This window comes from Balaenoptera acutorostrata, chromosome 6 (assembly GCF_949987535.1).
Source record: "Balaenoptera acutorostrata chromosome 6, mBalAcu1.1, whole genome shotgun sequence".
Classification (NCBI taxonomy): Eukaryota; Metazoa; Chordata; class Mammalia; order Artiodactyla; family Balaenopteridae; genus Balaenoptera; species Balaenoptera acutorostrata.
The window spans coordinates 87,524,572-87,596,660 of record NC_080069.1 but is presented as its reverse complement, the minus strand read 5'-3'; the positions used below and the strand labels follow the sequence as shown (position 1 = coordinate 87,596,660).

General features: G+C 41.3%; 1 pseudogene; it reads left to right on the top strand.

The window, feature by feature from the left end:
- Window positions 1-33,791: 33,791 nt before the first annotated feature.
- On the top strand, window positions 33,792-66,327 carry LOC103010772 (ras and EF-hand domain-containing protein-like; annotated as a pseudogene).
- Window positions 66,328-72,089: the final 5,762 nt, after the last annotated feature.

The window sequence follows — 72,089 nt, the reverse complement described above, 5'->3', positions numbered from 1 at the left end:
GGTCCATTTAGTGCCATGTTTTTCACATTTTTTGTGCCCTTTATTAGTGATCTTGCTGTTTAAAATGGCCCCCAAACATAGTACTGAAGTGCTGGGTAGTATTCCTGAGGGCAAGAAGGCTGTGACGTGCCTTATAGAGAAAATATGTGTCAAATTAACTTTGTTCAGGCATGAGTTACATTGCTGTTGTCCATGAGTCCAGTGTTAACGAACCAATAATATATATTAAATAAGGTGTCTTTAAACAAAAGCATGCAAAAAACAAGGTTATGTTTTGATCATTTGACAAAAATGTATGTTCAAACGCTTGCAGAAACCTAACCCTGGTACTTCCCCTAGGAGCAATGGTTGAGTATTTGCTAATCAGTGTTTGCAGCAGCTTCATATAACATAGGAGGATCAGCTGGCTTGGATTTACTGAGGATACCATGCTTAGTGAATTTTGTTCATCTGTTGATTAAATTTACCAACTTATTTCATGTTATCAGCACCATATGTTCACTTCTCGTTAAACATTAAAATGCAGACTTTCCACCATGAAGTAATGTTCTGAAGTGTGCATTTTAGGAGGGAAAGAATCCCAGAGTACCTGTGTGATAGAAAGGGTTTGGACATTGGATTCTTTCTTCTACTCAAAAGAAGAAATATTTGAAACTGTTTCCCTGAGGAAACATCGCTATTTAGTTAAGGGATAGGTAATAGATCTAAAAGTCAGCCCATTAACTGGATCTTTTGCCACTTTTCTAACTGAGCTAAAATTTACAATAATTCAATAAAACTATTGAACAAATGAGAGATAATGATAATAGTTATTATTTACTGAGCCCCTTCCATGTTCTAGGAACCGTACAAGGCACTTGTTACACATGTTATTTCATCAGCTTCCCATCTTCCCAATGCTACTTGTGAGAAGTAGCATTGTCCCCAGTTTACAGATAGAGTCATTGAGGCTCTGGAAGTTGAAAGAGAAATGATACAGGTCACAGAGCTAGTAAGCCTGGACCCAAGTTTGCTGTTTTCCCCCCACTGTATCCCCCTTGGCTTCCATCTATGTGGAAGGAGAAGGGAGTCTGATTTTTCCCTCAGATATGATTAGCCAAAAGGTGATATGACAGTGGAACAGGCTGATTTTCACAGACTGAATGTTGATTGCAATTCTGTGAATTTGGAGTGGACAGTACTTCTGGCTGAGAACAGATTGTTATCATGCTTTTTGATACTGGTTGATTGGAAGCCAGTGAAAGGATATTCTGACATAAGCAGTTGAATTAAACATTTTATGTTCTCAGTTTTCTCTTTTACCAGGTTCACCTTGGGGTCTGAAGTGTTCTTGCCTTGAACACTGCTCTGAATGAAGTAATGAGAGAAGAACAATACTTCATTTCTTCTTTTTAATCAAAATGTCATGTCCTTGAAAGGAATTCTCCTTTAAAAGTTGACAGTCCACTCTTAACTTGCTTTGGGATGTATTTAGATATATTTGGAGAAGTCTTGCACAAACTCAAAATTCTGGAAAGAAAGAAACTCTCATTCTTAGTCTCTTTTCACTCAAAACAGCAAACTCACACAGCAACAATAGCTTAATCTTACTCAATTTCTAGGCATTTACTTCTAATCCATGAAGAGCTCCTAAATTAGCATTATGTGTGCCATGTTAGATTACTTGATATCCTAAATAAGATGATGGATGCCATATAAGGGCAGAGCCTATTGCTTAAATTATTCGAGCCTAGTATAATAAGTGTTGTATTACGATCATATATGAGGTTCCTTAGTTAATCTAGGCACAATATGGGATAATCACTTCTGTGACTCTCTGATTTATATATTCAAATGGGGATTCTGTAGATTCTGTCACAAAACAGACATGCAAGAGTACAGATTTGGAGCACAGCCCCAAAAGGTGTTTGGGGCTCTAGGTATTGATCATGAAGCAAAGCACAGTTCCTTGCATGTGGTCGGTGCTCTGTAAATTTATGTTAACTTAATGACTGGGTTGAGACCAGGCTATGAAGGCTATACCACAGTAAATTATGTGTCAATTGAAATTTTGTGAAGCAAATACCATCTTGAATGTGTAGTCAGAGCTTGTTATATTTAGGAACTTGGCCTGGAATTATCTGTAGAATGAATAGCTACTTCCTAATTTGCTTACTCAGTAAGTTTTACTATTCAAAAAAATAATTTACTGTATTCCCCACACTATACTCATTTATTTTGCCATTGGAAGTTTGTACCTCTTAATCTCCCTTACCTATTTCTCTCCTCCTCCCACCCCCTCCCCTCTGGCAACCACTTGTTTGTTCTGTGTATCTGTATCTCTGATGATGTTTTGTTATATTTGTTCATTTGCTTTGTTTTTAAGCTTCCACATATAAGTGAAATCAAACAGTATTTGTCTTTCTCTATCTGACTTATTTCACTTAGCATCATACCCTCTAGGTCTATCCATGTTGCCACAAATGGCAAGATTTCATTCCTTCTTCTTTAATTTTTGAATTTTATTTAATTTATTTTTTTATACAGCAGGTTCTTATTAGTTATCTATTTTATGCATATTAGTATATATATGTCAATCCCAACCTCCCAATTCATCACCCCACCCCCTACCCCATCCCCCACCACTTTCCCTGCTTGGTGTCCATACGTTTGTTCTCTACATCTGTGTATCTGTTTCTGCCCTGCAAACCGGTTCATCTGTACCATTTTTCTAGGTTCCACATATATGCGTTAATATACGATATTTGTTTTTCTCTTTCTGACTTACTTCACTCTGTATGACAGTCTCTAGATCCATCCACGTCTCTACAAATGACCCAATTTCGTTCCTTTTTATGGCTGAGTAATACTCCATTGTATATATGTACCACACCTTCTTTATCCATTCGTCTGTCGATGGGCATTTAGGTTTCTTCCATGACCTGGCTATTGTAAATAGTGCTGCAATGAACATTGGGGTGCATATGTCTTTTTGAATTAAGGTTTTCTCTGGGTATATGCCCAGTAGTGGGATTGCTGGGTCATATGTTTTTTAAAGGAACTATTTTTAGTTTTTTAAAGGAACCTCCATACTGTTCTCCATAGTGGCTGTATCAATTTACATTCCCACCACCAGTGCAAGAGGGTTCCCTTTTCTCCACACCCTCTCAAGCATTTGTTGTTTGTAGATTTTCTGATGATGCCCATTCTAACTGGTGTGAGGTGATACCTCATTGTAGTTTTAATTTGCATTTCTCTAATAATTAGTGACGTTGAGCAGCTTTTCATGTGCTTCTTGGCCATCTGTATGTCTTCTTTGGAGAAATGTCTATTTAGGTCTTCTGCCCATTTTTGGATTGGGTTGTTTGTTTCTTTAATATTGAGCTGAATGAGCTGTTTATATATTTTGGAGATTACTCCTTTGTCCGTTGATTCATTTGCAAATACTTTCTCCCATTCTGAGAGTTGTCTTTTCGTATTGTTTATGGTTTCCTTTGCTGTGCAAAAGCTTTGAAGTTTCATTAGGTCCCATTTGTTTATTTTTATTTTTATTTCCATTACTCTAGGAGGTAGATCAAAAAAGATCTTGCTGTGATTTATGTCAAAGAGTGTTCTTCCTATGTTTTCCTCTAAAAGTTTTACAGTGACCAGTCTTACATTTAGGTCTCGAATCCATTTTGAGTTTATTTTTGTGTATGGTGTTAAGGAGTATTCTAATTTCATTCTTTTACATGTAGCTGTCCAGTTTTCCCAGCACCACTTATTGAAGAGACTGTCTTTTCTCCATTGTATATCTTTGCCTCCTTTGTCATAGATTACTTGACCATAGGTGCGTGGGTTAATCTCTGGGCTTTCTATCTTGTTCCATTGATCTATGTTTCTGTTTTTGTGCCAGTACCATATTGTCTTGATTACTGTAGCTTTGTAGTATAGTCCGAAGTCAGGGAGTCTGATTCCTCCAGCTCCATTTTTTTGCCTCAAGACTGCTTTGGCTATTCGGGGTCTTTTGTGTCTCCATACAAATTTTAAGGTGATTTGTTCTAGCTCCGTAAAAAATGCCATTGGTAATTTGATAGGGATTGCATTGAATCTGTAGATTGCTTTGGGTAGTATACTCATTTTCACAATGTTGATTCTTCCAATCCAAGAACATGGTATATCTCTCCATCTGTTGGTATCATCTTTAATTTCTTTCATCAGTGTCTTATAGTTTTCTGCATACAGGTCTTTTGCCTCCCTAGGTAGGTTTATTCCTAGGTATTTTATTCTTTTTGTTGCAATGGTAAATGGGAGTGTTTCCATAATTTCTCTTTCAGATTTTTCATCATTAGTGTATAAGAATGCAAGAGATTTCTGTGCATTAATTTTGTATCCTGCAACTTTACCATATTCATTAATTAGCTCTAGCAGTTTTCTGGTGGCAGTTTTAGGATTCTCTATGTATAGTATCATGTCATCTGCAAACAGTGACAGTTTTACTTCTGCTTTTCCAATCCGTATTCCTTTTATTTCTTTTTCTTCTCTGATTGCCGTGGCTAGGACTTCCAGAACTATGTTGAATAATAGTGGTGAGAGTGGACATCCTTGTCTCGTTCCTGATCTTAGAGGTAATGCTTTCAGTTTTTCACCATTGAGAATGATGTTTGCTGTGGGTTTGTCATATATGGCCTTTATTATGTTGAGGTAGGTTCCCTCTATGCCCACTTTCTGGAGAGTTTTTATCAGAAATGGGTGTTGAATTCTGTCAAAAGCTTTTTCTGCATCTATTGAGATGATGATATGGTTTTTCTTCTTCAATTTGTTAATATGGTGTATCACATTGATTGATTTGCGTATATTGAAGAATCCTTGCATCCCTGGGATAAATCCCACTTGATCGTGGTGTATGATCCTTTTAATGTGTTGTTGGATTCTGTTTGCTAGTATTTTGTTGAGGATTTTTGCATCTATATTCATCAGTGATATTGGTCTGTAATTTTCTTTTTTTGTAGTATCTTTGTCTGGTTTTGGTATCAGGGTGATGGTGGCCTCATAGAATGAGTTTGGGAGTGTTCCTTCCTCTGCAATTATTTGGAAGAGTTTGAGAAGGATGGGTGTTAGCTCTTCTCTAAATGTTTGATAGAATTCACCTATGAAGCCATCTGGTCCTGGACTTTTGTTTGTTGGAAGATTTTTAATCACAGTTTCAATTTCATTATTTGTGATTGGTCTGTTCATATTTTCTGTTTCTTCCTGGTTCAGTCTTGGAAGGTTATACCTTGCTAAGAATTTGTCCATTTCTTCCAGGTTGTCCATTTTATTGGCATAGAGTTGCTTGTAGTAGTCTCTTAGGATGCTTTGTATTTCTGCGGCGTCTGTTGTAACTTCTCCTTTTTCATTTCTAATTTTATTGATTTGAGTCCTCTCCCTCTTTTTCTTGATGAGTCTGGCTAAAGGTTTATCAATTTTGTTTATCTTCTCAACGAACCAGCTTTTAGTTTTATTGATCTTTGCTATTCTTTTCTTTGTTTCTATTTCATTTATTTCTGCTCTGATCTTTATGATTTCTTTCCATCTACTAACATTGGGATTTGTTTGTCCCTCTTTTTAGTTCCTTTAGGTGTAAGGTTAGGTTGTTTATTTGAGATGTTTCTTGTTTCTTAAGGTAAGCTTGTATTGCTATAAACTTCCCTCTTAGAACTGCCTTTGCTGCATCCCATAGGTTTTGGGTCATCATGTTTTCGTTGTAATTTGTCTCTAGGAATATTTTGACTTCCGCTTTGATTTCTTCAGTGATCTCTTGGTTATTTAGTAGTGTATTGTTTAGCCTCGATGTATTTGTGTTTTTTATGTTTTTTTCCCTGTAATTGATTTCTAATCTCATAGTGTTGTGGTCAGAAAAGATGCTTGGTATGATTTCAGTTTTCTTAAATTTACCAAGGCTTGATTTGTGCCCCAAGATAGGATCTGTCCTGCAGAATGTTCCTTGTGCACTTGAGAAGAAAGTGTAATCTGCTGTTTTTGGATGGAATGTCCTATAAATATCAATCAAGTCCATCTCGTTTAATGTATCATTTAAAGCTTTTGTTTCATTACTTATTTTCATTTTGGATGATCTGTCCATTGGTGAAAGTGGGGTATTAAAGTCCCATACTATGATAGTGTTACTGTCGATTTCCCCTTTTATGGCTGTTAGCATTTGCCTTATGTATTGAGGTGCTCCTATGTTGGGTGCATAAATATTTACAATTGTGATATCTTCTTCTTGGATTGATCCCTTGATCATTATGTAGTGTCCTTCTTTGTCTCTTGTAATAGTCTTAATTTTAAAATCTATTTTGTCTGATATGAGAATTGCTACTCCAGCTTTCTTTTGATTTCCATTTGTATGGGATATCTTTTCCATCCCCTCACTTTCAGTCTGTATGTGTCCCTAGGTCTGAAGTGGGTCTCTTGTAGACAGCATATATACAGGTCTTCTTTTTGTATCCATTCAGCCAGTCTATGTCTTTTGGTTGGAGCATTTAATCCATTTACATTTAAGGTAGTTATTGATATGTGTGTTCCTATTACCATTTTCTTAATTGTTTTTGGTTTGTTATTGTAGGTGTTTTCCTTCTCTTGTGTTTCCTGCCTAGAGAAGTTCCTCTAGCATTTGTTGTAAAGCTGGTTTGGTGGTGCTGAATTCTCTTAGTCTTTGCTTGTCTGTAAAGGTTTTAATTTCTCCGTCTAATCTGAATGAGAACCTTGCTGGATAGAGTAGTCTTGGCTGTAGGTTTTTCTCTTTCATCACTTTAAATATTTCCTGCCACTCCCTTCTGGCTTGCAGAGTTTCTGCTGAAAGGCCAGCTGTTAACGTTATGGGAATTCCCTTGTATGTTATTTGTTGCTTTTCCCTTGCTGCTTTTAATATTTTTTCTTTGTATGTAATTTTTGATAGTTTGATTAATATGTGTCTTGGCGTGTTTCTCCTTGGTTTTATCCTGTATGGGAGTCTCTGTGCTTCCTGGACTTGATTATTTCCTTTCCCATATTAGGGAAATTTTCAACTATTATCTCTTCAAATATTTTTTCAGTCCCTTTTTTTCTCTTCTTCTTCTGGGACCCCTGTAATTCGAATGTTGGTGCATTTAATGTTGTCCCAGAGGTCTCTGAGACTGTCCTCAATTCTCTTCATTCTTTTTTCTTTATTCTGCTCTGCAGTAGTTATTTCCACTATTTTATCTTCCAGGTCACTTATCCGTTCTTCTGCCTCAGGTAATCTGCTACTGATTCCTTCTAGAGAATTTTTTATTTCATTTTTTGTGTTGTTCATCACTGTTTGTTTGCTCTTTAGTTCTTCTAGGTTCTTGTTAAACATTTCTTGTATTTTCTCCATTCTATTTCCAAGATTTTGGATCATCTTTACTATCATTACTCTGAATTCTTTTTCAGGTAGACAGCCTATTTCCTCTTCATTTGTTTGGTCTGGTGGGTTTTTACCTTGCTCCTTCATCTGCTGTGTATTTCTCTGTCTTCTCATTTTGCTTAACTCACTGTGTTTGGGGTCTCCTTTTCGCAGGCTGCAGGTTCGCAGTTCCTGTTGTTTTTGTTGTCTGCCCCCAGTGGGTAAGTTTGGTTCAGTGGGTAATGTAGGCTTCCTGGTGGAGGGCACTGGTGCCTGTATTCTGGTGGATGAGGCTGGATCTTATCTTTTTGGTGGGCAGGACCACGTCCGGTGTTGTGTTTTGGGGTGTCTGTGAACTTATTATGATTTTAGGCAGCCTCTCTGCTAATGGGTGGGGTTGTGTTCCTGTCTTGCTAGTTGCTTGGCATAGGGTGTACAACACAGTAGCTTACTGGTTGTTGAGTGGAGCTGGGTCTTCATGCTGAGATGGAGATCTCTGAGAGCTTTTGCCATTTGATATTACGTGGGTCCAGGAGGTCTCTCGTGGACCAATTTCCTGAACTTCGCTCTCCCACCTCATAGGCTCAGGCCTGACACCCGTCCGGAGCACCAAGACCCTGTCAGCCACACTGCTCAGAAGAAAGGGAGAAAAAAAGAAAGAAAGAAAGAAAAATAAAATAAAATAAAGTTATTAAAATAAGAAATTAAAATATATTATTAAAAATAAAGAAATGAAAAGGTAATAAGAAAAAAGAAAGAAGAGAGCAACCAAAACAAAAAACAAATTCACCAATGACAACAAGTGCTAAAAACTATACTAAAAAAAACCCCCAAACTAAAAATGGACAGACAGACCCTAGGACAAATGTTAAAAGCAAAGCTTTACAGACAAAATCACACAAAGAAGCATACACATACACACTCAGAAAAGGAGAAAAAGGAAAAAAAAATTAAAAAAAAGGAAGAGAGCAACCCAATCAATAAACAAATCTACCAATGATAATAAGCTCTAAATACTAAACTAAGTTAAGCATAAAACCAGAAATAAATTAGATGCAGAAAGCAAACCCCAAGTCTACAGTTGCTCCCAAAGTCCACTGCGTCAATTTTGGGATTATTCATTGTCTATTCAGGTATTCCACAGATGCAGCAGATCCATCAGTTTGATTGTGGAGATTTAATCCTCTGCGCCTGAGGCTGCTGGGAGAGATTTCCCTTTTTCCTGTTTGTTCGCACAGCTCCTGGGGTTCAGCTTTGGATTTGGCCCTGCCTCTGTGTGTAGGTCGCCTGAGGGTATCTCTTCCCTGCCCAGACAGGAGGGGGTTAAAATAGCAGCTGACTAGGGCGATCTGGCTCACTCAGGCCAGGGGGAAGGAGGGGTACGGAATGCGGGGTGAGCCTGTGGCAGCAGAGGCTGGCGTGACATTGCAACAGCCTGAGGCATGACGTGTGTTCTCCCGGGGAAGTTGTCCCTGGATCACGGGACCATGGCAGTGGTGGGGGGTGCACAGGCTCCCGGGAGGGGAGGTATGGATAGTGACCTGTGCTTGCATTCAGGCTTCTTGGTGGCTGCAGCAGCAGCCTTAGCGTTTCATGCCTGTCTCTGGGTCCGTGCTGATAGCCGCGGCTCATGCCCATCTCTGGAGCTTGTTTAGGTGGTGCCCTGAATCCCGTCTCCTCGTGCCCCCTGAAACAATGCTCTTTTGCCTCCTTGGCAGTTCCAGACTTTTCCCTGGACTCTCTCCCGGCTAGCTGTGGCGCGCTAACCCCCTTCAGGCTGTGTTCACGCAGCCAACCCCAGTCCTCTCCCTGGGATCTGACCTCTGAAGCCCAAGCCTCAGCTCCCAGCCCCCACCCGCCCTGGCGGGTGAGCAGAGAAGCCTCTTGGGCTGGTGAGTGCTGGTTGGCACTGATCCTCTGTGCGGGAATCTCTCCTCTTTGCCCTCTGCACCCCTGTTGCTGTGCTCTCCTCTGTGGCCCTGAAGCTCCCCCCAACCCCCCCACCTGCCATCTCCACCAGTGAAGGGGCTTCCTAGTGTATGGGAACTTTTCCTCCTTCACAGCTCCCTCCCCAAGGTGCAGGTCCCGTCCCTATTCTTTTGTCTCTGTTTTTTCTTTTGCCCTACCCAGGTACGTGGGGAGTTTCTTGCCGTTTGGGAAGTCTGAGGTCTTCTGCCAGCGTTCAGTAGGTGTTCTGTAGGAGTTGTTCCTCATGTAGATGTAGTTTTGATGTATTTGTGGGGAGGAAGGTGATCTCTACGTCTTACTCCTCCGCCATCCTGAAGCTATGTCTAATAGAGATTTTTGGCGTTTCTGCCTATAGACTTATTTTCAAGAATTTGTTTCTTTGAAGTATAATTTGTTTACGTTGGTAGAATACTTGAGAATGATTCTCTGGCATTAGTATTTTTTAATCATCATGTCACAGGTGAAACTAATACATGGCCAAGGCTGTGAATCATTTTTCAGGCCAGTGGTTCTCATACTTTTTGTGCATCAGGATCACCTGGAAGACTTGTTAGATTGGTGAGCCTGACCCCTGGAATTTCTGATTTAGTGGGTCGGGGTGAAGCCCCCCAAATTTCTAACAATTTCCCTGGTGATGCTGCTGCTGCTGCTGGTCCGGGAGCCATCCTTTGAGAACTTGTGATTTAGGTTATAGAGATCCCTTGTCCTGAAGGAGGCTTTTTGACTCCTGAGATGTAGGTAAACATTTGCTTAAGGTTATCAAAATTCCATGCCCATAATTTTGACAAATTCTGGGGTGGGATTTATGTGCTCATGTGCCCTCCTGTCTTCTCTTGCCTCTTGGGCTCCTGCTCCCTTTCACATGATCAGTGTTAACTCAGCCTCTTCTTCTAGTTCATTTGTGAGCAAAACAGACTTCAGCAGAAATGTTTCAGGTACCCTAGGAAGGGCTTATAGCACTTTCACAAGTTCTTCCACTGGCTCCCCAGTAGCCTTCTCACCTTGCTGGCTCCAGCCTCTCTCCATTTTTCTGTCGTCTCTCTTCTCTCCACTGTCTTCCTTATTCACTTGTCAGGAGGAAGAAAAATCCATCCTTGTCTATGAAAATTGGCAGAACTATTACACGTTATTCTGCAGATTCTTTTCTCTTGCAAGAGTCTATCAAGATATTACCCCAGGGACTTCCCTGGTGGTCCAATGGTTAAGAATTCGCCTTCCAATGCAGGGGATGCGGGTTCGATCCCTGGTTAGGGAACTAAGATCCCACATGCCACGGGGCAACGAAGCCTGTGTGCCACAACTAGTGAGCTTGTGTGCCTCAACTAGAGCCCGCATGCCACAAACTACAGAGCCCATGCGCCACAAACTACAGAGCCCATGAACTCTAGAGCCCGTGCACCACAACTAGAGAAAACCCTCTCGCCACAACTAGAGAGAAGCCTGCACACCACAACAAAGAGCCTGCATGCCACAACCAGGACCCGATGCAGCCAAAAATGAATAAAGATAAATAATAAATAAATTCTTTTTTTTTAAAATAAAGGTATTATCCCAAACTAAGATGGTTCCCTTCTGGGAGTAATTCTGGTGCCAGATGTTAAGATAATGATTACTTTTACCTCATTATTATTAAATACACATCAAAATGATAACACTGTAACAATTATCTGGATTTATCTACTTTTACCATTTTTCTCAGAATCTCAGAATGAAACTCTGACATCTTTAAATCTTTGCCCTTGTCATGTTTACTTTTTTACTTTATTTTTATGGTCTGGAAATTGTATTAGGTGTCTTCATTGTGTGTGTTTCTGGAAGGTCCATTTGTAGCCTCAGCCTGGTTGGGAAGCCAGGACCAGTACGTGAGGAGCGATGGGGTGGGGTTAGTGGATATGCAGGGCCAAGGTAAATTTGAGGGTTGAATTTTTGTAAACTTTGTAAAAAGTGCATTTCACAATCTATTCTAATAACCTTTTGTCCTTTCTTCTTTCCAGGGTTTGCTCACAGGCTAATTATTGTCATATTAGTTTGGAATGTGTGAAATTCAGTTTCTGCAAGAATGTCACCCTGGATGTGGTTAAAAAACTTTGTAAAAACTGTCGACAGTAAGAGAATGTTGATTTTGCCCACTTGTGTCTCTTTCAGTCCCAAATGCCATTATGAAGTGAAGAGGAAACGTGGTATTAGCTGTGCATTGGTTTGTGCTTTATAAATCCTCGTGGTTGTTTCCATTTTATTAACAGAGTTCTAGCAATCATTAAATATTTCCCAGAAAATAGCTTCTGGTAACTTTATTTAAGACTAAACCAAGGTAACTCATAGCAGACCACTGTGCCTTCCCCTGCCTTGGTCCTAGCTCCCACTTGCCTCCTTCCTGGGCTGCTCATGTTATACGGGGCGTGTAGACTCAGCTGCTGCCCTGGAGGAACCCAGTGGCTAGGATGGGGTTGGGCTTAGTTAATTTTGTAAACAAACAAATAAATGTACCTAGGCCCTGAAAAAAAGACAAAAAAAAAAAAAAAGACGAAACCAAGCTTTCATGACATCTCAAATGTACTTTGGAATTCATAGAAAAGTTCAGAAAAAATATTTGGAAAACTTAAATGAAATACCTTTCAGTTATTTCAGCCTCTGTCCTTGGAACACCATTTACGAGAATTATACAAGCTAAGGAAATAAAAAGATTTCAGGAGTTACCAGAGTTGAAGCTACCATTTCAAGTGTTCCATATTTCAAGAATTATTTTATTAGTCCTAGTCTGCTCTCTGAAATCTGATCTCTTTGAATGAAATCTAAGATTTTTGTAATAATCTTTCATGAAATGGGGGAATCCATGGAACAAATAGGGGAATACATAGAACAAATACTTGTATATGGGGCCCTGGAACTTTTTAGGTTTCAAAACAAACTACATATTGGAATAGTCTGAGGAAATCCCTTTTGCCAACTGTAAATATCTTATAAAAATTAACTAATAATTTGTTTATTACTGGAAGGCATGAACTGAGAGCTTAAAAGACAATGAAATGTACATTATTTTAAAAAATCATCTCTAAAGGTATGGCATTCTCAACAAATGTGTTGGTGGGCAAGAATTCTATCTCATTGTATGGTGCAAATGTGACCTCTTACTTTTTTTTTTAATAAAGCTAACTTTTCATTTTATTCACTCATCTTCTATAACATTAAAGACTTACAAATTAAGGAATACATTAACAACATTAGAAATTCTGATTCTGTATTTCTAATTACTACATTAGTAAAAGATGAGTATCTTAGTTCATTGCTAAGCTGAGGCTCTTGGGTTTTGGTGAAAAGAGCCTTATTTGAATATCTCATCCTTTGAATTCTGAATTATGTAATGCTTTCCAGAGGAATAGGAATGGTTTTAGAATTTTATAGATCTCTTTCTGACTGATCTTTTGTCTCATTTTGTACTTCTGGGAACAAGAGCTTTAATCTTTTTTGGTCTAAAGAGGATTAATATTTTAACGTCTTATATAGAATTGGGAACAACTTTCATGTCACACAGAAATGTACATTTCTCCATTATTTTGCATGAATATAAATGTATCTCTGATCTAACAATGCACACACTGCATTCCCTAGAGCTAAAAGTAATTTTTGAGTATTTGAGATAAAATTCATAGGCTTCCCTAGGAAAAAATTCATTGTGGTCTTAGAACATGATCTGCCTATTGTTAGAATACAAGTTTCGTTAAAAGTTGAGTGTGGGGGCTTCCCTGGTGGCGCAGTGGTTGAGAATCTGCCTGCTAATGCAGGGGACACGGGTTCGAGCCCTGGTCTGGGAAGATCCCACATGCCACGGAGCAGCTGGGCCCGTGAGCCACAATTGCTGAGCCTGCGCGTCTGGAGCCTGTGCCCCGCAACGGGAGGGGCCGCGATGGAGAGAGGCCCGCGCACTGCGATGAAGAGCGGTCCCCACACCGCAATGAAGAGTGGTCCCCGCTTGCCGCAACTGGAGAAAGCCCTCGCACGAACCGAAGACCCAACACAGCAAAAATAAATAAATAAATAAAGGATAGTCTTCTAATTAAAAAAAAAAAAAAAAAAAAAAAAAAAAGTTGAGTGTGTCCTGAGCAGCTCTAAAATAATTAGTAAATTGCTAACAAGGAAATATTGACATAATTATCATTCCAATATTACCAATATTAAAATGAACATAGCTGCCTAATAGTTGTTTATAATTATTTATAATTTATAAACCCTGCCTACTGTCAAAAAGGCTTTGGGACTTTTTATGGTTAAACACACACACACACACACACACACACATACGTGCAGCTGAGCAATTCACAATTATAATAAAAAAAAAATTTGATCAGAAACCAACTAGAGAAAGAGCAGAAATGGAACCGAGGTCAAACTGAGTCCCTCAGTTTAACACTAAATGTAAGCTGAAATCACTGGCAGGGAAATAAGATGGGAAACATCATGAAACCTTGGTCCTTTTTGCCTTCTAAAAGGAGGCTTGGCAATTCTTCATTAAAGGTAAAATTAATACATTCTAAGCAGAATTTATCATAGGATTCTTCTAAATTGCTGAGGAACCGAAAAACTTAACAACCAGACAAAATTGCATAAGATTCTGGTCGGTTGGTATTTTCTTATTTTAAAAAATGTTAAATAAGTTACCATTAATAAAATTTGTGCATTCTTCCTTTATCCTATCACCATTCCCTTCTGATGACTTTAATTCTTCTCCTGTAAGTTGAATTATTATGTTTTTATTGGGTTTGAAGAATTTTTAGAGGCACCGAAGCTACCTTCAGGGTAGAAGAATGGTTTGAAATTAAGACGATTCTTTGCCAATGCATTACCTTCCTTCACATCTTCAAACAGAGCAGGGTTAGCAAACTTTCTCTGTAAAGGGCCAGGGAATAAATATTTTAGGCTTTTCAGGTCATATGTATCTGTTGCAGCTACTCAGCTGTGCTCCTGTAGCGTGAAAGTGAATCAGCAAGACCGTGTTCCAAAAAATCTTTATTTATGGACAGTGATTCTCTCTCACAGCAGGGCCTAATACCCTTTCCTTTGGAATACAGGTGGTCTTTAACTTCAGACATTCTCACTATTCCTTCACTTATGGGCCAGATTTAAAAAAATATATCTGTTTTCTCAAGTTTGATGGCATCTCCTTTGAGAAACATAAAGTACAGGTCAAGGTTACTTTAAAGACTTTTCATGCATTTAACATGCTTTGAATCTAGGCTCAACTGTATCTCCTCCACATAATCTATGGCCTTGTCTTTTCATTTTTTATATTGAAGATTCTCCATCTTTGCAGCTGTACCATCACTTCTGACCTGTGCAAAATAAAAGAAGCTTACGAAAGAGTCAAAGTATTTCACAAAACGTCTGCCCTTACCTGCTAATGTTTTCAGGAAAATAGCATTTCTGGCAACAAAGACTTTTAAAATATACTTAGTTAAATATGCCCAGAAATTTTCCCAATTAAAATAAGATATAAGATTTTTTGAAGTAACCTTACTTTATTCAGTATTTTGAGTCATAGATTGATCAATAATACAGACATCACTTTAAGTTCTGCCAGCTGTAGATATAAATTATTTTAAAATTTAGATGGAGATAGGTAAGAAAGAGGTAACTGCACATGAAATTTTGACATCTCATATAAAAATAATGCATTTTGCATGCCAAACATCTCTGCCCTCTCCACCCCTCTAAATATGATAAAGTAAAAAAGTACAGAATTTTAAGTGTTCGTATTTTCTTGCTTGCTTGTAATGCATTTAAATTTTTACCTGAGATTACTATGGTACATTGCAATCTACTTTTCTTCAGTCACTCAATGTATTATGAGACAAGAATAAGTTGGATAACTCTGAAAGGAACATTTTCTCTCTTATAACTCACAAATATTTAATTGTATACACTCTGGTTTTATATGTAATACAGTGTACTACAGCAATGTCAGATGTATTGATTTCAGCAGGACTTGTGTCAGGGCATTGCAGTGACTTCTAGGTAGCCCATGTATTCCATAGGGCCCTTTCACAAACTGCAGACAATGCCACACCCTTAGACTTGAGTTACTGTGGAGAATATTTCATGCCAAGGAAATAGTTGTGCACTGCCTTTAGCTGTTTCTGGATGCTAAAATAGAAAATAAATGCCTCCTATTTCTTTTTTCTCCTCTCTTTCCTCTTATTTTTCAAAATAGTAAAGATAGATTATGTAACATTTGCCTTCCCCTGAGTATATTTCTAGGGATATTCAGAAGCATTCCTTAGTACCTTGTGAGGTACTTTAAACACTTAAAAATACGAAAAGCAACCCAATAGGACTCCTTTACGAATCTTTTTATAAGCTGAAGAGTCCTTTCAAAATGTGAGTGATTCCTCGATAGAACAGACTACAAAGTCCAGAAATAAACTCAAATACGTACAGGAATTTAGTATATGCTAAAGGTGGTATTTAAATCCATGGCGAAGAGATTGTTGTATAAATGGTGTTGAGACAACTAGGCAGAAATTCAGAAAAAAATAAAGTTGAATCTACAACTCACACCTGACCCAAAATAAATTCCACATGAATCAGAGTTTTAACGTGAAAAATAAAACTGTGAAAAAGACTAAAAAAGAAAAAAGCATTCCTGTGGCCTGAGCTGACATAGTACATGCTAAGCAATGTCCTTGTAAGTGACATGTCATAATGAAACTGTGGAAACTTTGGTAGGAAAAGCAGGATCCAACTCTTCCCCTAAGGCTGGGAAATGGTTTGGTTAGGTGAAAAAAGCTAAAGGATGTTTAGTATTTACATTTTGTCATGACAATAAGGAGCTTTCAAGTTAGTCATGTCATCAAGTGTGGCATATTTGGGGGACAGGAGGAGCCCTGATGGAGACTAAAGGGAGAAATGTTTGTATATACAGTATAAGGTGGGACCAGATTGTAGAGGATTTTGGATGCCCAGATGAAGAGCTTACCCTTGGTTCTCTTTTTACTGGGACACCTCTAGGGGTTGATGAGCTTGGGTGCAGGCTTTCTCAACCTCAGGACTACTGACATTTTTGACCAGATAATTTTTTTGTTATGAGTGGCTGGGCCTGTGCATCATAGGATGTTTAGCTGCATCCCTGACCTCTACCTACTAGATACTAGCATCTCCCCCTTTTCAAATTGTGACAACCAAAAATGTCTCCAGATATTGCCAAATGTCTCCTGGGGAACAAAATTACCACTGATTGAGAAACACTAAGCTCCAAAATGACAGAATAATTGGTGTTTAAGGGCTGTCCAGCTGTGGTTGTGTAGAACAAACAGGAGGTTGGCAGGACAGGAGCCTGAGAGAATGTGTTAGAGGCTAAGTATGGTATATTATTATAGTAAGGGCCTCCAATTAAGTACATCTCCCTGTTTTCATGACCTTGTATAATCCCCTCCTCCATTGACTTAGAGCTTGGCCATGTGACTTCCTTTGATCCATGGAATAGCAACAAACATGACACAAGCTGAGGCTTGAAAAGCATTTATGCATTGGTACTAAACTTCTTGGAACACTGCCACCATGTGACAAAGCTAGTGTGAGCCTCCTGAAGACACATGTCCAGCTAACAGCCAGCACCAGCTTCCAGACGTATGAGTGAGGCACTCTTAAGGCCACGCAGCCAGAGTAAAGCTACCATGACTATATGATCCCAGGCAAGCCAGCAGAAAAACCATCTACCTGAGCCCTGCCCAAGTTGATGGCAGTGAGATTATGCAAATAAAATGGTTGCTATTTTAAATCACTAGGTGTTTGTTGTGTTGTTATGATAACTGTTGTGATAACTGTCTGGAGTAGAGTAAAATCAGTGGAAATGAGAAGGCGTGTACACAGACGTTTGGAATAATCCATGTTTCTTGATGACTCCTCAGTGAAGGGGCTTATTGAAAGGACAAAGCAGGTCAAAGAATATAAGAATTTAGAATTGAGTGCAAAGGTCAGTGTGAGTTAAGGAAGGAAGTTGCAAGAGCAGTCTTCAAGAAAGCATTTCTGGCAAAGCAGTTAAAAATATTAACTTATCTATTTTGAATACAGATATTTATTAATTGCTAACAGAATGATAATATTTCAAAGATTCAGTTTAATAAGTATATTTGAAAAGCTTTAAAGGCATTACCGAGGTAATAAGTGGCATTACCGAGGCCACTTTTTACTTTATATGGAAAAATCAGTCTTTAGAATAAACAGGAAAGCACATAAACTCAAAATCAATAACAATTTATATTGCACTAATAATAAAATTCATTCCAATGTATTAGCTATCTACTTGTACAGAACTATATTCATTTAGCAATTAGATTGCTAAGACCAGGGCTTCTTAATAGAATGCCTCTCATAATTTACCAGTTAAATTTACAGATGGCGAATATCAGTGGCATTTACAGCTTGACAGATGCTGTGAGTGTTGACCTTATTTATTGTACTATTCAAGAAGAAACAGTTCTTCAGATGTTTAGCATTTAGCTTTCTGTTTAAGAACATCAGCTTGAAGAAATGTGTCAGTCAAATCCTCTATTTTTATGACAATGAAAACAATCAAAGTAATAAGCAATAGAGAGAATCCAGAATGAGAATAAATGGAATACAGAGTCATTAACTAAAAGAAATGGAAAGAAATAAAAAAGTCTAAAAAGTGGAGGAAACTGATGTGATAAAGTAAAAATAACCCAAATGCATTTTCACAAGCTATGAGAATCACCAAAGGGAACATATACATAAGTCATACGACAAAGTGAGGGTCTCTTGAAAATAAGACGAGATTTTAAAAAAAAGGATAAAAATGGATGAATTTTAAAGATCTTATACCCATTAAGCAGCCAGTATTAAAGAAACAATAGCACTGTTGAAATTAAGATCAAAGGGTAACATACATCTGCACATATAATTTCCATAAGATTTGTTTAAAAGCTATCTCAGTCCTTGTTTAAATATTGCTGCCTGTCAAGGATTTTGGTTATTAATTTTCTCAGGTTTTGGAGAAAAGAACTGAGAAAAATTATTTGGATTTGAGGATCTGGAAGATCTATGTGATTCCTAATGTGCATTAACTAGTTGGATCTTAATGTTGGACGGACATGCATTAAAGAAAGCCAGTAAAATCAGAGAATGGGGGTCTTCTGGTAAATCTTGTATATACAGAAGTTTACCAATTTTCCGGAATCAGATAATAATAAAATACACACAACATTAACCAATTTGGAATCCTACCCCTACTTTCCTTTCCTCTTTCTGTCCAGTTAGTTAGCTCCCTACGCTCCTGCCAGCTCTTGATTGACCCAAGTAAACACTGTTTACGCCGAAGAGCCTACTGCCTCACTCCCAGCTCCGGCCGGGCCCCCCAACTCCAAGAGCCCCAAACCCAGGCTCCAGAGTTCTGCACAGAAAGCACAGCCGGGATCCCGGAGGCGTGGGAACCGGTGCTGGGCGCTCCTCCTCCCAGGCTGGGCAGAGCCATGCCCCGCCGGGCACTCAGTCGCGGGCGGGCATTTTTGCGCGGGGCCAGGGGCGCGCTGGCACCACTCCAGGGCTGGCAGAACGCGAAGCCGCGTCGGAGCGCGCCGTCCCGACCCACCCAGGCGCCTCGCCTCGCCCGGAGGTTCCCGCCAGTGGCCAAATCAGCCCGACTCGCAGAACTTGCCGCGGCTCCCGGGGGCAGCAGGTGGCCCCGGACTCCCCGCTGTCGCCACAGCCGGGTCGGACCGCGTGCCCCGTCGCGCCGCGGAGCCCTTTCGGTTGGCCCCACCAGGCGGGACGGGGACCTGGAGGAGCTGGCCGGGCTGCGCTCCGCCTTCGTTGCCTGCGAACCACTCAGGGCACCTGGAGCGCAAGAAGTTCACGCGCTGTGGGCGGAGCTGCGCGTGCTGCCGGCCGACGCCGAGGCCGGCTCCGGAGGCTCGAAGCCGACGCGACTGCGCCTCACTTTCCAGGAGTTTGCGCTCGGCTTCCGCTGGGCCGGCCGCGGGGGACGGCGCCTTGCCTGGGGGCCGCGAGAACCAGGCGGGGTCCGACCCCGGAGACAGCGAGGAGGACGAGGGTGACAAGGACGCGGCGGCGGCTCTGGCCGTCTCCTGGGACGCGGCGAGGCCTGGCTAGGCGTGGCAGGACTTCCAGGCACGACTCTGGGACGAGGCCAAGTTCATCCCCAGGTGCGTGTGTGGTTTGGAGGGCGGGAGGTGGTGGTGGTGTTTCCTGTCCTCCCAGGGGCGCTGCCATCTCTCCCTCTTACACTGCGGAGTGTGCAGACCTCCTAGTCTCTCTCTGAGTTCCTTTTTCTCCATTCACCGACTCGCTTTAACTTCCCCAAGACGAGATGCCCTAGTGTTAAGGAAAGGGAATGCGTTCAGAGGCAGAGTTTGGGGAGAAAGTTTTACTTGCTCATATCTGAGCCCTGCAAAGGGCACTTTGTTAGTTATACAGGCCGAAGTGAAATCCGCAGCGTCCGGAGAATCTTCCCAGACACTGATTTAGGAGCGCTCCCACTTCTCAACGACTTGATTACGTCACCTTCCACGCCAGGCCTCCTGGCTGCACCTGAGCGGCACCTGAGCCGTGACCCGAGCTGTTAGCCAGTTTGGCTTTCTCTATAGCAGTTATTGTACTCCCTGTTTTCCTGCTACTACATAGAAAACAAGACATTGTTGTGCATTTATATTGCTACACACAAATATTCATTGATGCCTGCTATTTTACAAGCTCATTTGTTTGATTTTCAGAATTAAACAGGGTCGTAGACTCTCTTATCTCTGATTGATGGAGAAATTTAGACCTAAAGACGTTAAGGGACTTGCCCAGTTAATAAAAGAGCAGCATTTGATCCCATATGTTGTAAACTGGGAGTGAAAACACTCGCTTTTTATATCACAGAATAAAAGGATAAAATCATGAAAAATAAACTCTCTCCTCTTGTGGCTCTGACAGAAATAACATAACATCAAGTTACGGAATTCTCAGGCGAAAGGGGATGGCTGCAGGTTCAGGGCATAGAGGGAAAGATAGTCGGGTTTTATTGAGATTAATTTGCATCTATCTGCCAGGAGTCATGGTATGTCTTGAGCTATTTTCACTTCTTCCTCAGGCGCTACAGGCATGTTAATACTATAAAATGGTTTTCTGCTCTCTGGATTTCCGTTGAAATTTTATGGATCTCTGGCTGTCATTATTAGGAAGATCTGAAAGGCATCATTTTGGTTGGCAGTTCATATATTTGAGACATATGACTCAGAAAAGGAAATAGCCCTGGAAGGCAGCAGTGGCCTGGCTCACCCATTCACCGCTTAGACCTGCAGGGCTGGAAGTCCTCACTTCCTCCTCCGGACAGCCTCTCCCTGCAGTTTGGAGAGTTCGAGAATACTGGGCATGGAAAGTGACTCGTTGCAGTATAAGATGGATTGTGTGGAGAAAGTGTGTGTGATACCCCTCTTTTCTATTATTTACAAATGAGTGAAAATGCAGTGTCTCCACCAGGGAAGTAGAAAAATTTAAACTTTGCTATAAGCCATATACTTCGAATTATCTTTCATGTGTAACTTGGTTTGGGTCCAGCTAGTTAAAAAAGGTAACAATATTAAGAATAAGGAAAGGTAAGCCCACACCACGTTTTACACACACACACACACACACACACACACACACACAGAACTACTTTTCAGAGTTGTCAAGTCTCAGCAGCAAATATATGACACAACCTTTAAATGATCAAAATGACCTTCTTAGGATCAGCATACAAACCAGGACTTAATATCATTGGTGACATTATTATTATCACAACGCTTTTCCAACTCTTCAGAAGTTATTAAATTTAATGGCACCAATGGCATCTGGTAGACTTGTGTCCTAAGCCCCACCCCCATCTTCTGTGAGATTAACAGGTACAATATTTGCCTTCCTGTACTTGTTCAAGTGGAAAAGAAATAAACTGAGTTGCTTCGTCTGATTGTTCACATGGCAGCCATCAGCTGTTTTGGTACATTGGGTTGCTTCTATTCCATGTCCTCATACAGCTGTTCACCTTCCCTTCCTCCCATTCAAATATGGTAAAAAATCTTTTGTTATTGACAGTGCTGTTGCCATTATTTCAGCCAAATTAATCCTGCAAACATCAGAGTGCCTGTTTTGTGCCAGGCACTGTCTTATGTACTGTCCTAGGTCCCTGGAGACAAAGAGAAAGAGGAGACGTAGTTCATGCCCTCAGGAAGTTCATAGTGTGGGTTAAACATTTCTCAAAAATTTCATCGAAGAACTTATAAAGGCAAGGAGTTATTTGCAGGAAACACCATGTATTGTGGGCATAGTCTGACAGACTGCCCATAAGCAGGAGCTTTCTTTGAAGTCTTGAGTTTTTATCTTAAAAAAATCATGTATTTGTTCATTTTACTCTATAATATATTGGGGCTTGTTTTAATCTAAAATGTTATATTTCCTTTCAAGGGGAAAATTGTCTCTCTGGGGAGGCGTGCCATTTCATCTGGTGGCTTAGTTTCCCACCTGGCACTCCATCTTCCCCCAGGTGACCCTGTCCCATGCCTATCCTAGGCGGATTCATGTACAGTTTGAGGAGAACAGATATCAGATAGTATAAGAATGTTTGGTTCCTGTAGAGGCAAAACATGGTGGCGATTTCCATTTCAAAGATCATTCAAGCTCTTAGATCAAAATATTAAGCAAATTTGGGTTAAATTCCTCAGTTATCAATAATTGCGATATTAGAGAGAAAATAATATTGCATTGGGAAAGAATAAAAATGACCTCTGGTTAACACATTCTTAAGTTCGTTTTCTCTTAGAATACTGAGGGATTCCTTTCCTTAAAGGCTGGGGACGGTAGTGTCCGAGTGACCTGTTGAGTTGGGCAGGTGTGAATGGTCCAGAGGGTCAGGATGGGCCGTCACCACTTCCTAGTAAGCTAGAACTAGGTCAGCCAGCAGGTGAAACCAGAATGGGCAAGGCAATGTAGTTATGTAAGAGAATTCTGGAAGGAGGATTGTGTCAGGCCAAGAAAAATCCATAAAGTGGGGAGAGGATGTCTGGGGAGAAACAGAGAGCAGACTTGTAATAACCTAGTCTAGCCAGTTTCTGGTGCCAGGGGCATTCTCTTGGTGAAAGCAAGGTTTGTACCCAGTACAATAAGTGTACTCAGTAAATATTTGCTGAATGAATCAAATAAGCCCATGTTCTTTGATTCCTTGCTTCATATACTGAGAATGCAGTTAGTTCATGCTGCGTGTGATCTCTTCATTTCTTTTGTTGGTTCCCTCCCTATACTTTCAAGTTCCTAGTGAACGCTGGCGTGTTCTGAGATTGGCAAGGAGAAAAGGATATAGGATGTGTGTGTGTGTGTGTGTGTGTGTGTGCACGCGCGCATTGAGCATTTGACTGAGGCAAGGGCATAACAGGAATTCATCTCTCTCCTCTAATCAGAGCTGAAGCTTTTCAGAGTTTTCTCAGTTCCATTTGTAGTGATAGCGAGTGTCATTTGTGGACTGATTCATGTTGATAAGTTAACTTAGAACCCCGCATTCTTAGAAACAGAAACACAAGGGTCCAGCTGGCACCGGAACCACAATGGGTTTGTGCATGGGCACCGGTTGTGCCACAATAGCCAGACCAGGGACAGACCCAGGGTGGGTGCATCTAGTGTAACAGGGGTTAGTATGATTGGTGACCTGCCAGACAGGGCTAGGGTGGGATTCGTTCAGGTGCCAAAATTGGACCCATGCGGTCAGCTGTTTCACATGATTTGCACCTTTTCTACACACACAATGTTGAAGAGGACTCTTTTGTTGAATAATATAGAAGCAAGAAATTTAATGGAGAAGGAACCAAAATTACCCATGTGTGACCTGTATATGGGTTGTCAAAATGGTTTACTTCAGCATGTCTGTACAACTATAAAGATGATGACTAAGAGAGGAAAAGAGCAACAGTTGAACACCAATCCCACTTCACTAGATTTTTTAAAACACATAGCTACAAGTACGCAGAGGCATGATTTCAGCATTGGTCAGGGTTTCCTTTACATTTCCCTTTCTTGGGTTCCACTTTAGGGCTTTTCCCTCTGATCATCTTCTTTTTTAATAGTGCAGTTGCTACATAAACCCACTTCACCTACATGATACGGTGCTTTGCAAGATGGGAACGGAAGAGAGGAGAGGTGGACGCAAAGAGAGAAATAAACACAGAGAGTGTGATCTGGAGACAGAGAGAGAGGGACAGGGTGAGAGGGGGCAGAAGACGAGCAGACGGATGGAGAGACACTGATTGATTAGATAGTGCCTCAGTTTCCCTTCTCTTCCCACTCAATGAGAACAGCCCCGAGGCAGCTTGAGATGCGAGAGTTAAATCAGCTCTTCTCTGGTTGATCTCAGCTCTTGAGTATCTTCTAAATGTGAGTATCTGGGTGCTTTGGACTGTGTTTGTAGTGTTTGAAGATAAATGTGTTTTTTTTCACTCATATGGCCAGTAATATCTTGTGCTGTCCAAGGAGATAAAGATTTGTTTCAGCCTTGAGGCATGATGGTGGGTTGAGCCTCGGTCCTGGAAGAGTGTTTTTTTTTTTTAACACAGTATTTATTTATTTATTTTAAAAATGTATTTATTTTTATTATTTATTTTTGACTGCATTGCATCTTCGTTGCTGCACTCGGGCTTTCTCTAGTTGCGGCAAGAGGGAGCTAATCTTCGTTGTGGTGCACGGGCTTCTGCTCGCGGTGGCTTCTCATTGTGGTGGCTTCTGTTGTTGCAGAGCACAGGCTCTAGAGCACAGGCTCAGTAGTTGTGGCACACGGGCTCAGTAGTTGTGGCACGTGGGCTCAGTAGTTGTGGCTCACGGGCTCTAGAGCACAGGCTCAGTAGTTGTGGTGCTCTGCGGCATGTGGGATCTTCCCGGACCAGGGCTTGAACCCCTCCCTGTTCCCTGCATTGGCAGGCGGATTCTTAACCACTGTGCCACCGAGTGTTTTTGACTGTGTGTAATGCTTTCCTTTGGCACTGGCTTTGGGGCCTATCAGTGTGCTAGCCACAGGCTTTCCAGAGATTCTCTGCCTTTTATGCATTCAGAACTGGAGGTATGTAGAGATAGATGCATAAAGATATATCTATCTATCTCTATATATCTTTATCTGTGTATCTCTCTCTATACCTTTATTTTCTAATTGTTGCTGGCTTGTTGCTTTTTGTTTTTTCCCTTCAGTATATCCTCTGTCACAATTATGTGTGTCATTACTGCTGAGTGGGAGAAGCCTACCTGTCTTTTAAAACCGCAGCCTACCTTGAACCTTCCAAACCTTGCGCCTGGGCCTGGCAGGAATCTGTGTGTGGCTTAGTTTTTCTGAGCTCTGCTTGCTGGTGGTGACCCCTTCTGGTTCTGATATTTGAGTTTCATCTCAAGATAGTAATTTCTTTTTGGCCTCCTGGCCCCAGAAAGGTATTCTGGCTTTCCCATCCTTAGAGGACTACCAGTGTTGGCCATTGGGACAGTGGCCTGCTCTGACCCTCAGATCTCACTGTTTGTTCCGAGCTTTGCTGTCAGATTTTGATGAGAGCTTGTTTACTCTGCCTTATGGTGTGGACAAAAAGAGAAAGGCTTAAAGTGAGGTATCATTGGAAGACTACGCTCTAAGAGCCGCAGACTCTTCTCTGGCTTGTCTTTTAACCTGAAGTTTTCATTTACTCCTATCCTGAATCGCTGTTCAAATTCACAGTCATACTACTCCTGTCACTTTGAACATGTAAACATCTTTACCTGTTTCTCAGTTTCTTCCCAGGTTACATGATCTTATTTCATTTGTAAAATGGAAGTAGTTGAAACAGGCTAATGTGCCGTGAATGGAAGCTTAGAGGCTGATGGCAGAGAGAGCTTTTAGATGATGGGGAAGGTTAGGATGCTGTAGTGATTCAGATGTCTGCTTTCTTCCCCTAAGAGGGTATATACAATATACCTTCTTGCTTCATGTGTAGCTTGGTAAAGCTTAGGTAGGGCCTGACTGCAGTATATTGTTGGAAGGAAGAAATGGGAAGAGATTATTTATCATGGTACTCGGGCTTCTCCTATCTGACTATTAGTCTCATACCAAGTTGTAAAATGGGAAGTAAACACTATTTCCCAGAGGAAAGTTGTAATGGTGGAATGACACATATGATTTCATTGAAATTAGTTCCTCAAAAAAACAGTTTCATGGGACTTCCCTGGTGGTCCAGTGGTTAAGACTCCGTGCTTCCAATGCAGGGGGCAGGGTTCGATTCCTGGTTGGGGAACTAAGATCCGGCATGCCGCACAGCCCGGCCAAAAATTTAAAAAACAAACAAACAAACAAGAAAAACAGTTTCATTGCTTCAACTGGTAAGTGTTTGGGGTCTTCCAAATTATAATTGCTTTTGTCAGAATAATTATAAAAAGAGGAAAGTGAATTTTAAACCTTAAGGCCTTCGTTTGTATGTCTTATAAAGATATACAGATGCAGTAGCTCAGACATGTTTCTTTAATTCCCTCAGTGTTCATGTGCCTGCCTGGTCCCGAGGTGGAGGGTCAGGGGGGTTGAGGCAGCAGGCGCTGGCTTGTTGCCCATCTCCTTAGGCGTGGTGGCCTCACAGTTCATCCCCTGATGTGACACAGTCACCTTGTAATTCTTGCTCCTATAGAACAGAGTTACAGTCTGCTCTGGCTGAGGCGGAAGAATTTCTGAGGAGTCAACTGACATTTGCTTAGAAAATCCGTGTTTTAGGACATTCGTATGTCATGTTTTCTGACAGACATGCCATAAACATGTTAGTGTTTGTGATGCAAATACTTTTTCTTTTCCTCCTTGGGGCTCTGTTGGCATAGCCTGTACTTCAGTCTGGCAGATATGAGTAGCTTGGGGATGTTAATGAATGAATTATAGCGCATGCATTTCTGCTCTAACGTAGTATGTGCATTCCAGAAAAACCTAATATTCTGCAAACACACACAAGACATATAAAAAAAAAAAAGTAGGAATGGGGCCGACCTCTCCATATCTGTACAGCTTTGCAACCAGAATACTCAAAAACGGTAACAATCCTAATAAGATATTAGCACAAAAAAAAAAAACCCACGTTACATTCTTAATAGACAGAGACATGCAGCAGTCCAGAATACCAGTCCAGGATAAACTGTAGATGTTTTAAACAGTGAAAATATAGGATTTTGCAGTTTATTTATTTATTTTTTTACGGTGAAGGTAACTTGATGGATGGAGGTATATGCGTTGTGGCTGCCAAGTTACGGGAACAAGGACAAAATGAACAAACACAAAGCATGTGGAATGTCTGTGCCAGGAAGAAGTCCCCGGGGAGTGGGCCCCGTGCCTAGCACTGGGTTCACTTGCAGCCGGCTGCCTTCAGTGGCGGTAATAGGCTTGTGTTTGGTGGCTGTAACTTGGGTGCAGAGCACTGACATGCTGGGAAATGCAACTTCCACTTCTGCATCTCTCACCTATTGACCTAGGGGACGAGCTAATTGACGCTCTAGGAACATGCACTGTGTCTGAGCAGTCCTAGTCTTGAGTACAAATTCATGGGAGGCTAAAGGAAGGCACCGAGCCAGAAATGAGCGTTAGATTGATTCCATGTGTACAGATCTGGAGGTTTTATATTGGTCTAAAAAGATAATGTATTGCCTCTCTCCTAAAAGATTACAGTGACTAAGCTGTCTTCGGGCTAATAAAATCTGTCCACAGAAGTCCTCCGATCTATTAGACAGGCTGTTACAATCTTAATGAGCCCTGTGAGAATTAAAATGTTACATTATGTGAGCATTTGGGCCCTTAAAAAGTGACCTATTCTGTTGAATGATATTTAAAATTAAAGTTCTCATTCTGCAGCTGAATAAGAATTCAGTTCTTCTTGAGTTCAGCTTACTCAACCAAGTAAGCTGAATAATCTTACTCAACTCTTTTAAGCAGTGCTAACATATATTCACTGTGAAGCTGGTGTATTTGTTTATGTGATTAACTCCAATGAAAGTACAATGACATAACCCATTATGTTAGGGTTCTCCAGAGAAACAGAACCAGTAAGATGTGAGTGAGTGAGTGTGTGTGTGTGTGTGTGTGTGTGTGTGTGTGAGAGTATATAGAGTTGGGGGCTAGGGGTGGATTTATTTTAAGGAATTAGCTCACACAATTGTGGAGGCTGGCAAGTCTGAAATCTGCAGGCTGGGCCGGTAGGCTGGAGACTCAGGGAAGGCAGTGGGCTGGCAAAATTCCCTCTTCCTTGGGGATGATCAGTTTTCATTTAAAGGTCTTCAACTCACTGGAAGAGGCCTGCCCACATTACGGAGGGTAATCTGCTTTATTAATCTCATGTACAAAAGACCTTCACAGCACCGTCCAGACATGTACAACCAAAGACGTAAGCACTGCAGCCTAGCCGAGTTGACACATAAAATTAACCATTGCAGCTACTAAATAAAATGTTTTTCAGATACTCTGTTTTTGAGATTCCTTATGGGAATCAGTTTTGGAGAGATCAGAGAGCATTTCTTTTTTTTGTTTTTTTATTGCTTCCATCTTATAAAATACACACCAGAAAATTTTCAAATATTTATTTGAATCTGGGAAAAATCTCTATACATATGTTATATTCCCCTTGTATCCCTTCCAAATGCCTAAACACTTCAAAACCACATACCAAGTTTCTGGGGAGGTTTTAAAGTTATTAACATTTTTCTGTCTGCCAGGAAAAGGCTTGCCCTACCTGTGTTCATGGCTCTGAGATGCCCTGGGAGAAGAGGGCTTACTCACCCTGGTGTCTACCCCTCCATTCTCACCCTACAACCTCACTCTTGATGAAAATATTCGTTACTGCAAACTGAGCCCCTCATGGAAGAGACATCTTGGATTTAAGCAGCCTCTCAGCCATCTGGCAAGTCACACCAGCACTTTACATTGCTGCACTTCCCCAGGCAAACTAACTGCTTGCTTGCTCACTTCCTTTCTTTCTTTGCCTTCTTCTCCCTCCCTCTCTCCCTCCTGTAAGTGCTATGGGAAAGGCACTATGCTAACAAGTCCAAAGGTGAAGTTTTAATGAGAAACAGAGCAAACCTCCCTAGAGTAGGAGCAGATTTTTACTTTACTGTCCCCAACTACTAGTTTTTGTCCCTGAGTTGGTAGAGCTAATAGGGATGCAATTTGAGAGGCATTGGGAAGCCAAGAATGTTCCACCAGATATGGGTCCTAAAACTTCCATGCTCATATTCCCGGGATGAGGCATTCCTCAGCACCCAGGAGCTTGGCAGGCACTGGTTTTAAATCACGTCTTTTCTCAGGCTTTGCAGCTCGAGGCCTCACTCAAGCAGCATTGGCCACACCTGGGAGTTTTTCTAGAAATGCAGGCTCTAGGTCCCACCACAGACCTACTGAGGCATCTGCATTTTAACGGGATCCCTGGGAGATTTGTGTGTGTATTAAACTCTGCTGAGGAAATGAGAAACGGGGAGGGCATGGTGTGTGACCACGCTTGGTCGGGAGTTGCTTTTCAAAAGATAGAAAAGCCCCAGAAAGAGAATGTGGAACTGAGGGAGGAAAGATAAACATCATGTGCTTCAAATTTTGCCTGGGGTTGCCTCTGGTTACTTGAAATCTGAATTGTGAAGTGGATTTACCACGAAGATAAGAAATTTATACTTCATCAAGTATATTGTGTAATACTTTGTGAATGTGTTCTTCAGAGACAAATACACATACAGAAAAGGGCACAGAGCTTGGTGTACAGCTTGCTGAATCTTTCCAGATGGAATGCTCGCATATTCAGCATCCAGATCAGAAAACAGCATGTTACTTAGAAGCTCCCGTGCTCCCTTCCCACCAATCACTAGAGCCCCTCCCTGACCCCCAGGCATGATCTCTTGCCTGTTCTTTTCCTTACTACATGGGTTTGGCTTCTTGCACTCAACATTATGCTTGTGAGCTTGTTGTTGTAGATCTGTCATTTCCATTGCTGTAGAGTATTCATTGTGTGAAGATATCACAATTCATTTATCCATTTTACTACTAATGGCCATTTGGGTACTTTCTACATTGTGGCTGTCACGTAGAGTGCTGCCATGGGCAGCCTGTCACATGTCTTTTGGTAAGCAAATGGAGTCACCCAATGCCTTGCTTTTAACAACTGTTTGCAAAATAACTTCAGCCTTCCTTGCTAACTCAGGGTCATCATTATGAAGCCGAGTTTCATCCTGGACTGTAGTATAGTGATATCCTCAGGATTTGGGGGATGGTAGTTCAGCTTGGCTTTTTGAGTTCCTGTGTGCATTTTCTGTTTTTGCTGTCAGGCTGCCAGGTTACAGTTTACTATTGTTGGTTCTTTCTTCCTTCCTTCCTGAGTACCTTCGTTTGCTGAAGACTCAGAAAGCAAAATGATCAGATGTACTAGAATTGCATTTTAAACGCCCTTGAATGCGGGTAGTCCTGTGCCAACGAGGGGTGTCTCACAGGGTGCTGTTCATCCTTTCCTGACTTTCAGTCTTCTTTTGGATTCTTCACGGTGCCAGATATGTGAGTTTCAGATGACTGGAGTGCTGCCATCATTTTGAAATTGTTATTTTTTGCAGTTTTATTCCTTTTCTGTTTTTATGTATATTTTACCTCCTTTCCCCCTTTTGTTCATTTTGAACGTTCCCCAAAGCAGACACTGCAGTTCTAAATTATCTTTGTAGAAATTATGTCATTTAGAAAGGTAAACACAAAACATGGATTTATAATATTATGAATACATGTGAGAAGTAGGCGTCTAGCCAAGAGTGGGCATAGTCTTATGCTGATATGAAGCCATAAGCAAGATATGGGCTTGCACCTGTGTCTTGGGCCCCCAGCCCAATGGTTGGTCATTGAGATTATCTTTAATGCTCTTTTTTTTTTGAGTCTTGGGAAAATGCTACAAAAACTGTACATGGAGGTAAACAGATACTACTGCTTTGTGGGTTCTCCTTGTCCACTCAAGCAGATTATTGTAATAACTTTACTATGGCTCCTTCTTTAGTACCACTTGCATTTAAAGAAACCATTCAGCATTTATTTCTGTTTTGTTTAGTAGCTTTTAAGCCAGTTGTACTGCCCAAAAGGGATGTTATCTACACAGGTGAGAGAGGGTAGCTCATACCTCAGGGAACCAGAACTGGAAACCAGTAAAGTTTGGGGATGAAAAATGTAAATTGAGATAAATGTAAATACACAGCTGACTGAAATTGCTTTTTCCTTATTTGATGAACCAGTGAGTTAAGTGGTGACTCAATTAAGAGAAGACTGAATTTTTTAAAATTAATTAATTAATTAATGTATTTGGTTGTGCCGGGTCTTGGTTGTGGCGTACAAACCCTTAGTTGTGGCATGCGTGTGGGATCTAGTTCCCCGACCAGGGATCAAACCTGGGCCCTGCTGCACTGAAAGCGCGGAGTCTTAACCACTGAGCAACCAGGGAAGTCCCAAAGACTGACTTTTCTTTTCTTGGATCTCCTGAGGGGTTGAGGTCAGATTCCTTCAGGAGGTAGTGTTTGCAGATCTGAAGGTTGTTTGCTCTTTTAGCGGACTGTAGCTCTGGGAGCACAAAAGTGGGCTAGTTTTCAGGGCAAATGATCCTGGTAGTGTGAAAAAGATTTTAATAGGATTTTTGGCTACCTTCTTTTTTAAAATCACATTCCAGAAAATCACGCTTCGGTTCTTTAGAAAATCAAATGAAAAAGTAATTAAAATTTCCTGCAGGTTTCTGGGGAAGCAATGAAGTGCAAAGTTGATGAGCAGTGGAGAGTATCTCAGGAAACTTCTACCTTGTGGAAAATACACCCCAGGCATCATTGAATGAGATGATGTCTCAAAGGGTTTTAACTGTTGAAATGTTGAAATTGAAGATGTCAACAACATTTTGTTTTAAAGGGGAAATGTGTTGAAGAAAATTTGTAAGAAAATCTATAATTTTGCTTTAGTTTGATATTTTTGGTCTATCTGCATAAAACAGAGAGACTGGAAAACGATTATTGGTTTACCTTTGTGTTTGAAGGTTAGGTAGCAGGGTAGGTAGGTAAAAATCAATGATTCTTAAAATTAAAAGTAGATTAAAGACTTCTTTTTGTGGTTTTTTTTGTATAGTAACTAAACAAACTCTATGTGTGTACAGATAGTTTTAAGATAGTTCAAAGACATCATAGAAAAGAAATTCTCATTTAATTAGATGATTTTTCAGAGCAAACTCTTGTAACCTTTGAGAAAGACTTTTAAGAAGGCCAGAGCAGGTTGTACACAATCTCCAACAGATTTTCTTGCCAGTATCATATATACTCAAGTGTAAGGTCAAGATTTAACTGTTGAAGAAAATTCGGCTATAGCTTATGCACCCAACAGTTATTCTTCCACAATATCAATAATAATATAGTTAAATGCCAATCATTCAATAGTTAGTAGTAGGTGTTCAATATATATTATATATGAATTCAAGAAATACATTGGCTGCTGAGTGAACAGATAGAATGCACTTACATCCCAGAATATGCTAATTTTAGGAGAGGAAATGAGCTCTTTACTGGTACTCATGATTCTATAGTACGTTAAGAAGTCATTGGGAGATTTAGAAAGACAAGCAAGTCCTTACCTTCTGTAGAAGCTGGTGGTGGGTAATCTATGTTATGCAGGATTTTAAGTCCGTTTTCATCTACGTAATCATGTGACTTAATTTGTGGGGACTTATAATGTTTATAAACTTAAACATAAATATTCTTTTATTAAAAATGCATCCTAGTTTGTTATTGAAATATATTTAGGATTCACAACATTGTTTTAGCCATTCAGCCAGAGTTCCGATTTCAGTAACCTCGACCCATAAAAACACAAATCTGAGGTGGAAGAAAACGAAGGGACCTCTGCATATCAGACATATTAGTTACAAATCCCTGCAGGACAGACAGTTTCTCCAGCTGATAATTTTTGAGTCTTTTCAGCTTTCTTAGTGTAGGTTATATAGGAAATATTGGGCACCTCCCCCGTTCGAAACAATGTAAAAGGAGAAGAAGGAAAAATAAAGGAAGGAGAAGGCAACCAGCAGGTTGAAGAGGAGCGTATGCTCTTGCCTGTAGATTTCAGATGCAATCCGTTGTGCTTTCTAGAATCTCTCCTTTCTCACTGTGTTCAGAAGGGGATTGACCCTTTTCAGCTTGTCAATCAGATTTCCCATCATTTGTCTCCTTCCTGACCCTGTGCCCGGCAAGGGTCCCCTGCTCCTTCCTCACCACTGTGTTCTTTACCCTCCCTGCGGCAGAGTCCTTCACCTGCCTCAGATCCAGTACAAAACGCCGCCTTCTTCACTTCACCTCCCACTGTGTCCTTCTTCCCTGGGTTCCAACCTCATTTATTCATTAATGCAGGATCTGTTGCCAGTCAGATCTCTGGGTGCTGCAGGGGGTATGGAGACTGTTAGGGTAACTGGGAAGATAAACGGCCACAGAGAACTCAGTACACAGAGCTTCAGATAAAATGTGGCCGGGGAAGGATTTCCTGTGGTTGAATCAGTCAGGGCAGGCAGGCAGGCCTCATGGAACAGGTGACTTTTGGGAGAGCCTTGACTGATGTGCAGGGTTTGATTTCTAGATAGGAAATGCAAAAAGTTTTGGTTTTGATCAGAGACTGATATTAAAATATACTTTGACTCAGGAGGGATAAAGCTAAATGGCATAAAGACCATTGCTTTATGATAAGTCTTAAAATCAGGTAGTATTAGTTCTTCAACTTTTTTATTTCTCAAAAGTGTCCTGGCTATTTTAAGTCCTCTAATTTCCATAGAGTCACCTTGTCAATTTCTAAAAAAAAAAAAAACCCCAAAAAACAGCAACCCCCAAAACAAAAAAACAAAACCTGCTGGGTTGTTTTTTTTTTAAATATTTATTTATTTATTATTTATTTATTTAGGCTGTGCCAGGTCTTAGTTGCGGCATGCATGTGGAATCTAGTCCCCTGGCCAGGGATCGAACCTGGGCCCCCTGCATTGGGAGCTTGGAGTCCTACCCACTGGACCAGCAGGAAAGTCCCCTGCTGGGGGTTTGCTTGGACTTCAATTGCATCTAAAGATCAACTGGGGAAGAATTGGCATCTTAATAATTATAAATAATGAACAAACCTGGTATATTCTCCATTTATTTAGGTCTTGTTACACTCAATTCCAGTAGTTATAAACTTAAAACTTTATTTGAATACTGAACATAGGATATAAATTTCCATAATGTGTTAAGAGAAAAAAATTCCAAGATATCTGGACTCATGAGAGCTTCAGCCCCTGACCTCCTGGGGTGCCCTTCTGCCATTCTCTGCACCAGGGGTGACACATATGAGAAATACCAGCCTAAGGGGCAGCACTTTTCATAGAAATTTGCAGGTGATGTGATTTGAATTTAGATAAGGTGTAAGCTCTTGGAAAAACAGTAAACCCACCAGGACTTCCTGAGTCCTGATGACATGATAGGATTCAGGCAAGCACTGGGGCCCTTGGCTGTGCCAGTAGCTTTTAATTAAACACAGCAGTAATTAATTAGCTAGTTAATTGATGTGTTACAGCCCTCTATCACAATTGAGTAGTGGTCGTAGAGGTGTCACCCCAGGTGATGTGTATAAGTAGGTTGCGAGATTCCTCAATTCTTTCACTCTTATAGGTTTCCATTCTGGAAGTGCTGGGCATCTAAAGTTTGGTTACTTCCCTTATCCCTTCTCACCATCTCTGTAGGAGACTTGGGATCAGCCTTTTTGACACAAAATGTTTCTCGCCCACAGGGTTTTGAAGAACCTATTTAAGTGAACAAAATCTTTTTTTTTTTTTTCTTTCAGGAAAAATGCAAAGCTGAGGAAGCCCTCAGTGACCTCAGACTTCAGCGTGAAACAGAAGTGGGAGATCTACAGTGACAGTAAAGAAACTCAGAAAGGTAGGTATGTGGCAGCTGGACTTTGAGGGATAGCTTCAGTATCTCAGTGTGTCTAAATTATTAGCAACTAAAAATATATGGAATCATATTGAAGCAGCAGATGGATCAGATTTCAGATCAAATTGGACTCCTTGGCAAAAAAAAAAAATTGTTAAGGCCCCTAATTTCTTTTTCTGTTTCTAAGGGCAGCTTATCTTTTGCATAGATCTAATAAAGATTTCTGATCCCTGAACACTTGTCCATCAAACCTCAGTTTCCTTTCCTTGGTCTTTACCAACCAAGGGCCCTCAGGTCCCGGGGCTGCTTATGACAGTAGGGAAATGGTCTTTCCTTGTCATGCAGCCCTACACCCAGCTTACTACAAGGTACATGTATTCAGTGAATGTTTATTAAATGAAATGAATATTTCTCTTCTCTGTGGAAAGTTCCAGATCTAGAGGATCCCTGATGAGCAAGAAGTAGGAGGGAACCTGCTGAAGTGAAAGCAAAGGTGTGATTGGTTTTGGCCTTTGCTCTATTTGGTTTCTAATGAGTAGGGTCTGTTTCACTCTGCTGTGCTGGTAGGTGTTTAATAACAACAGGCTCTGGAGAGGGGAGGAAGGGAAGGAGGGATTTGTAGCATTTGACGATTTCCATGGTATAAATACTCCCGCCATTACCGATTTCAAGCTCCCAAGTTGACATCACTGAATACAGAGTTTGGGAAGAGATGCTTAAAATAAATAGCCTCTCACCTGCTGGTACACATTGTCTCCAGCACAGTACTGGATTCACTTCCTGCATGTGGATGGTCTCCATAACTGATGGAATTATCTTAGCTAAAATGAAAATGGGTGCTTAAAAAATAATCATCCATGAAAGTGGCATTGTGCAACTTAGGCACATCACTTTGCTTTTCTGGTTGTTCATATGATAACTTTTAATGCTCCTTCCAGTATTTATACTGAATGAGATGGACAATTAACTGCATTTTGTGGGTTATTGCTATTTAAACCTCTGGAATTATTAAGAATTCTCCCCATATCCTTCTTGGAAAATTATTATCAATCTCAACCTTATATCTGATTTCCACAGGTCATTAGACCATACATACTAAGCTTTTTTTTTTTTAATTTACTTATTTATTTATTTTTGGCTGTGTTGGGTCCTCGCCTCCACGCGGTGCGCGGGCCCCTCACCATCGCGGCCTCCCCCGCTGCGGCGCACAGGCTCCAGATGCGCAGGCTCAGCAGCCGTGGCTCACGGGCCCAGCCGCTCCGCGGCACGCGGGATCCTCCCAGACCAGGGCTCGAACCCGCATCCCCCGCACTAGCAGGCAGACTCCCAACCACTGCGCCACCAGGGAAGCCCATATACTAAGCTTTTATTACAGAATTTGAATGGACCAATCCTTTGCTTTATGCTAGAGTCACAGATTCTCCTAGCCACTGTCTTTACTTATTACCATGTCATCCCATATCTTTAGACTAAGAGAGTGTTTGCAAAAGGAGACACAGAGTTTCTTGTCCTGATACAGCATATGATGAAGACCAAACAGGCCCTGAACAGTGAGAGTCAGTAGTGACGAGACCTGAGTCCTTATCAAGACCTGCCAATTTCTGCCTGTAATACATGGGACAATTGACTTCCTCATTTTGATCATTAGCTTCTCATCTGTAAAAGGGGATTAATAATAAACTGTCCTGTCTAACCCTAATAACTAACATTTTATTGACTATGTAGTTTATGAAGCTCTTTTTCATAATTAAAAAAAATTCAGTTCTCAAACTTTCTCTGGGGAAAGTGCAAATTCCCCACTTTTATGGTTGGGAACAATGAGTTCCAGGTTTAATAACTTGTTCAAAGTCACTCAGCTAATAAGCAATGGGTTGTCTGTCTTTACACAGGTGGTGCTTTCGCGTTTATACCAGACTTCCTGCCTGCCTCTTAGGGTTGTCCTGTAAGAGAGTAGGAGATGATTTATGGGAGAGCATGTTAAAGGCTGTAAAGAACTATACAGAAGTTTACCAATTTAGTATAATTGTCAACACCTTATGCCACTGGTTCTGAGAAACTCATTTCTTTCTCTCCAGTCATTATTCCTGTGCCACTCAAAAGAGAAGGTTCCCAGCTTTGTGGTCAGATGAATCCCCTTTATGTACTGCCAGTTCCAAGTTTTGCTACCTCTTAATTGGTTTTGTGTTTGGTTCATGACTTTCTTGTAAAGTTGCTTATTTCTCTTGGATTCTCTGGTTGAGTTTTTGGTTTCTTGTAAAAAGAAACTCTGCCTTCTTCATGATATCACTGACACCTTGCAACTTATTCTTTACAGTGCATGGAATTTGTTTTTTTCTCCTTGAAAGTACTAATTTTGGAGTCTAGGAAATTTCTGTTCTTATTGGACTGATTGCTTTTTGAACTTGCTACCCAGATGTCATCTTGGAATTTGAGATCATTTTAGGTAGCTGATGTAGCAAGTAGACCTGTTTACCTCAAGGCATCTCCTCTGAAAGATGGTCTTCCTTGGAGCTCTGTGTGTGAAGCTGGCTGTCAGACAGGGGACCCCGATTACTAGGTGCATGGGGTATGGATGTTTAGAGAGAAGCCTTAGCTTTCCTTTTGGGAATCATTCAGTTATTTTTAAAAAGACAAACCCTGTCTTGTTGCATTTGGAATCAGCTCTGGCTTATCTGCTCTTCTTTCCTAGAGTAAGAGCAGCTATGAGCTTGAGAGGCAGTGTGCCTTAGTATTCAATTTTAATCTCTATTTTCAGCCCCCCTTCTCACTCTCTGGGGTTCTGCATGACCGTTGTCTCTTCTTTGTTCTATAGTAGGACCTTCAACACACATCTTCTGGACCTCCTTTTCCCCAACTCTCTTCCCTTTGTCAGCACATTACCATCCAGTTTCCTTTTTCCAGCAGTGTGTTTAAATCACTTTACTGCTGATGGGCCCCTCTTCCATTCTTTTAACTTTTTTTTTTTAATAGATCTTTATTGGAGTATAATTGCTTCACAGTACTGTGTTAGTTTCTGTTGTACACCAAAGTGAATCAGCCATATGCATACATATGTCCCCATATCCCCTCCCTTTTGAGCCTCCCTCCCATCCTCCCTATCCCACCCCTCTAGGTCATCACAAAGCATCAAGCTGATCTCCCTGTGCTATGCTGCTGCTTCCCACTAGCTATTTTACATTCGGTAGTGTATATATGTCCATGCTACTCTCTCACTTCGCCCCAGCTTCCCCTTCCCACACCATGTCTTTTAACTTTTATTGGCTTATTTCCTTTGGAATTTCATATTAATGAGGTCTCAAAAGGGAAAGAAGACAAATTCATGTGTTCTGTCTGCCATATTGAACTGCAAGCCTGCAATGATTATTTTCTTCCTTCCTTTTTGTTTTTAAGAAACAATTAAACTTAAAAGCTTTTGCACAGCAAAGGAAACCATAAACAAAATGAAAAGACAACTTACTGAATGGGAGAAAATATTTGCAAATAGTATGACTCATAAAGGGTTAATATCCAACATATATAAACAGCTCATATAACTCAACATCAAAAAAACAAACAACCTGAGTAAAAAATGGGCAGAAGAACTGAATAGACATTTTTCCAAAGAGGAAATGTAGATGGTCAACAGGCCCATGAAAAGATGCTCAACATTGGTAGTCATCAGGGAAATGCAAATCAAAACCACAATGAGATATCACCTGTCAGAATGGCTATCATCAAAAAGACCACAAATAACAAGTATTGGTGAGGATGTAGAGAAAAGGGAACCCTCTTACACTGTTGGTGGGAATGTAAATTGGTGCAGCCATTCTGGAAAACTGTATGGAGGTTTCTCAAAAAACTAAAACTACCATATGACCCAGCAATTCCACTCCTGGGTATATATCAGAAAAAAACAAAAACACTAATTGGAAAAGATACATGCACCCAGTGTTCACAGCAGCATTACTTAACAATTGCCAAGATATGGAAACAACCTAAGTGTCCATCAAAGAAGGAAGGATAAAGAAGATGTAGTCTAGGGGCTTCCCTGGTGGCGCAGTGGTTGAGAATCTGCCTGCCAATGCAGGGGACACGGGTTCGAGCCCGGGTCTGGGAAGATCCCACATGCCACGGAGCAACTAGGCCCGTGAGCCATAATTACTGAGCCTGCACGTCTGGAGCCCGTGCTCCGCAACAAGAGAGGCTGCGATAGTGAGAGGCCTGCGCACTGCGATGAAGAGTGGCCCCCACTTGCCGCAACTAGAGAAAGCCCTCACACAGAAACGAGGACCCAACACAGCCATAAGTAAATAAATAAATTAATTAATTAAAAAAAAGATGTGGTCTATATATACAATGGAATACTACTCAGCCGTAAAAAAGAGTAAAATTTTGCTATTTGCGGCAGCATGGATGGACTTGGAGGGCATTATGCTAAGCATTAAGCTATAAGGATATATTGTACAACATGGAGAATATGGCCAGTATTTTACAATAACTATAAATGGAGTATAACCTTTAAAAATTGTGAATCACTATATTGCATACCTGTCATTTATATGATATATATCAACTATACTTCAATAAAAATTTTTTAAAAAAACTTAAAATCATCTTGTAAATTTAATTTTATTGCTTTTGTGGCCTTACTGGATTTTATCTTGTATATTTGTTTTAGTTTCGTCTTTTTTCTAAGAACTCTAGCAAAAATATAACTTATTTTATATTTTTACATATATAATTGTAATGAAAATACTTTTTGGGCAGATAAGAATAGTTTATTTTATTTTATTTTATTATTTTTTTTCATAAATTTATTTACTTATTTAGTTTTGGCTGCGTTGGGTCTTCATTGCTGCACACAGGCTTTCTCTAGTTGTGGCAAGCAGGGACCACGCTTCGTTGCAGTGCATTGGCTTCTCATTGCGGTGGCTTCTCTTGTTGCGGAGCATGGGCTGTAGGTGCTTGGGCTTCAGTAGCTGTGGCACATGGGCTCAGCAGTTGTGGCTCACAGGCTGTAGAGCGCAGGCTCAGTAGCTGTGGCACACGGGCTTAGTTGCTCTGCGGCATGTGGGATCTTCCTGGACCAGGGCTCGAACCCGCATCCCCTGCATTGGCCACTGTGCCACCAGGGAAGCCCTTGTTTTTTCTTTTTTAACATCTTTATTGGAGTATAATTGCTTTACAATTTTGTGTTAGTTTCTGCTGTATAACAAAGTGAATCAGCTATATGTATACATATATCCCCATATCCCCTCCCTCTTGCGTCTCCCTCCCACCCTCCCTATCCCATCCTTCTAGGCGGTCACAAAGCACCGAGCTGATCTCCCTGTGCTATGCAGCTGCTTCCCACTAGCTATCTATTTTACATTTGGTAGTGTATATAAGTCAGTGCTACTCTCTCACTTCATCCCAGCTTCCCTTTTCCCCTCCCTGTGTCCTCAAGTCCATTCTCTACTTCTGCGTCTTTATTCCTGCCACATCTTCTTTATCCATTCATCTGTCGGTGGACACTTAGGTTGCTTCCATGTCCTGGCTATTGTAAATAGTGCTGCAATGAACATTGTGGTACATGTCTCTTTTTGAATTATGGTTTTCTCAGGGTATATGCCCAGTAGTGGGATTGCTGGGTCGTATGGTGGTTCTATTTTTAGTTTTTTAAGGAACCTCCATACTGTTCTCCATAGTGGCTGTATCAGTTGACATTCCCACCAACAGTGCAAGAGGGTTCCCTTTTCTCCACACCCTCTCCAGCATGTATTGTTTGTAGATTTTTTGATGATGGCCACAGGGCCACACATTTCTAATTACCTGTCATTTCTCACCATGTTGATTAGATATTTGACTCCCAGAAAAATTCAGTTGGCCTTTATTTTGTCTTGTGCAGCCTGAGGGAATGTATTCTTCCTGTGTCAGTTCTTCAAGTATTTGAAGAGAGAAACCATTACAGCTTAAGCCGAGTGCACTGACCTGAATGTTTTAAGTCTCACGTAATCAGTTGCCTTTCTCATCCAGGTTCTTGGCATCCCTTTTTTTTTTAAAAATTATTTTATTTATTTATTTATGGCTGTTTTGGATCTTCGTTGCTGCGCGTGGGCTTTCTCTAGTTGCAGTGAGCGGGGGGCTACTCTTCGTTGCGGTGCACAGGCTTCTCATTGCGGTGGCTTCTCTTGTTGCAGAGGATGGGCTCTAGGCACATGGACTTCAATAGTTATGGCATGCGGGCTCAGTAGTTGTGGCTCGTGGGCCCCAAAGTGCAGGCTCAGTAGTTGTGGTGAACGGGCTTAGTTGCTTCGTGGCATGTGGGATCTTCCCGGACCAGGGTTCGAACCCATGTCCCCTGCATTGGCAGGCGGATTCTTTTTTTTTTTTTTTTAACATCTTTATTGGAGTATAATTGCTTTACAATAGTGTGTTAGTTTCTGCTTCTTTAACAAAGTGAATCAGTTATACATATACATATGTTCCCATATCTCTTCCCTCTTGCATCTCCCTCCCTCCCACCCTCCCTATCCCACCTCTCTAGTTGGTCACTAAACACAGAGCTGATCTCCCTGTGCTATGCGGTTGCTTCCCACTAGCTATCTATTTTACATTTGGTAGTGTATATATGTCCATGCCACTCTCTCACTTTGTCACATCTTACCCTTCCCCCTCCCCATATCCTCAAGTCTATTCTCTAGTAGGTCTGTGTCTTTATTCCCGTCTTGCCACTAGGTTCTTCATGACCTTTTTTTTTTTTCCTTAGATTCCATATATATGTGTTAGCATACTGTATTTGTTTTTCTCTTTCTGACTTACTTCACTCTCTATGACAGACTCTAACTCCATCCACCTCACTACAAGTAACTCCATTTCATTTCTTTTTATGGCTGAGTAATATTCCATTGTATATATGTGCCACATCTTCTTTATCCATTCATCCAATGATGGACACTTAGGTTGCTTCCATGTCCTGCTATTGTAAATAGAGCTGCAAAGAACATTTTGGTACATGACTCTTTTTGAATTATGGTTTTCTCAGGGTATATGTGGCAGGTGGATTCTTAACCACTGAGCCACCAGGGAAGCCCTTGGCATCCCTTTTCAGTGGAAATATTATCCAGAAATGGATACGCTGTTCAGAATATGGTCTGACCACATTAGAGTAGAAAGGTTCACATGTTTTGTATACGTTTTCTTAATACAACTTGAGATTGCATTTGCATCCTGGGCGTTCCAATTCTTTTTGTATCAGGAAATAAAGATGGTGATTTTTAGAAGATAGCTTCATTTATTAAACGTTTGATTTAAATGTCTTTATCTTAATTGATTGTTGCATAGAATGAACTGATATTGCTCTGAGGATTTTATTTCCCCTGATGCTTTATCATGGAATACATTGTGGCTCTTGGGAAGAGTGAGATTATTGGTCTTCTTGATTCTATTGCTGTCTGATTCCACTGCTGTGTCATCTTGAGTATCGCCAGCCCTTAGGTAGCGGTCCTCTCCTTTGTCACCAGGTCATCCCACTCTCCCTACATGGGTGAGGACTGCAACCCACTGGCCCTCTGTGATCCCATGCGGAGGATGAATTGTGATGTTGACAGCCTGCCCGAGAACAGCTTGTCTACCCCGAAAGATTCCGAGTATGACTCGGAGGTGGAATACAAGCACCGGAGGAGATTCTGGAGGTTGCACAGCTTGCAGGAGAGCTTTGGGGGTGATGCTTCAGACACAGATGTGAGCCCCAAAATCACTGCTCTCCTAGGCCTGATCTTCAGTAGAAATACATTTATCACCCCACTTGACCTTTATCTGTCATGGGCATTGTTTTAAAGGTCATACTTGTGAAACATAGGAGAATGTTTTTCTCTACTAAGTTAGGGAAAACTCTCACAGGTTTCCTTTTGAGGCCACTTTGTTCCATAGCAGCGTTGACTGTAGATTCAGGTGCATATTTTTCTTCTTTTTACTTCATGATGTATATGTGTAATGAAAGACTTTGCTTTATAATGGCTGACTTTTTTAAAAAAATTTATTTATTTTGGGCTGTGTTGGGTCTTCGTTTCTGTGCGAGGGCTTTCTCTAGTTGCGGCAAGCGGGGGCCACTCTTCATCGCGGTGCGCGGGCCTCTCACTGTCGCAGCCTCTCTTGTTGCGGAGCACGGGCTCCAGACGCGCAGGCTCAGTAGTTGTGGCTCACGGGCCCAGTTGCTCCGCGGCATGTGGGATCCTCCCAGACCAGGGCTCGAACCCGCGTCCCCTGCATTAGCAGGCAGATTCTCAACCACTGCACCACCAGGGAAGCTCCAATGGCTGACTTTTTAATAAAAATCAGGTTCCTGATATAAGGGATGAAGGTGGCTTCCATCCTTGACTAGAAGCCCGAGGGGTCTGCTAGTGAAGGCCGCGTCGTTATTAGCTCCTCAAGAAAGCCCATCTCGGCCCTTTCACCACAGGCAGGTGGCTTCGGGGGCACTTTTATTCATGAACACTTCATTTTTGTGCCATATAACTTACTAGGAAGAAAGCTGGCACTACCCTTGTCATCCACTGTGGCTTTCTCTCCCTAGACGGACATGGTGGATGGTAACCATAAATGCTACGGCTTGCAGAAGCCTTACAAGATTGTGCTGGCTCCTCATGAGACTTTGCAAGGATGAATTTTGAGGTAGTACAAGTGCCACCCTGGATATGGTTCCTTTTTCAGTGGATAATGGGAAAAGGACCTTCTTTAGCTTGATTTTATTTTCTTTAGGGATTATATACACAGATACATGATCTCTCCCTTTCTCTCTCTCTGTATAATGCATATATATATATAGGTAGGTGTGTGTGTGTGTCCTTCTCTGTAGAATAGTCCTCCTCTGTTTTGGCTAAGGCCTAAATTTGGAAAAGGAAGACTAACAAAGGACTTAGGTATTTACTTACCCAGTGAAATCAGCCAAACCAAGTTTAGAACCAGAGATGACAGATTCATTTATGCAGCAAGCATTTCCTGAGTCCTGCTGTGAGTCACATACTGTTGTGGGACTACGGGCACGCAGTAAACAAAGTCAATTAAGTCCCAGCCTGAAAGGAACTTACATCCAAAGAAGGAAATGGATGAAAAGCAAATTGAAAAAATGAGGTTTGGGAGAGGTGCACTTTTACACAGCGTGCCCAGGGAAAGCCTCTCTGATCAGGTGTCACTGGATGTTGATAAAGTGATCTTACTGATGGCCTTTTTGCCATTATGTTCAAAATCATAGCTGGCTGTATGTTCCTTCCCCTCCTTCACAACAGAATATATGAATAATACCTCTCAGAACAAGGAAAAAGAAGTGTCATGATTTCTCAAATTTGCATAATAATCAGAAAAAGGACTTGAAAATATGCAAATTATCATTTATTTTTCTTCATCTAAAGAGTTCTTATTTTGATAACCAGAAACGTTAGAGCAGATTGACTACCCTCTTCACAATGGGTGTCTTTTTTTTTTTTAAAACATCTTTATGGAGTATAATTGCTTTACAATGGTGTGTTAGTTTCTGCTGTATAACAAAGTGAATCAGCTATACATATACATATATCCCCATATCTCCTCCCTCTTGCGTTTCCCTTCCCCCCTCCCTATCCCACCCCTCTAGGTGGTCACAAAGCACCGAGCTGATCTCCTTGTGCTATGCTGCTGCTTCCCACTAGCTATCTATTTTACATTTGGTAGTGTATATATGTCCATGCCACTCTCTTCGTCCCAGCTTACCCTTCCCCCTCCGTGTGTCCTCAAGTCCATTCTCTACGTCTGCATCTTTATTCCTGTCCTGCCCCTAGGTTCTTCAGAACCATTTTTTTTTTTTTTTTTTTTTTTTTTTAGATTCCGTATATATGTGTTAGCATACGGTATTTGTTTTTCTCTTTCTGACTTACTTCACTCTGTATGACAGACTCTGGGTCCATCCACCTCACTACAAATAACTCAATTTCATTTCTTTTTATGGCTGAGTAATTTTCCATTGTATATATGTGCCACATCTTCCTTTTCCATTCATCTGTTGATGGACACTTAGGTTACTTCCATGTCCTAGCTATTGTAAATAGAGCTGCAATGAACATTGTGGTACATGACTCTTTCTCAATTATGGATTTCTCAGGGTATATGCCCAGTAGTGGAATTGCTGGGTCGTATGGTAGTTCTATTTTTAGTTTTTTAAGGAACCTCCATACTGTTCTCCATAATGGCTGTATCAATTTACATTCCCACCAACAGTGCAAGAGGGTTCCCTTTTCTCCACACCCTCTCCAGCATTTATTGTTTCTAGATTTTTTGATGATGGCCATTCTAACCGGTGTGAGGTGATACCTCATTGTAGTTTTGATTTGCATTTCTCTAATGATTAGTGATGTTGAGCATCGTTTCATGTGTCTGTTGGCAATCTGTATATCTTCTTTGGAGAAATGTCTATTTAGGTCTTCTGCCCATTTTTGGATTGGGTTATTTGTTTTTTTGATATTGAGCTGCATGAGCTGCTTGTATATTTTTGAGATTAATCTTTTGTCAATTGCTTCATTTGCAAATATTTTCTCCCATTCTGAGGGTTGTCTTTTTGTCTTGTTTATGGTTTCCTTTGTTGTGCAAAAGCTATTAAGTTTCATTAGGTCCCATTTGTTTATTTTTGTTTTTATTTCCATTTCTCTAGGAGGTGGGTCAAAAAGGATCTTTCTGTGATTTATGTCATCGAGTGTTCTGACTTGTTTTCCTCTAGCAGTTTTATAGTGTCTGACCTTAAATTTAGGTCTGTAATCCATTTTGAGTTTATTTTTGTGTATGGTGTTAGGGAGTGGTCTAATTTCATTGTTTTACATGTAGCTGTCCAGTTTTCCCAGCACCACTTATTGAAGAGGCTGTCTTTTCTCCATTGTATATTCTTGCCTCCCTTATAAAAATAAGGTGACCATATGTGTGTGGGTTTATCTCTGGGCTTTCTATCCTGTTCCATTGATCTATGTTTCTGTTTTTGTGCCAGTAGCATACTGTCTTGATTACTGTAGCTTTGTAGTATAGTCTGAAATCCAGGAGCCTGGTTCCTCCAGCTCTGCTTTTCTTTCTCAAGATTGCTTTGGCTGTTCGGGGTCTTTTGTGTTTCCATACAGATTGTGAAATTTTTTGTTCTAGTTCTGTGAAATATGCCATTGGTAGTTTGATAGAGATTGCATTGAATCTGTAAGTTGCTTCGGGTAGTATAGTCATTTTCACAATGTTGATTCTTCCAATCAAAGAGCATGGTATATCGCTCCATCCGTTTGTATCATCTTTAATTTCTTTCATCAGTGTCTTACAGTTTTCTGCATACAGGTCTTTTGTCTCCTTAGGTAGGTTTATTCCTAGGTATTTTATTTTTTTTGTTGCAATGGTAAATGGGAGTGTTTCCTTAATTTCTGTTTCAGATTTTTCACCATTGGTGTATAGGAATGCAAGAGATATCTGTGCATTAATTTTGTATCCTGCTGCTTTACCAAATTCATTGATTAGCTCCAGTAGTTTTCTGGTATAGCATCTTTAGGATTCTCTATGTGTAGTATCATGTCATCTGCAAACAGTGACAGCTTTACTTCTTCTTTTCCAATTTGGATTATTTTATTTCTTTTTTTTTTTTTTAATTTTTATTTATTTATTTATGGTTGTGTTGGGTCTTCGTTTCTGTGTGAGGGCCCTCTCTAGTTGCGGCAAGCGGGGGCCACTCCTCATCGCGGTGCGCGGGCCTCCCACTATTGCGGCCTCTCTTGTTGTGGAGCACAGGCTCCAGACGCGCAGGCTCAGCAATTGTGACTCACGGGCCCAGTTGCTCCGCGGCATGTGGGATCCTCCCAGACCAGGGCTCGAACCCGTGTCCCCTGCATTGGCAGGCGGACTCTCAACCACTGCGCCACCAGGGAAGCCCTATTTTATTTCTTTTTCTTCTCTGACTGCTGTGGCTAAAACTTTCAAAACTGTTGAATAATAGTGGTGAGAGTGGGCAACCTTCTCTTGTTCCTGATCTTAGAGGGAATGGTTTCAGTTTTTCACCATTGAGAACGATGTTGGCTGTGGGTTTGTCATATATGGCCTTTATTATGCTGAGGTAGGTTCCCTCTATGCCTGCTTTCTGGAGAGTTTTTATCATAAATGGGTGTTGAATTTTGTCGAAAGCTTTTTCTGCATCTATTGAGATGATCATATGGTTTTTCTCCTTCAATTTGTTAATATGGTGTATCACATTGATTGATTTATGTATATTGAAGAATCCTTGCATTCCTGGGATAAACCCCACTTGATCATGGTGTATGATCCTTTTAATGTGTTGTTGGATTCTGTTTCCTAGTATTTTGTTAAGGATTTTTGCATCTATGTTCATCAGTGATATTGGCCTGTAGTTTTCTTTCTTTGTGACATCTTTGTCTGGTTTTGGTATCAGGGTGATGGTGGTCTCGTAGAATGAGTTTGGGAGTGTTCCTTCCTCTGCTATATTTTGGAAAAGTTTGAGAAGGATCAGTGTTAGCTCTTCTCTAAATGTTTGATGGAATTCGCCTGTGAAGCCATCTGGTCCTGGGCTTTTGTTTTTTGGAAGATTTTTAATCACAGTTTCAATTTCAGTGCTTGTGATTGGTCTGTTTATATTTTCTATTTCTTCCTGGTTCAGTCTCGGAAGGTTGTGCTTTTCTAAGAATTTGTCCATTTCTTCCAGTTTGTCCATTTTATTGGTATATAGTTGCTTGTAGTAATCTCTCATGATCCTTTGTATTTCTGCAGTGTCAGTTGTTACTTCTCCTTTTTCATTTCTAATTTTTTTTTTGAATTTTTGTATTTTATTTAATTTATTTTTTTATACAGCAGGTTCTTATTAGTTATCCATTTTATACATATTAGTGTATATATGTCAATCCCAATCTCCCAATTCATCATTTATGATTTCTTTCCTTCTGATAACTGTGGGGATTTTTTGTTCTTCTTTCTCTAATTGCTTTAGGTGTAAAGTTAGGTTGTTTATTTGAGATGTTTCTTGTTTCTTGAGGTAGGATTGTATTGCTATAAACTTCCCTTTAGAACTGCTTTTGCTGCATCCCATAGTTTTTGGGTCATCGTGTTTTCATTGTCATTTGTTTCTAGGTATTTTTTGATTTCCTCTTGATTTCTTCAGTGATCTCTTGGTTTTTTAGTAATGTATTGTTTAGCCTCCATGTGTTTGTATTTTTTTATAGATTTTCCCCTGTAACTGATATCTAAGCACATCAAAGTCTCATAGTGTTGTGGTCGGAAGAGATACTTGATATGATTTCAATTTTCTTAAACTTACCAAGGCTTGATTTGTGACCCAAGATAGGATCTATCCTGGAGAGTGTTCTTTGAGCACTTGAGAAGAAAGTGTATTCTGTTGTTTTAGAATGCAATGTCCTATAAATATCAATTAAGTCCATCTTGTTTAATGCATCATTTAAAGCTTGTGTTTCCTTATTTATTTTCATTTTGGATGATCTGTCCATTGGTGAAAGTGGGGTGTTAAAGTCCCCTACTATGACTGTGTTACTGTCGATTTCCCCTTTTATGGCTGTTAGCATTTGCCTTATGTATTGAGGTGCTCCTATGTTGGGTGTGTAAATATTTACAATTGTTATATCTTCTTCTTAGATTGATCCCTTGATCATTATGTAGTGTCCTTCTCTGTCTCTAGTAATAGTCTTTATTTTAAAGTCTATTTTGTCTGATATGAGAATTGCTACTCCAGCTTTCTTTTGATTTCCATTTGCATGGAATATCTTTTTCCATCCCCGCACTTTCAGTCTGTATGTGTCCCTAGGTGTGAAGTGGGTCTCTTGTAGACAGCATATGTATGGGTCTTGTTTTTGAATCCATTCAGTGAGCCTGTGTCTTTTGGTTGGAGCATTTAATCCATTCACATTTAAGGTCATTAATGATATGTATGTTCCTTTTACCATTTTCTTAATTGATTTGGGTTTGTTATTGTAGGTCTTTTCCTTCTCTTGTGTTTCCTGCCTAGACGTTGCTTTAGTATTTGTTGTAAAGCTGGTTTGGTGGTGCTGAAATCTCTTAGGTTTTGCTTGTCTGTAAAGGTTTTAATTTCTCCGTCGAATTTTATGAGATCCTTGTTGGGTAGAGTATTCTTGGTTGTAGGTTTTCCCCTTTCATCACTTTAACTATGTCCTGCCACTGCCTTCTGGCTTGCAGAGTTTCTGCTGAAAGATCGGCTGTTAACCTTATGGGGATTCCCTTGTATGTTATTTGTTGCTTTTCCCTTGCTGCTTTTAGTATTTTTATTTTGTATTTAATTTTTGATAGTTTGATTGATATGTGTCTTGGCGTGTTTCTCCTTGGATTTATCCTGTATGGAACTCTGCACTTCCTGGACTTGATTGACTATTTCCTTTCCTGTATTAGGGAAGTCTTCAAGTATAATCTCTTCAAATATTTTCTCATTCCCTTTCTTTTTCTTTTCTTCTTCTGGGACCCCTATAATTCGAATGTTGGTGTGTTTAATGTTCTCCCGGAGGTCTCTGAGACTATCCTCAATTCTTTTCATTCTTTTTTCTTCTTTCTGCTCTGTGGTGGTTATTTCCACTATTTTATCTTCCAGGTCACTTATCCATTCTTCTGCCTCAGTTATTCTGCTATTGATTCCTTCTAGAGGATTTTAAATTTATTTATTGTGTTGTTCATCATTGTTTGTTTGCTCTTTAGTTCTTCTAGGTCCTTGTTAGATGTTTCATGTCTCTTCTCCATTCTATTTCCAAGATTTTGGGTCATCTTTACTATCATTACTCTGAATTCTTTTTCAGGTAGACTGCCTATTTCCTCTTCATTTGTTTGGTCTGGTGGGTTTTTACCTTGCTCCTTCATCTGCTGTGTATTTCTCTGTCTTCTCATTTTGCTTAACTTACTGTGTTTGGGGTTTCCTTTTCGCAGGCTGCAGGTTTGCAGTTCCTGTTGTTTTTGTTGTCTGCCCTCAGTGGCTAAGGTTGGTTCAATGGGTTGTGTAGGCCTCCTTGTGGAGGAGACTAGTGTCTGTGTTCTGGTGGATGAGGCTGGATCTTGTCTTTTTGGTGGGCAGGACCATGTCCGATGTTGTGTTTTGGGGTGTCTGTGACCTTATTATGATTTTATGGAACTTCTCTGCTAATCGATGGGGTTGTGTTTCTGTCTTGCTAGTTGTTTGGCATAGGGTGTCCAGCACTGGAGCTTGCTGGTCTTTGAATGGAGCTGGGTCTTAGCTTTGAGATGGAGATCTCTGGGAGAGCTTTTGCCGTTTGATATTACATAGAGCCAGGAGGTCTCTGGTGGACCAATGTCCTGAACTCGGCTGTCCCACCTCATAGGCACAGCCCTGACACCCGGCCGGAGCACCAAGACCCTGTCAGCCACACAGCTCGGTCAGCCGTCCTGTCATGGAGTTGCCTGAGGGCCGGGCATCCTGTCGGGGCCTCCTCTCCTCGGGTCCCTGACACACGTGAGGGGCGGCCTCCTGTCAGGGGCTTCCAGGTCAGTTGCAGTTGCCTGAGGTCTGGGCTCGGGTGTGAGTCATGTGGGGCATTGGGCGCTTGCCTTCTGTGCTCCTGCATGCAGCATCAGGGGGTTTGGCTGGCATCTGAGCAGGTTACGGCTTCCACCCAGGTTTACATCTGGGCCCCATGTTTACGACTGGGGGGGTTTACGTCTGAGTGTTTACTTCTGGAATCCAGTTTTACATCTGGGCCCGGTTTACCGCTTGGGGGGTTTACACATTGGGTGTCTTTGTAAATTTGTGGTTCTCTGTTATACCCTTCAAGATAAGAGATTTGAAAGTTCACTTCAGTTTGATTCATAAAAATACCACAATATTTGGTTCGGTTGCTAGAGAGTGTACCATATATACATACACAGAATATACCTGCATATATACATATATACATAGACATATTTATGTACATGCACACACACAGATATAACTGAGTCCATCTAATTACATAGGCAAATAGAACATAGATTTTCCTTTTGTCCATAGATCAAATCCTTCCCCAAGTCAGCCAACCTGCGGATGTGCATCTGTGCACATGTCTGTGGTCTGACTTATAATTAGTTTGTGAAGGTTACTCTTCTTGAAGGCCAGGTTCCTTTCTCTCTACCTCGCTGAACTTTGGCTTACTGGCCCTTGTCTCATCCAAATAGGGCTTGAAAGTAAAAACCGATGGAATTATTTACATTGTGTTCTCCACGTCCTCTTATATTTTTTTCAGAAGTTGATTTTCAAATGAAAACTCTCGTCGTAGATGGAGAGCTAACAGCCCTGCAGCAGTGGGATACGGCTGGGCAGGAGAGGCAAGTGCTTTCCATAATGCTTCGAATTCTGCTGAGGTTTGCACAGACGAGCCATTTAAAAAATATGTGTGGTTGACATGGCCCTATTTAAGGTCCTGTAAAGTGCTGCGCCTGGTTTAGAGTTAGGACGTGTGGGTGGAGGTGTGTTCTTCCTCTGGTGAGCGCCCCATACCCTGTGTGTGTGCCCTGTGGTGTTGCACATGGGTAGTTCTTCTCCCACCCACCCACAGTGCTCCCTACCCACCACCCCCAAAATAATTTTTCTCTGATGTGCCTCTTCTTCCATCCTTCTCTGTACCTCCACATGGGATCTGGTAGCTTGCTGCTGAGGCTGAAACTTTTAGAACTTATGCTCTCAAGCTATGCTCTGAGGCTTGTAGACATTCTTGGGATTGTTTGGTGGAGAAAATGATTTGCTTTTCTAAATCAGCAGCCCAGATTCTTATGCTGATACTGTTCACCAAGTCATTCTAGACCTCGGGGTTGGCTATTTCACAGTAATAGGCTGCCATTAGATTCTTCTCAACTGGGGCTTATTTTAGAAGATGAGAAGAAAGTGAGCATCAAAGAGATGAAGAAGGAGGCAGCCCCAAACTGACTGACTGATTAGAACCGTTACTTACGTGCTTCTCTCTCTTCCAGATTCAGAAGTATTGCTAAGTCTTACTTCAGAAGAGCAGGTGGTGTTTTGCTGCTGCATGACGTTACGTGTGAGAAAAGCTTTCTCAATGTACGAGAATGGGAAGATACGGTTGAGGTAAGAAGTCCAAACAGAGAAACAAAAAAGTTATACAGGAGAGTCACAGGCTGTCTTGGAAAATGCACTTTCTCTTCTTTGTCAAAACGAACTTGATTAGAAGCCACTGATCCAGGCCATCAGGAAGAACTGGATATGAGATGTGGGGTTCCCAGCGGCATCTGGCAGTACTGGTCTCTTCCTCAGTAGCTGGGCAAGTTCCCACAGAGCCAAGGACGCTACTAAAGTGAGCTTCTGGGGAAAAAATAAGATAACTTCTGGGGTTTCTTTTTTTTTTTTTTTTATTTTTTTTTATTTTTGGCTGTGTTGGGTCTTCGGTTCGTGCGAGGGCTTTCTCCAGTTGCGGCAAGCGGGGGCCACTCTTCATCGCGGTGCGGGGACCGCTCTTCATCGCGGTGCGCGGGCCTTTCTCTATCGCGGCCCCTCCCGTTGCGGGGCACAGGCTCCAGACACGCAGGCTCAGCAATTGTGGCTCACGGGCCCAGCTGCTCCGTGGCATGTGGGATCTTCCCAGACCAGGGCTCGAACCCGTGTCCCCTGCATTAGCAGGCAGATTCTCAACCACTGCGCCACCAGGGAAGCCCTGGGGTTTCTTATAGATAAAATCAGAACCCCATGGGCGGCGAATGAAAATTCAGGCAGCCCAAGAACGAGCAGCAGCTGTCACAAACAAGGGGGTGCTGGGGCTGGGTGTGTAGTGTGATTGGAGGTATAATAGGGCCTCCATGTGCGCTAGAGGCATAGGTGAGACACCACCTGGGTGTGAGCTTGTGCCAGGTCCAAATTCTATAGCACAGAGAACCGTGTTCTCGACCTTATTCTTTCTGGCAGTGATTTGGGTGATTTACACATCTCAAAGTACCACTGAAATAGCCAGTTGGTATTTTAAACATGTGTGGTAACTATCTGTGCTTTGTTTTGCTCCAGTAAGATGGTGTCTTTCATCTGAGGAGCTTTCATATCCTTTGGTTTCATGGTAAATACTTTTTAAAGTAGGAAATGATTTTGACCACAGTTAGTGTGCTACCAACAGTCATTAATAACTACATTAATGAAACTACAGTTCAAGCCGTGGTTTAGCACGCTCTCCCGGAGAAAAACAAAACAAAACTGGTGGCTAATACAATTTTTCAAGTAAGTCTATTATCTATCATTTTTAACAGGCTTTAAGTGCAGCAGTGGCTGAACAGAGAACTGATTGCTGTCTGATCTCAGGTTAGCCTCTAGATTCTTCAGTTGGGCCTATTTCATACCCTGTAAATCACCAGAATGAGTGTTTTCTTTCTAACTAGAGAAGTGATTTAAGAAATGACTGGTTGAAATTGCAATAAGACTTAGACAATGATAAATAAACATGCATTTTGTTCAACTGAAATATCAACGACTTAAAATTATTATAAACACAATGAAAGCGGTTGACATTTATATAGTATTTTATTTCACAAAATTTCCCACATGTTATATTCATCTCTGTAACATATCTGAGAAAGGAAGTAAGAAATGTAATGTTATTCTCACTTTTTATGAGAAACCTAAGGCATAGAAAGTGTATGACACTGGTTTTTGGTTATTTAGGGGTTAGGAGTAGAAGGGGAAATGGGACCTCCTGATTCAACATTGGTTGCTCCTTTGATTAAGCACCAGAGTGTGCAACAAATTAAGAAAAAAAAATCTTTTGATGTCAAGAAAGGATCTCCAAGGTAGTTAGTGCATAGAGGAGAGGCATCTACTCAAGGGAACAGATGACCTCCCTGGGATAGACCAGTGAGTTCGGAGAATCCGGTGAGAATGGATAATCCCAGCTCACTCATACCTACAGATATTTAAGATCTATAGCAAAATATTTTATTGTTGGAACTGTTGGATTTGGTCTTCATTTTAAGACTTTGGATTATATTCAAGAAAAGGAGGCACAAAAGGCAGGGTCGGCCATAGGGTTGAAATAGCCCTTAGTGACCAGCTGTGGCCTGTGCCAGGGGCCCCATGGCCATAATTTGCTAAATAAGCACCTACATATGATAAGTGACCTTTTTAGCTATTCGTATTACCTTTCATATGGTCTAAAAAGGAAGAAAACTGTACTCAAGACGAATTCTTGAATTTGTTACGGAGAAAAAATTAGATGCCACTTGGCGTTTGACTTTTCACTTATCACAGTGAACCTTTGCCATGGCTTACCTTTTCTAATTTGAGGAAATTGTATTGGGATGATTTATATGGACACTATAAATATGGGTAGAAACTAATGGTGAGATCGTTGGGATAAGCCAGAGGGTTGAGAAGCAGTAGAATGTCAGTGGTGAATGGACCCTCTGAATTAATAATTAATACACTTTGATTGAAAACCACTGGGTTACAAAATCTTATAATAAAATGAAGACCATTTACTTACCTGTCATGAATCATGTATTGTTTGAATATTTACAATATTCAAACAATATTGATCTCCTTTACACATTCAAAAATACTTTTGAAATACCTGCTTTGTGTGTGTACTGGGCTAGTGCTTGCAATATATCCATTAATAAAACACAGAGCCCTACCCTTATGGAGCTTGTGCTCCAGTGGGGGAGACATAACACACAACAAACTTAAATACAAGAAGTAGAATGATAGAAAGTGATAAACGTTATGAAAACAAAAAGAGGGCTGGATAACGGGTGTTACGGTGAGGCAGGGGCTGCAGGTAGCGTGGTCAGGGTGGCCACACCAGAAGGTGATATGTGAGTCAGGACTTGAAGGAGGTGCCAGTATGTTCCTGTATGACTTTGGGAAGTCATTTAGACGCTCAGACCCTTGGTTTACTTAAGCGAATATTTGATTCGTGGCTTCCACGTGATGCCCCTTGGATCCTAAGCAGTTCCCCACCGAACGCAATTACTCAACACCTTAATGGGTGGGGTGTCCAGTTTTAGGGAAGGCCTTTCATTTCCTTCTCCCCTTCGTTTTTTTTTTTAATGGAGAAGTATCTTTATTTATTTATTTTTGGCTGTGTTGGGTGTTCGTTTCTGTGCGAGGGCTTTCTCTAGTTGCGGCAAGCGGGGGCCACTCTTCATCGCGGTGCGCGGGCCTCTCGCTATCGCGGCCTCTCTTGTTGCGGAGCACAGGCTCCAGACGCGCAGGCTCAGTAGTTGTGGCTCACGGGCCTAGTTGCTCCGCGGCATGTGGGATCTTCCCAGACCAGGGCTCGAACCCGTGTCCCCTGCATTAGCAGGCAGATTCTCCACCACTGCGCCACCAGGGAAGCCCTCCCCTCCGCTTTTACTTCACTCTGGTACGTTCAGTTGGAGGAAAATGGTCTGAAGAGAAAGGACGTCGAATACAGTTTCCTTGTTCCTGCGGCTCATTTCTTGATGCTGTATCAGGTGTGGCACCGAAGTGGATGAGCACCTGGAGGTCTTTAGGCACCGCAAAGGGTCATTCCCCGCGTCTCAGTCAGGGCTGCTGTCTCTCTTGTTCAGGATCCAGAGCAAGGGTTGTCTGCTTGTCCTCCCGTCTCATCCCGCCTGCTGAAGGGGGATGTGCCCTTGCTGATCCCTTCATTTTACAGATAGGGAAGGTGAGGCAGAAACAGGAACAGACTCGCCTGACTTCACGCAGCCAGAGAGCGGCCACGTGGTGGGATCGGTGGGGTCTCAAGCTTAACCCTGCCTCTCACCGCTTCCGCTGCGCTCGCCAGCTCCCCTGTGAATGTCGGGGCTGTGTGACAGCGTGCTGTGCTGATTTGGGGGCATTAATCCTAAGTCTGTTACTTTGAGTGATCGCTCAGTGACTCCTCACAAGAAAAATGTTGACCTTTAGGGCCCTTGTATTTTGCTTTTGTTATAAACCAGAGAGCAGTGAGTGTGGAACTTTCAGACTCCATTTTTGTCCCGTTGTAGCTGAGGGAATTCTTGTGTGTTTGATACCTGGGGTAATGAAGTTGATTTGTAATCACCACTGTTTGGAGTAAAAGTTGTGGAAAATTATGTGGGCACCACAGCCGAGTAGAGTTTTGTGGTCACACCTCTTGAGTTTTATTGGTTTGTATAGTGGCAAGGGTGATGGAATCAGTTTGGACCACCCTGGCCCTGGTCCTTACAAGGTATTATTTAACCTCTCTGAATTTCAGTTTTCTCACTTGGCAATGGGAAAAAGTTTGGCTCCTTTTAGAGATAGTTTGAGGTTTGAAGATATTGTGTATACATCACGCGACACATAAGGGGCATTTGGAAATGGTAGCTGTTGTCGACATCATCCTCATAACTTGTCCAGTGTGTGACGTGTGCACACTTTTTTTCTTTTCTTCATGGTAGGCTGCAGCCCATGAGAACATTCCTATTGTGTTGGTAGGAAACAAGGCTGATCTTCATGACGCTGCTGAAGCAGAGGGACAAAAACATGTCCCAGGGTACCTTGGAGAAAAACTGGCCATGGTAAGAGTGAGAGTGGGTCCAAGCTGGAAGGGGTCTTCCACTTTTGTCAGCCTTAGCTGAAGAGGTTGTTTGATGGACCTCCACTCAGTTTGATGGGTCTTCTGTCCTTATACAGGCAGAACTCCCAGTGCCCCCCTACGCCTGTCTGCCCCACAACTGTTAGTAATTGCACCAAGAATTAAATCCCTTAGAGAGGTAAAACCATCACGTGATCGTTTTCCCCCACTGAGTGTCAGTGACAAAGAGGAGGCAAAATTATCTTGTCTTCCTCCTCACTCTTCCCCAGTTCCTGGAACCCTTCTCTAGTCCTGGAATTTGGGTAAAGGGAAAAGAATGGGTGTCCTATTTTGAAAACATGGGCTTGGTTCCAGAGGGTCCCTGTGCCAAGGGGCAGCAGGTGGCGCTGTGTGTCACCTGGGTGAAGGGGTGAAGGGAATTGGAAGACTTGTTCTTTTCTGTAAGGTTTGTATTCAGTTGGAATAGTATAAAATTATTTTTGGTTATGCATTTGTATAGTGATTGGACCCTGTTTCTGTCCAGATTGTTATTGTGGGTAATGTTTATTCTCTCGTTATTATCATTGTATCAGAAGGCTGCATGGCCCTCTTGTGACTTGTCTTGCCCAAACAAGGAACCAGATGCTCCTTGGGTCAAATAAGAGGTTCTTACCGTAACAGTCTGACCTGATGTTGCTATCATTGCTGTCTGTCCTCAGCACCATGAAAGGACTGCTCTGTAGCATATACATGTTAACTTTAAAAAGAAGTTTCAAGCTTACTATTTTTAAAAAATATTATTAATTAATTTATTTATTTGGCTGCATCGGGTCTTCGTCGTGGCACACGGGATCTTTAGTTGCGGCATGCAGGATCTTTTAGTTGTGGCATGCAGGGTCTTTAGTTGTGGCTTGCAAACTCTTAGTTGTGGCATGTGGGATCTAGTTCCCTGACCAGGGATCGAACCTGGACCCCATGCATTGGGAGCTCGGAGTCTTAGCCACTGGACCACCAGGGAAGTCCCAACCTCACTATTTTAAGTTGGAATTATTACTTGTTTTAAATTTTAGAACTTTGAACCAAATATGATAAACATCAAAACTAGGCAATGAAATACAGAAGAGATTGATTCAACACATATTTAATTGTATCCACCATGTGAAAAGCACTTCATTGTGAGCTGAGCAAAGGGTAGAGAACAAAGGAGACTGTCCTTGCCCTCACGTAGTTTACTGTCTGGGGCAGATAGATATTAAACTCATGTAGTCCACGAGTCCCTCTAGAGATTTCAGAATTCCTGGCTGCAGGCCAGTTTTATTCCCTCTCCACGATTTCTCAGATTTCCCAAGGTTTGCTTCCTTATTATGCATCTCTTGACCTCCACCCTCCTGCATCCTCAAAGGCAGTCTCTGTTTCACCCCATAACCTGGCTGTGCCGGGTAGCAGCACTACCCATTTCTACTAGAAATACGTTCATGTTTGTTTTTTCTTTTAAGCTTTTCTGTGGATTTGGGGGCTCATGGGTAAAGGTTTCACGGTAGTCTTTGCCCGTTGTTCGGTTCTTCCCTTTCTCTCTGCTCCGGAGCACCCATCACATCCTGCCCGTATCCCACACAGGACTGTGTCGCCCACACCCAGCCCCACAGCACACACAGTTCTCCTTTCCTAAGGGAAATTGTCTCCAGCTTGTTAGACAAAGACACACAAAAATAACTTGGTCAATTACAGCTGTGGCAAGTGCTATACTGGGAAAATACATATGTCAAGAGGTTTTATAATAGGAAAACCTAATATCGACTTTTCAGAGTTAGAAAACACTTAAATTCAAGGGAGGATTACCTAGAAATCTAGAAGGGAGGTAAAAGTCAGCCTGGTGAAGGGGGTTAGTGGGGTAGGGGATGACTTAGTAGTGGGAACAGTAGGTGCACAGGTCCTGAGGTGGGAGGGAATTTGGAGCATTGGGGAAATAGAGGGACGGCCAGGGTAACTTGAGCGTTGTGAGTGAGGGAGAGTGGCGACAGGTAAACCTGGGAGGTTGGCTGGGGCCACATACAAGCTAAGCCTTGTTGGCCAGGTAAGCATTTCAGTATTACTTGAGAGGGATGGGGGAAGCATTAAAGGGTTTGAAGAAGGAGAGTGGTATGATCGATGATTGTATGCATAACCACTGGGGGGGTTGAAAAATAGAGGACTAGAAAATGTCCATTGGTTTTAGTGACAGAGAGGCTGTTGAATCTTGATAGGGAAAGATGTTAGGGTGAAGGGGAATGTGTGTTAGCTTCTGGCCAAAAGGAGACATACTTTATTTATTTATTTATTTATTTTTTATGCAGCAGGTTCTTATTAGTTATCCATTTTATACATATTAGTGTATATATGTCAATCCCAACCTCCCAATTCATCACATACTTTAGATGGACATTTAATTCCTGAGTGGTTACCTTAAGCTATCATTTTTCTCTCTCTCAAATTACTTGATAGAGAACACTTGGTAGCACGTGTGACTCTTGGAAATAAGAACCTTAAAACATGAAATTTTGTATTACGGGGGTTTTTTTTTTGGATGCAAAATAAAAATCCTCTGACTAGGAGTTGTTCCTGGAATAACTAGGCTCAAACCTGTTTTTTTTAAAGTATTGAAACTTTGAATTCAATTTCTTAGTTATTAGTTTTAGCATACTCAAAAGGGGAGTATTTTTATTTTATTTATTGGTTTTAAAAGCTAACATTCCAGGAAACCTAATTAAAGCCTTCATGTAATGGTGTATTTATATTTTTTACAGACCTGTGGGGCATTATTTTGTAAAACAAAACGCCAAAGATGGTTCGAATATAGTGGAAGCTGTTTTCCACCTCTCCCGGTAAAGTTTTGCCTTACATTTGGAAAACTGGATGCAGGATTGAATTTTCACTTAGCTGTTGTGTGTGCCAGATTTGTTGACCATAACATGAATCTACATTGGAAAACACTGTCTTGTCTTTCAGTAGTGGTTGGAGAAACAAACATGGTTTTTATAAAAACTGGTAATGCTGCTTGTTCACTGTGAACTTTAGCAAAATACCTTTACTGCCAAACAAAGGAGGTGCATCCGAGGTGTCGTTGACGTTTCTGCAAGATGTCACCACAAAGCTAATAGTTGATGTGTATGAATCACTTCCAGGAGCCAGATTTTAAACACAGGAGACTATTATGAATATAGCTGTCTATTATGACATTTTCCAAGGTAAAGGGAAAAAAAAACTCAACAAAGCAAATTGTATATCATGCCAGTTGGAAGCACTTTGTTTAAATTATTACCCAGGTAATTATTAAGCTAAGTCAATGGTGTTAGCAATAAATAATGTTTGGGGATGTGGATTAGAATGAAAATTGCATCATTGAAGAACTTGGATTTAACTGTACTTTAATCCTTGCAGCATTCTTAGGAAATAAGAATGTTTTCTGTTAGAGTTATTTTTTCTGCCTAGTTTTCTGCCACAAATGAAGAGATGATTCTTTGCTGGTCTAAAGGGATTAAATATCCAAAAAAAAAAAGAGAGAGAAAAAAAACGTGCATTAACAAAATCCAGGCCAATGATACTTTAATTGCTGACAAAGCAAAAACATAACTTTAGACGTGTAGTTCTTTTCGTGATCATTTGTGAGATTCTGGTTTCATAAGAATCTTAACTTTAGTACAATAAGGGGCTCGGTGCTACCTTAGCTTCAGGCAGGGGGTGCTGCACTGCTGTCCTGGATGAGCAGGAAAGGATGCTGCAGGTCAGGCCCTCCACGTGGCTGCTGGCTTCTGCCCAGCACGTTGGAGGACTGTAGTGTCAGGAGGCTCAAAGTCTGATCTTAAATCTACCCCGAACAGCTGAAGAGTCTTGACTAAGTCCCTGTCTTCCTTTAGGCATCTCTAATCTGTACAGCGAGGGAGGGGGCTGAAGAAAATGATCCCTGAGGCCCTTTCTAGTCCTGACAGTCTGTGATTCTATGTATAACAGCCTGTACTCCACTGAATAACGTAATCACTGTTTAACACTGAATTGTCTTGTGGGGTCATATTACAGTTAAATGACTCCAGAGTGCCGCCGTCACACCCAGATTGCAGAATTGATTCTCTTTTTATAATTGATTCTCTATGTTGCAAAGACAGGAGAGCTGGAGGCTGCTTGTGCCCTTCCCCCGTGTGCTCCTGCCGGTGAGTTGGGTCAGCCCGGCAGCCAGCCTGTTTACAGTGTAGCTTCCACTCAGGTTTGTGTTTCTTTGGGAACACAAAACACCTGTGTGCAGAAGCGTTTGATAACAAGGTCACTTCTTGTGAACCACTTATCAAGGAGTTTTTTAAATGGTTGTTATTGCATTGTGGCCTGGCTTGAGGCCTCTGAGTTATGTTAACAATGTGTTAAATATGAAAATTAGAAATAAACAAACACGTAAAGACTTTAATTTGCTTTATACTGTGCCATCAGATTTGCTTGTCAAAGTACCCAAGTCTTAAGTGAAAACGGCGTAGTTTCCACAGGTAAAACTACCATTTAAAAAAGTGTTACACACCATACACAAAAATAAACTCAAAATGGATTAAAGACCTAAATGTAAGGCCAGACACTATCAAACTCTTAGAGGAAAACATAGGCAGAATACTCTATAACATAAATCACAGCAAGATCCTTCTTGACCCACCTCCTAGAGAAATGGAAATAAAAACAAAAATAAACAAATGGGACCTAATGAAACTTCAAAGCTTTTGCACAGCAAAGGAAACCATAAACAAGACGAAAAGACAACCCTCAGAAAGGGAGAAAATATTTGCAAATGAAGCAACTGACAAAGGATTAATCTCCAAAATATACAAGCAGCTCATGCAGCTCAATATCAAAAAAACAAATAACCTAATCCAAAAATGGGTAAAAGACCTAAATAGACATTTCTCCAAAGAAGGCATACAGACTGCCAACAAACACATGAAAGGATGCTCAACACCACTAATCATTAGAGAAATGCAAATCAAAACCACAATGAAGTATCACCTCACACCAGTCAGAATGGCCATCATCAAAAAATCTAGAAACGATAAATGCTGGAGAGGGTGTGGAGAAAAGGGAACCCTCTTTCACTGTTGGTGGGAATGTAAATTGATACAGCCACTATGGAGAACTGTATGGAGGTTCCTTAAAAAACTAAAAATAGAACTATCGTATGACCCAGGAGTCCCACTTCTGGACATACACCCTGAGAAAACCATACAAAAAGAGACATGTACCACAATGTTCACTGCAGCAGTATTTACAATAGCCAGGACATGGAAGCAACCTAAATGTCCATCGACAGATGAATGGATAAAGAAGATGTGGCACATATATACAATGGAATATTATTCAGCCATTAAAAAAGAAAGAAATTGAGTTATTTGTAGTGAGGTGGATGGACCTAGAGTCTGTCATACAGAGTGAAGTAAGAAAGAGAAAAACAAATATCGTATGCTAACACATATATATGGAATCTAAAAAAATGGTACTGCTGAACCTAGTGGCAGGGCAGGAATAAAGACGCAGATGTAGAGAATGGACTTGAGGACACGGGGAGGGGGAAGGGTAAGCTGGGACGAAGTGAGAGAGTGGCATAGACATATATACACTACCAAATGTAAAATGGATAGCTAGTGGGAAGCTGCTGCATAGCACAGGGAGATCAACTCCATGCTTTGTGATGACCTAGAGGGGTGGGATAAGGAGGGTGGGAGGGAGGCTCAAGAGGGAGGGGATATGGGAACATATGTATATGTACAGCTGATTCACTTTGTTGTACAGCAGAAACTAACACAACATTGTAAAGCAATTATACTCCAATAAAGATGTGAAAAAAAAAGTGTTACAGCCTTTAGAATGTTATATATAATGCAAAACATGTAAGTTCTTGATTTAGATTTCATAAGATATTTCCCGGCATGGTCCCTTTCATTCCATGTCATGTCATAAAACTTGAACTAGAAGAGTTTATGGATTTGCATGTCTGAAACAAAATTTGTTTTCGAAGGGAGGCCATAAATGTTTGGTTAACAACTTGAACTCCTCTGCTTTTTCTTGGAAAACCTCTCAATCCCAGGAGAAGTTTCTCCTAGAAATGCACTTTCCCTGTAGGGCTGATAGGACATTCATCCCAACCATTGTCCATTGGTAAATACATTTGCCGTCACTAGAGCCACAGGCTTTAAACATTCAAGTTCAACAGGCATTAAATCGATCAATGTCCTGAAATTTGAGAAAAACACAAAAAGTTCAGGCTGATGTATCAGCGCCATTGCTGAGCCCACTGGGTGTAAACCTGTCCATAAGATTGAGTCATTCAAAATGCAGTTGTGAAGCACATGGTAGTTTTTGGTGAGGTAATTTAATTTTCCCAGCCTTAAACCTGTTTGAGTTGTATGAAATTGTATCTTCCCGATTTCCTTAAAGTGGGATGTGCCTGCATTTTTGGTAGATTAAAGAAACTGAAGGCCAGGTGAACAATATGGGTACCTATTTTTTTTCCCTTAATATTTGCTTTCAGGTTCAATAATATCTGTATAATTATGAGTGCTCAGCATCAAAGCCATGTAGGGATATCAGGGTATGTAAGATAGGCCATACAATTTAATATTAGAGAAAAAAAAGAAAACAAAATATATGACCAGGCAGCCATATGATATGTAGTTAATAGAGGCTGTTGGACCTCCCAGAAGGGAGCGATGTGAGTTGTGTTGTGAGGATGCTGTGAGTACTATACCCATTGTACAGATAAGAAAATTGGGAATTAGAATGCTTAATCAGCTTGCTCCAAGTGACACAGCTACTAAGAGCAAAATTGGGACTTTTCACTACTCTGAATCTCTGGCTTGCCTTTTGAATGTTGGAAATCTCAGGATTCTGTTCTGCAGTCTCTTCCTCTTTCCTTTCTCTCTCTGCCTAATGTCTTCCACCCCTATGGTTTCTAGAACTATGTCTAGCTGATGACTTCCAATTTCTGTATTTTTAATTCCCATCTTTTAAAAAAATTCCATGACCATATTCCCATCCACTAACAAATGGGAATTCCATAGGCATGACCGCCCCAACATGTCCAAATTCTAATGTGTTAATTTTTCTTTAAAATTGTTCCTCATTCTACATGTCCTATCTCAGGAAGCTACCAACCAGAATCAGTCTTTACTCCTTCCTCTCTTTCTCCATCACCTGCCTCTAGTGGGTTCCGGGGCCCTATTGATTAAGTGACCTCTGTAATCTTTCTTGAATCTGTCCATATTCTCTCTCTCTCTCTCTGTTTTGCTTCAGGCCTCAGAATTTCCTACTCCAGGTAGAGCAGGAGGCACCTCAGTTTCTGCCTCAGAGTTTCTCCAGCATCAGTTCATCCCCCACCCTGTAAACAGGGTGATCTTTATAAATAAAAATCCAATTAAGACTTTCTTTCTTGCTATAGGTAGGTGTCCTACCTACGCACAGAGTCCAAGCTCCTTAACAAGTGGATAATAGTCCCTCAGAGCCCAACCTCACCTACCTTTGTTTGCATCTCTTATCTTGCTTCCCAAACGAAAGATAATCTATCCACACAGCAAACTTTGCTTCCAGTTGTGGCCAAGTTCTTTTATGCCTCTTTGCCTTATGCATGCTGTTTCCTGCACCTGTGATCTCCCTTCCTCTTTACATGAAGGTGAATTCCTGTCCCATCAAGAGGTCGCTCCACTGTCAAAGTCTCCCTGAAGCTCAGTCTCCACAAAGCCTGCCTTCCCCTCGCCCCAGCACAACTGTGGTGCACCTTTTGTGTTCTGCAAACACTGTGCTTGTGTGTTAGCAGCTCTCTCGGGACCTGGTAACAATTTATTTAGAAGACATCTGTCTCTCTCTCAAAGCTCACTAGTTGAGGATCCCAGAGCTTGGCATAAATCAGACATTTATTGAATGACCAAATGGTCGAGGTTTTGCATTTGGAAGTTGTACTAGTTTTCTGTCATCACCGTAACAAATTCCCACTAGCCTAGTGGTTTAAGCAATAAAAATGTATTATCTTACAGTTCTGGAGGTTAGAAGTCTGAACTGAGTCTTATCAGGTTTATGGGTTGAACTGTGTATCTTGCTTCTTTTCCTGAGTCCTTGATTCCTTATCTGTGAGGTGAGGACAGTGATACTCACCTGTCACCTGTCAGGATTTTGTGCGAGCGGGTGTGAGTGTTATTTGTATTAAATAAGGAATATGTGAAGACATGTAACATAGCATTTATTAACTGGCCTTCAGCAAGAACTAGTTTCCCTTTTGTTTCCTACTCACAGTGCAGTGGTTTTCAAAGGTTAGCAGGTATCAGCTCCTTCTGGGGCTGTGCTGACCGGTTTGGTGGCCACTAGCTGCCTGAAGTATGGCTGATCCAAGCTGAGATGTGCCGGATATATTAAATAAATACTGGGTTTTGAAGACAGTATAAACATTGTAAAATACCTCATTAATATTTTTATTGGTTACATGCTGAAATGATAGTATTTTTGCAATACTGAGTTAAATAAAATATATTAATAAAATTAATTTCACTTGTCTCTCTCTTTACATTTTTTAATGTGGCTGCTAAAAATTTTAAATTACATATGTGGATTCCATTCCATTCCATTCCTATTGAACAGCGTTGTGCTGGAAATATGCCAGTTCCCAGGATCTACTGCTCTGTAACAAACCACCCAAAATGTAATTGCCTAGAACAGCACCACTTTTTATTTTCTGAAATTACCAGAATTGACTGGATCTCACTTGGAGGGTCCTCAGCTCCTCTCCCTTGGGTGTCTCATGTGTTCGCAGTCAGATGGACACGGGCTGTGGCGCGTCTGCACGTCTGCGGCCAGGATGCTTCTGCCTGTGGATCTCCGCCCCCGGGACCTCTCTGACCTCCCTCCAGCGAAGAACCCTGGGCTGCTTAAATTGCAGCTGAGAGTGGCCAGGCCTGATTAATGCCTGGCTTGGAAATCTCAGCACACCGTTTCCTCGCCATTCTGCTGGTCTGAGCAGTCACAGAGCCGGTGCTGACCACGGGGGAGCTGCACAAGCTCCACCACTTGATGGGGGAGCGTCAGACGCTGACAGGGAGGCAGAATTCTTTGGGACCATCTTGGGGACGAGCTGTCACACTCTCCTCACCCACAGAGACTGCCGTTCAGCTTGTCTAAGGGTGTATTTCCCAAGCATCCCCAGGGATAGGAGACTTCCTAGGGGGCTTTCATAAGATCATGGAGATCTTTGGTCCAGTGCTGCCTCTAGAAGTTAATTCTAAAAGAAATTTAGGAAGAGGCAAAAGGAAGACTATTTTTTCCTGGATTTTAACCATCTGTTGTTATCTCCATGATCGTGTATAATTACAGAATGGTTGTAAAGTCATCATTGCTTTTGTGCATTAGCTGGGGACGGGAGCCAGGTTCCAGAGTCCTAAGGAGTGAGCCGTGCGTGTGGCAGACTGTAAGCCATGTGAAACCACAGGAGAGAGCAAGAGTAGTCTGTGTGTGCATGTGAGTGTGTGCACACGTGTGTATGCACCTGGGCATGTGTGACTGTGCACATGTGTGTGTATGCTCCTGGGCATGTGTGTGTGTTCATGCAGGAGTGTGTGGCCTGGTGCTTAGAATGCAGGCGCTGGAGCCCAACTGCTGTGCCACTTCTCCAGCTGTGTGAGCGAAGGGCAATTTCTTAACTTTTTTTTTTGCCTTCGTTTCCTCACGTATAAAATGGGGCACAGGGCATCCCTGGTGGCACAGTGGTTAAGAATCCGCCTGCCTATGCAGGGGACATGGGTTGGAGCCCTGGTCCGGGAAGATCCCACATGCCGCGGAGCAACTAAGCCCATGCTCCGCAACAAGAGAAGCCACGGCAATGAGAAGCCTGTGCACCGCAAACGAAGAGTAGCCCCCACTTGCTGCAATAAAGACCCAGCACAGCCAAAAATCATAAAAAAAATAAAATAAAATAAAATGGGGCACAATAAAATCACATAGTTGTTGTGAGAATTAAATAAGTCAACAGCTACAAAGCATTTAGAACACTGTCTGGATGGTGCATAGCAAGTGCTCAGTAGTGCTGTTTTATTTCTATAGAGCTGTTTACGGTTCAGTTTTGGTTTTTTTTTTTAATTTTATAGCTACTTTATTTATTTATTTATTTTTATTTTTGGCTGTGTTGGGTCTTCGGTTCGTGCGAGGGCTTTCTCTGGTTACGGCAAGTGGGGGCCACTCTTCATCGCGGTGCGGGGACTGCTCTTCATTGCGGTGCGCGGGCCTCTCACTATCGCGGCCCCTCCCGTTGCGGGGCACAGGCTCCAGACGCGCAGGCTCAGTAGTTGTGGCTCACGGGCCCAGCTGCTCCGCGGCATGTGGGATCTTCCCAGACCAGGGCTCGAACCCGTGTCCCCTGCATTAGCAGGCAGATTCCCAACCACTGCGCCACCAGGGAAGCCCTATGGTTCAGTTTTATACCTCAGTTATCTCCTTTCTCTCTCTGTCTATATGTCTCTCTCTCTTTCTCTCTCCAGGGAAGTGAAGAAAAGAACTGGTGAGGATGACAGCAAATCCATTACCAGTCTGAGTGGGACCAGATCCAAAAAGTCAGCCCAGATGAATTGTTGCAATGGTTAAATCCCAAACATTCTTGGCCCATGAGGCCTTCATTTCCAGAGTAATGAAAGTATGTGACTTGTTCGCTTCTTACATAGCATAGTGGTGCATCCTACGGACACTGTCGTGTGGAGAGTTACAGTGTGTGGAAGCTGAGAGATGCTCTGGGGTCCCTCCAGAACCTCAGCTCTTTTTGGCTATGTTTCAATGAATGATTTGGGCCCCCTGGTTAAATATACGTGTCTTGTCCTCACAAAGTCTTACCAGGTAACATATAGATGTTTTTAAAGTGGTAAAAAAAAATCACATGCTTAGATCAAAGCTATAGAAGAAATTCACTGACATAATTAGATTCATATGGTAGCTGACTTTCTAGATAACCTATAACATTTACTTCCAATATTCAATACTAGAAAACTAGGAAAAGGGGGTTACCGTCCTAGCTGTGCTGTAAACTAGCCTTGTGGTCTCGGACGTGTCACCCGCCCACATTAGATCCGTTTCCTTGTCTGTAAACAAGCAGCTTTGCCTTTCAGGCCTGGGCCCTCTCAGCTCTGTAGCTCTTTAAGCAGTGGGAAGGAGAGCGTGATGGCCCACAGTTAATAAGGACTCGGGTCATTCATGCTTTTTAAATATTGGAGTATTGATTCTTCTCACTTCATCTACAAGAACAGAATTTAATTGAGGAAAAAAATGGTAATGTTTTAAGCTCCAGTGGAGACAGAAAAATATATTTTTTTATGTATAAAAAAAGAAAACATTTTTGCAACAGAAATAGTTTGTATATAGAAGAGGGTATTTTATAATCTCAGAATACTTATAAAGTCCATTGTTTGAATTAAGTGTTAAAAGTTCTAATGAAGGGCTTCCCTGGTGGCATAGTGGTTAAGAATCTGCCTGCCAATGCAGGGGACACGGGTTCGAGCCCTGGTCCGGGAAGATCCCACATGCCGCGGAGCAGCTAAAGCCCGTGCGCCACGACTACTGAGCCTGCGCTCTAGAGCCTGCGAGCCACAACTACTGAGCCCACAACTACTGAAGCCCATGCTCCGCAACAAGGGAAGCCACCGCAATGAGAAGCCTGTGCACCGCAACGAAGAGTAGCCCCCTCTCGCCGCAACTAGAGAAAGCCCGCGTGCAGCAACGAAGACCCAACACAGCCAAAAATTTAAAAAAAAAAAAAAAAATCTAATGAAAACGTATAAAGCCACACGCTACTGAAAATACGAAGTACAGGAAAGTTGTCACATTTCACTTAAAAAAAAAAGAACAACAGCAAGTGACTGCCAGGGGCTGATGAAGGGAGGAACGGGGAGTGAGTTCTAATGGGTGTGTGGTTTCTTCGGGGGATGATGAGAACGTTGTGGAATTGTATTGTGAATGTTGCACAACTTTGTGAATATACTAAAACCCACTAAATTGTGTATTTTAAATGGTGAAGTTTTTGGTATGTGAATTATGTCTCATTAAAAAAGCACACTAGTAATTAGAACGATTTACCATTTTGCCAAGTGAAAATACCCATGCTCGAACCTCCCTGTGATTTAAAAGCATAATCTCCAGTATAACTCAAATCCCCTAACTCCCTGGTTGCCAGCATTCAGTTTCTTAAATAATGAACGGTGAAAGAAACGTTACGTGTGGTTTTGGAAAATCATCTCTTTTGAAGCGGATTGTGGTTAGGGGACAGGTAAGTCAGAGTCCTTTGTCTGAGGAGACTAGTGAGTTACTCTCACCCGCATCCTGGTGGGTCTTGCCCTCCTAGAAGCTGTGCTGCCACCCAGACTCCCCAGTGAAATGTCTCCAACAGCTAAATGAGTCAACACAGGACCCCAGGGTGGGTCAGTGAGGCCTGGTTTTTAGGTTTGGCTTTTGAGTTTCAGTGGCCTGCGCCAAGTTATTCCCAACCAGAGACTTGAACTTACCTTGTGATAGGGCTAGGCCCCAAGTAGCTTGCTGAAAAAACTGAAATAATAGCTCTTTTTTATTGTACTACATCATCTAAAAACATCCCTTTTTGTTGAATTAAAACAATTCCATGTAGCAATTTTTCTCCTGTTTATGATGTTTATGATCAGACCTTAAATTCCCCAAGCTTTATTATTATTTTTAATGCATATTGACCAGATATGTTACACAGATAGATTATAAATAGCCACAATGTTGTTTAGCTTTTCAGAGTGTGCCTTCTCTCTACCAACTAGATCTATTTTTTTTTTTTAAACCGCAAAGTTGGTTGTGTCTTCAGCAACTCTACCATGGATTCCTGTTTCCTGTTTTTTGGTCCCAGAAAAAAAAGTTTACATTTTTGACCAAAAAGAATGCCTTGCTGGTGGGGAATGTCAAACTGAACCGGGGAGGGAGTGGTGGTTATTTTTGTGCTACGGTCAGACAAAAGTTCTGCCACCGCTGTTTGCCTAGGTGGCATCTACAGAGCCTAGGTTAGAATGGACCCGACACCTATGTGTTGACTTACGGTACTCATGTTTAGGTGTTTGATTAATTGCACAAAACTGTGTTAGTATACATGTTATTGTGTTGTCTTTATTTTCCTCCAAAGTGTCTATATTTGTCTTATGATCTGTATATAAGAATGTACCATTGATATAGAAGTATCATCTTGATCTTTGCTTCTGGGTTGTACGGCCGGTACACCCAAATTGATTAGATTACATAGGTGCCTCTGGTAGACAAAGCCATCATCTGTAGCTCTTTGAACCTGGATAAATATTTTTGCAACAAAATCCAAATTAGAAACTTAAAGCTCCAGTTAGCAATCTTGAAAGCTACTTACATCTCTTTCCGTTGCCTTGCTAGGAAATCAAGATTATTATCAACATTTGATTTCATGAAGGCGTTCTCAAATTTAAAGAATATTTTTGGTAAGAAAAAAGTATCTAATTTTTTCTAACAGATTTAATTTGATACATTTGCGTAGTTCTGTGCAAGTAACTCATCTTGGCTCAGTTTTTCCTTTGAGAGCTTTTAAAATCAGTTATACTACACTCTTTTTTATGTATCCTGACACACTGGATAATATTTTAGTTTCATCATGGAAAAGAAAGTTGGATATGGAGACATCTTTCACTGTTAACCTTAGCCTCATGCATTTTCATAATTTATTTTTTCTACTTGCTGCTTTATATGACATATGTGACATTTGATTATTTAATACTAAATGTGATTTGCATAAAGCCAAACTGCACAATCCTCTTGCTGAAGATAAAATCGAGGTTAAAGATAAAGATTTATTTTCATATTTGTACAGTGAATGGCTTCAGAGTGATGGTTTTTGTGGGCTTTTATAGTATATGTGTGTAAGAAATTTCATATGTATAAAGTAGGCCTCTGAGTATTGAATAATTATTTTATGATTTTGATTTACATGGTTTTCATTTTCATAGTATCAGCTCTATTTCGCTTATACTGTTTATTTCTCTTCAAACCATTAATAATTATCCCATAAAGTATAATTTTTATAGCAATACAAATGTCTAAGGAACTACAAATATTTTCTGCATTGTAAATTCAATAAAGCACGCTTTCTTTGGCCTTCTGGGTGTTCCCTTCAGCTTTGCTGCAGGCATCCCTGAAGTAGTTTTAGCTCTAGGATGTGCCTACGTGAAACTATGCAGCTGGCAGCTGGCTGGGGGGAGAAAAGAATGAACACATGGTGTGAGGTCTGTGGCACAGCCTTGTCATCTCGGCCAGTTGACCAGCTTGGGGTGTTATGGCCAGGAATAGTGAGGCTTTCATAGGATGCGCTGTGGCCATCCTTATGACCTCAGGGATTAGTTCCTTTCTCTGACCATCCCCCCCCCCCCCCTCCGCCATACACATCTAGCTAACTCCTGCTCATCCTTCTGCCTTAGCTTAAGCATCACTTCCTTCAGGAGGTTTCCCCTCTCGACCTCAAACCAGGAAGAGGCTGTCTGCTCTCACTTATGTAGCATCCTTTCTAACTGGTCAGCATTCTTATTGCCCTCATGCTTGTTCAACTAGATATATGCCCTGAGCTTTAGCCCTATTGTCTGCTGCTGCTTCCCCTCTGCTGTATACAGTGCTTCAAAGAATTAACTAAGGCAGGATTTGTGGAATTTCTGCAGGCACACATTGACAGAGATACATACATACACAATGGTCAAGGACAGTATAAATAAGAGGCAGCATGTATTAGTGGCCACTGGTCTGAGCTCTGCAGCCAGCCTGCCTGGTTTGAACCTGGCCTCATGTATCTACTAGTAGGTAACTGTGAGCAAGGAGTGTAACCTCTGTGTACCTCAGCTTCTTCATTGGTAAAATAGGGGCGATAACAGTACCTTTCTCGTGGAGTTGTTATGAGGACTAAATGAGTTACTATATGGAAAGGGCTTGGAATAGTACCTGGCACTTTGATCACTCAATTAAAAATGAAAAAGTTTTGAGGCACCATTGATTGCATTGGTCTTGTTCAGGACTCTGGGTACTACCATCAATGTGTGATAAAATGCCCCAAATTTACCAGATTACCTGGGGGATGGGGCATTGTAGAGGATTCACTTTGACATAAGTTCACTGACCTCCCACATTTCTTGGTATTTTGATGGATACATAGTTGGGGTATCATATAGGATAGAATATTGTATAGAGTGGATTAAAAGACAAGGAAATCGTTGAGAAAAAGATGAGGTCCTGGAGGTTAGAATGGAAAGTTGTGAATGCAGTTCTTGTAAGTGTAGGATCTCCATTTATTAAGGGCTGATTAGATGAAGTAGTTGAAGGGGTTAAGAAAATACCAGAGCTCTGACTGGGATTTTTGAATCTAAATGACAGTAAAAGTGGTGGTGGCTATTTCTAACTGAATTGAAACTAACCTTTATAGCAGCCTGTTGACAAGGAGCTCCAGTGAATATATGCAAAAATCCTCAAGATGGGAATGAATCCCCAGCAAAGCATATTGTTTTGCAAGCCTTAAAGTAAAAATAACATCTCTTCTTCAGATCTAGACATTAAGATATGTCTTCATAGATGAAAATGGAAAATAGGCACAAATGCTTCAACTTGAAATTACAGGGTGAGATAAATTTTCAAGTGCAAATTCTAGGAATAATTACCCAATTAAAAAAATTTTTTCCTGCGTCTGTGTATCAGATTTATTTGTGAATTTATATCTCTTAAATTTCCACAGAGTGGGAATTTAGTTGTAAGGCCCTTTAACTTGTGACCTTGCAGGCTGGCAGTGCACAAACCACGTTTCATGGCATTTGACATACATTTTTGTAGAGCCCCATGCTGTTCTTAGGATTTTGGACTTATGAATATTTTTCAATCCCAGTTTTCTGGCACATCTCCCACTTGCTGTGCAGCAGGGTAGAACTCAGGAGCTGGATTAAGATCTCTTCACGGGGATCATGAGTAGTTCCAGTGTGGCTTTAGGAGTGAAGTTAATGTTCCTTAATTCACCACAAATATCGTCTCTTCTTGATCAGTCATTCTAGAAATAGATACTTTATCTCTTAGATAAAACCCCAAAACTTCTTACCATGATCTCTCAGCCCCTTGGTGATCTCCCTCCTAACTGTTCCCTCACTAATTCAGTTGCATTTATTGAGCCTGATCATGTCCTGGGTATGATTCTAGACACTGGGGATGTGGAGTGGGTAAGACAGACCCTCAAACATATTACATTATAGTAGGGGTTGACCACAAACATGTAATTTTTTTCCCATCCAAGATAGAAATATGGATTTTTATCCATAGACCCAATGAGTCCATGGCCCCAAATAAGAACCCCTACCCTGGGT